General features: G+C 44.0%; 3 non-coding genes across 3 annotated transcripts; all 3 read left to right on the top strand.

Moving 5' to 3' along the window:
- The first annotated feature begins 20,721 nt into the window (after window positions 1–20,721).
- On the top strand, window positions 20,722–20,803 carry trnas-cga (transfer RNA serine (anticodon CGA)). The gene has a single exon. It is a non-coding gene; the product is annotated as a tRNA-Ser (tRNA).
- A 22,800-nt stretch (window positions 20,804–43,603) lies between these two features.
- trnap-agg (transfer RNA proline (anticodon AGG)) lies at window positions 43,604–43,685 on the top strand. Its single transcript has one exon. It is a non-coding gene; the product is annotated as a tRNA-Pro (tRNA).
- Window positions 43,686–47,311: 3,626 nt separating this feature from the next.
- trnas-aga (transfer RNA serine (anticodon AGA)) lies at window positions 47,312–47,393 on the top strand. The gene has a single exon. It is a non-coding gene; the product is annotated as a tRNA-Ser (tRNA).
- The last annotated feature ends 24,696 nt before the right edge of the window (window positions 47,394–72,089 follow it).

Here is a 72,089-nt window from a genome sequence, read left to right on the forward strand (position 1 = left end):
CTATTTTGTGAAGGGATTCATTTTGAAAGTCGAAGTTGAATGCAGATTTCTTGGTCAAATGAAGGATTCATAGCAGTGTGGAGGAACAAACGAATCTTGGAGTCCATGTCTGCAGGTCTCTCATTTGTCACCTAGGTTGATAGGGTTGTTAAGAATGCGTATGTTGTGTTGGTTTTCATTAGCAGGGAGACTGAGTTGAAGAGCCGCAAGATTATGCTGCAGGTCTACAAAGTTCTGGTGACACCACATTGGAAATGTTCTATTCGCCTCATTATAGAAAGGATGTGGAAGCTTTAGAGCGGGTGCAGAGGAGATTTACCAGAATGCTGCCTGGACTAGAGGGCTTGTCTTATGAAGAAAGCTTGAGGGAGCGATGGCTTTTCTCATTGGAGTAAAGAAGGATGAGAGGTAATTTGATAGAGCTGAACAAGATAGTGAGAGTTACAGACAGAGTAAATAGCCAGAGACTTCTTCCCAGGGTGGAAATGGTTGTCACGAGGTGAGCATAATTTTAAGATGTTTGGAGAAAGGTTTTGGAAGATGTCAAAGAGAGTGAGACACCAGCCCCCCTCCCTCTCCCCACAAACCGGGTCCCAGGTGCAGTGAGACAGCTGTGCTAACCACTGAGATATCATGTCCCTCTCCCCCTCCCCCCCAAATGGGGTCGCTGGTACTGTGAGACAACTGTGCTAACCACTGAGACACCATGTCCTCCTCCCCCTCCCCCAAAACCAGGTCCCTGGTACTGTGAGACAGCAGTGCTAATCACTGAGACATCATGCTCCACTCCACCTTCCCAAACGGGTCCCTGGTACTGTGAGACAGCCGTGCTAGCCACTGAGACACCATGCCCCCCTCCCCATCCCCCCCAAACCGTGTCCCTGGTGCTGTGAGACAGCCATGATAATCACTGAGACAACATGCCCCTCTCCCCATCCCCCCCAAAACCGGGTCCCTGGTACTGTGAGACAGCCGTACTAACCAATGAGACACCATGCCCCTCTCCCCCTTCCCCCCAAACCGGGTCTCTGTGACTGTCAGACAGCCGTACAAACAACTGAGACACCATGCACCGCCTCTGCCTCCCCCCAAACCAGGTCCCTAGTACTATGAGACAGCCGTGCTAAGCACTGAGACACCAAGCCCCCTTCCCCCTCTCCCCAAACCGGGTCCCTGGTACTGTGGGACAGCCGTGCTCACCTCTGAGACACCATTCCCCCCTCCCCTCCCCCAAACCGATTCCCTGGTACTTTGAGACAGCCGTGTTAACCACTAAGACACCATGTCCCAATTCCCCACCCCCATCCCTCCAACCGGGTCCCTGGTACTGTGAGACAGCCGTGCTTACCACTGAGACACTATGTCCCCTCCCCCTCCCACCAAACCAGGTCCCTGGTACTGTGAGACAGCCGTGTTAACCGCTGAGACACCATGACCCCCTCCCCCTCTCCTCCACTCCGGGTCCCAGGTACTGTGAGACAGCCGTGCTAACCACTAAGATACAATGCCCCCTCCCCATCCCCCACAAACCAGATCCCTAGTACTGTGAGACAGCCGTGCTAAGCACTGAGACACAAAGCCCCCTTCCCCCTCCCCCAAACCGGGTCCCTGATACTGTGGGACAGCCGTGCTAACCACTGAGACACCAGGACCCCCTCTCCCTCCCCCCAAACTGGGTCCCTGTTATTGAGAGACTGCCGTGCTAACCACTGAGACACCGTGCACCCTCCCCCTCCTCCTGTCCATCAATCCGGGTCCCTGGTACTGTGAAACAGCAGTGCTAACCACTGAGACACAATTCCCCATCACCGTCCCCTCCCACAAAACGGAGTCACTGTGCTCGGTAATACTGGGGAAATGTACATAAAAGTGATGAGCTTAGAGCTATTATGTTGTGGCCATAACAGAGACATGGGTTTCTCAGGGGCAGGAATGGTTGCTGGATGTTCCAGGGTTTAGAACATTTAAAAAGAATAGGGATGAGGTAAAAAGTGGAGGGGGTGTAGTACTGCTAATCAGAGTGGGTTTCACAGCTACAGAAGTTAACATTTTCGAGGAAGGTCTGCCTACTGAGTCATTATGGGTTGAAATTAGGAACAGTAAGGCAGCAATCACCTCACTAGGGGTTAAATACAGGCCCCCCCAATATAAGCAGGGTGATTGAAGAAAGCATAGGTCAGCAGATTTTGGAAAAGTGTGAATTGAATAGGGTAGTTGTAATGGGTGACTAACTTTCCCAATATTGATTGGAACCTCCTTCCAGCAGATGATTTGGAAGGAACTGTTTTTGTAAGGTGTGTTCAAGAGGGTTTCCTAACTCAGTACGTTGACAGGCCGACGAGGGGAGAGCCCATTTTGGATTTGGTGCTCGGCAATGAGCTGTGGCAGGTGTCATATCTTGCGGTGGGAGACCATTTTGCTGATAGTGACCACAATTGCCTCATCTTCTACATAGCTATGGAGAAGGAGAGAAGCAGGCACAATGGAAGGATATATTGTTGGGGAAAAGGAAACTATGATACGATCATATTGTGTTGCGAAGCATGGACTGGGAGCAATTGTTCCATGGAAAGGACACACTAGACATGTGGAGACTGTTTAAGGAACAGTTGTTGCGAGTGATGCACAAATGTGTTCCTTTGAGTCAGGCAAGAAGGGGTGAGATAAAGGAACCTTGGATGACGAGAGCGGAGGAGTTTCTCGTCAAAAGAAAGAAGGCAGCTTACGTAAGGTGGAGGAAGCAAGGGTTTTGCTCAGCTCTAGAGGATTACAGGCAGGCGAGGAAGGAGCTCAAAAATGGTCTGAGGAGAGCCAGGAGGGAGCAGGAAAAAGGCGTGGCAGGAAGGATTAGGGAGAATCTAAAGGCATTTGCACATATGTGAGGAATAAGAGAATGATCAAACAAAGAGTATGGCCGATCAGGGATAGATTAGGGAACTTGTGGATAGAGTCTGAGGAGGTAGAGAAAGCTCTAAATGAGTTCTTTGCTTCTGTCTTTACGAAAGAAAAGGACTTTGTAGTGAATGAAACCATTGAGGAGCAGGTAATCCTGCTGCAACAGATAGATTGAGGAAGCTGATGTGTTGAAAATTTTGACAAGCATTAATATGAACAAGTCGCCAGGGCCAGACCAGATTTGACCTCGGCTGCTCTGGGAAGCGAGAAATGTGATTGCTTCGCCGCTTGCGAAGCTCTTGGCATCCTCGCTCTCCACCGGATTCGTACCTGAGGACTGGAGGGAGGCAAATGTAATTCCTCTCTTCAAGAAAAGAAATAGGGAAATCCCCGGAAATTACAGACCAGTCAGTCTCAGGTCTGTCATCTGCAAGGTGTTAGAAAGGATTCTGCGGGATAGGATTTATGACCATCTGGAAGAGCATGGCTTGATTAAATGCAGCCAGCACGGCTTTGTGAGGGGCAGGTCATGCCTCACGAATCTTATTGAGTTCTTTGAGGATGTTACTAGGAATGTTTATGAGGGTCGAGCGGTGGATGTTGTGTATCTGGACTTCAGCAAGGCATTTGATAAGATTCCCCATGGTAAGCTCGTTCAGAATGTCAGGAGGAATGGGATACAGGGAAATTTAGCTGTCTAGATATAGAATTGGCTGGTCGACAGAAGACAGCGAGTGGTTGTGGATCGAAAATATTCGGCCTGGAAGTCAGTGGTAAATGGTGTTCCACGGGCTCTGTTCTTGGGCCTCTACTCGTTGTAATTTTTATTAATGACTTGGATGAGGAGATTGAAGGATGGGTTAGCAAGTTTGCAGAGGGCACAAAGGTTGGAGGTATCATTGACAGTATACAGGACTGTTGCTGGCTGCAGCACGACATTGCCAGGATGCAGAGATGGGCTGAAAGGTGGTAGATGGAATTCAAACTGGATAAATGCGAGGTGATGCATTTTGGAAGATCGAACTTGAAAGTTGAGTACAGGACTAAAGGCAGCATTCTTTGCAGTGTGGAGGAACAGTGGGATCTTGGTGTGCAGGTACATAGATCCCTTAAAACTTCCACCCAGGTGGACAGGGTTGTTAAGAAAGCATATGGTGTTATTGGCTTTCATGAACAGGGGATTGAGTTTCAGAGCCGTGAGATCTTGTTGCTCCATTTACTCATACCCCTATACTTATTCTCCCATTTCCTCATACTCCGACACTGAATTCTCCTGCTTTTTCATGTAACGATACTAAGTCTGCCATTTCCTCATATCCCTGTATGATTGTCTCATTTTCTGATGCCCGTGTTCAAATCTCGCATTTAGGAGTGCGCTACTCTAATTCTACATTTTAATGGTGACTTGAACCAAATATCTAATTTAGGTCCACTCCACACCACTTTTCCATTAACTATGTAGCTGCAATGATTCTCCCATGTCGTGGTCCACTGCTGTAATTCTCCAATTTTGGCGTTTACTGCATCAAATTCTCAAATTGACAAATTCTGCGCTAATCCACCCTTTCGTCATGAACTGAAGAAACTCTCCCACTGAGTATTGCCTTGCCCCAACTCTCCTGTTTTGCTGTTTCCTGACAAACATCTTCCACATAATGGTTTACTGCTCAAAGTTTTTTTCATTATTGGCGCCCTGCATCGAATGGCCACTTTCCTGCACTTTACAACATTTCTCTGACTTACTGATTCCTGCCCGTGTTCTCCCATTTAACGATGCTCTGTTCCAACTCTGCATGCTTTAAGCACCCCACACCAATTCTCGAAAACAATATTGCCCTGAAACAATTCTCATGTTTTTTGATATCCAAACCAACTTCTCCCAGAGTGGGGAACGCGACTCTGACTCTCTGAGAGAGTGGTGCCATACCCCAATTCGCTGTTAAAGCTCCACTGTGCAATTTTTCCATTTTGTGGTTCGTGCAACAATTGTCCCAAACACAGCTTCACCTCCGTGCACCATTCTCCCAGTTTCGAATCCTGCAAGAATCTTCTTTTCATCAGCAACTGCACCTCCACCACATTTAATATTATTCAGCACCAGTTCTCCCACGTCTTCCACCAATTCTCTACTTTTGTGACATCGGCACCAACTCTCCCATTATTGATGCCCTGCGTCAATTTTCCCATTGCGTTGTTTCCTGATACACTTCCTCCACGTATTGGCTTCCCTGCTCCAAAGTTTTTTTTTCATTTCTTGGTGGGAGAACTAGAATCTCGACTTTAATGCTGCTTGCAAAATTGTTCCTTCTCATTGATTCCCTGCCCCTATTCTTCCATTTAGAGGTGTTCTGCTAAAATTCTTTAATGAATTGGCAATTTGTACTAATTTTCCAATGTAATGGCACTGTGCAACAATTCTCACATTTACTGATACCCAACAATTCTCCCACTGCCTGACACCCTGACACCTGTCGTGGAAATTTAATCGGCTCGAATCAACTGCTAGCAAGAGCAAAGGAAAGGCTTTACTTTTCAACCTCTGCATGCAGAGCAGCCAATATACTTGGCAAAAGTGCTTTATGTAAGGGCTGCGAACAAAATTCACATATTCGTGTTCTACTATTCTTATCACATGCTCAAGGACAAGTGTTGGGAAACATTCGAGCTCATATTTTCTCATTCCCATGCCTTGGACATAATTGTCTTTATGTTTACCGAAGCTTTTTTTCTGAACTTGGCTGCTCGCAAGGCCAGGTGAAATGTTTGCAAAGTTCCACAAAGACAAGCTGACTCCTCGACGCAGAATTCAGCAAAGTATTTGCATATTTCAGCGAAGTATTAAATTTTGCAAAACATTCTCTGACAGATTTCACAGTAAATGTTAATTTTGTTAATTTTCCATTGAATTTTTCAAATTTTTGTCATTTTACAACAAGGACAACAAGCAAATAAAAAGCCAGATAGCTATATATCAAAAATAATTTATGAACACCAGGCATTTCCTCAGACACCACCTAACTCTAACAAAGCTTTGTGGTGGTTTTTCCATTTCCCTGGTTTGCCCGATACACAGCCCATCTTCACACGTCACATTCGTCAACGTAGGTGTAGGGTGTGGACAAGCAATCGGATCTTCCTTTTTTGGGACCACTGATAGTTTAACATTTCGTATCCTACTGCATTCATAAGCAAGTGGTGTAGGCAGGTACACAACTAGGCTGTTATTCAAAGCAGTATGAGTAAGACCAGTCCTACAACTAATAGAACGATATGGGTCCATTACCCTCATCCTCCAGAAGGGACCTGAGCCATCAGGAGGAGGAGTCACCTGCTTGTGGAGGCGTTCATTTAGCTGCCTTCATACCATTTATTAAACCAGTTATATCTTGGTACTCATCAGGAACATTAATACAGCACGAGGTACCTAACGTTTTGCAGACAGCCCCTCTTTCGGCCGTCAGGATGTCTAGTACGAATCGATTTTGTGCCACTGCTTCCTAACCGCTATTAACTCAGTGTTCATGAGTGCTAGGCCTTCCACTGTCTCATTTGCGAATACACCATATGCGAGGATGTTCTGCGAGTGTGTACCCATTCCAATGCAGAGGGATGCCCCTCCGATTTCGGCAATTGCTGCCTTTTAGGGCGAACACTGTTGTGTTGGTGGACAGTATCGCGGTGTAGCAGCACCCCTTTATCCCCGGGGGAGTGGTGGTACCCTTTCTCGAAACCTGCCCATATTATAACTGCCATCCTGATTAGATTAGATTACTTACAGCGTGGAAACAGGCTTTTCCGACCAACAACTCCACACACACCAGCCGAAGCACAACCCACCCATACATTTACCTCACACCTAACACTGCAGGCAATTTAGCATGGCCCATTCACCCTACCTGAACATCTGGTGACTGTGGGAGGAAATTCACGCGACACAGGGAGAATGTGCAAACTGCACACTGTCAGTCGCCTGAGGCGGGAATTAAATCGGGGTCTGTGGCACTGTGAGGCAACAATGCTTACCACTGTGCCACCATGCCGCTCATGGTCTGAACATTGATAAAGGAACAAGCAATGTTTATGGTCGTATCATTTGTGTATGTTGGTGTACAAGAGTCATTGTTCAAGTACAGCATCAAGGTACACTGGGAGATACCCAAAAGGAGTCTCCCCCGATTGGTGCAAATACACATTTCTCCCCTGCAATCCACTATCTGGAATGCTGTGGATGGTCGCGTGTCAGGCTTGGGGCTGTAGTTAGCCTGGAGTTCGAGTGGTGACACGAGATTTGCCCAAATGCCCCCCCACTATCATGGTCAGGCTAGTCGCCTCCCGTGGAAGCAGACAGCTGGCATTTCTCGCCAGGCTCTCAGTAATTTGCTGGGCAGTCTACCTTTGGGCTGTGTGCAAACATATCCAACAAATGTAGCCTATGTCTAATGTCTCGTTTTGTCTTATGACCAAAGCACATGCTCTATTCCCTTCACATCTAACAATGGCCCTTCGCAGCTCCCAACCTACTGGCGTCGCATTTACGCCATTTATATCCAGCAGGCAAATTCCCCATCTGCTTTAAATTCGCTTTCTCACCACGGCCGTCTCCCTTCGGGTTCGGGTGTGTCATTAATGCCCTTTGCCCGGTTTGGGGTTAGGTCCATGATCTGGTTTGATTGGTTGCCATGCCCCACTGGTCCTATCGTCTGTAGTACATTCTGCACTGCATCTCGGAGGGCGGGGGTGTGGGGACTGAACCACTATATTCACCTGTCTACAGATGTCAGAGAAGGATCTATCTATATTCCACATCACGATACTCCCTCATTGCTCTTCTGAGTTTTACTTTGATTATAGAATATCTATTTCCCATGTCAGGTGCCCCTTTTGCCGTGGTGCCTACTACTAAATGCCAGTCACCGGCGCGGCATGGTTCCCTGCATAAATCTTAATTATCCAATTTATAGTCGACCTTGTTACTGAACGGCTATGGGCCGCATTTAAAGATCCACTTCGTCCTATCAGTTAAGATTACCGTCAGCTGCTGCATCCCAGACACCCCTGCCCTTATGAATAGTCCTACCAGGGCGCTTGCCAACAGTGTGAACTGGGGCAGCCCCACATTTGCTGAAGTCTTCTAATAAATACTTGCTCTAAACTGGCTTTGGTGTTGTGCGATGTCTCCTTAGTCCCACCTGCAAGTTTGTAAGGGCTGGCGTGTATCCACGTAGCTGTTCCGGCGACCTTAACAGCTATCTGTGCTGTAAGGCGTACTTGAAACTGTCCCAGCCACATCTTCTCCTTCCTGTTTTCCCTCCTGAAGTCTTTCGCCACTATTCAGGCTCCAGGTTATAGATCGTACATCTTCCCTTCTGCTGATTGGGGTAGTGCTGTCTTCACTTGATTCTGTATTTGGGACAGAAGTGTAGAGAGTTTCATGCAGTAACACAACGCCTCATCCTCACAGTGGCCTGTTATCTGGCTTCCCTTACGTCTCAGGACAATTCCTGTGTTTGGCAGCCTACCAACCATAATTTCAAACGGGCTAAGGTTCACTCTCCCTCCCCTCCTAGATCTCATACACATTAGCACAATTGGAAGTGCCTTTGTCCATGTCATCCCTAGTTCCTCACAGCATTTTCTCAATATATTTTTTGAGGTAGAATTTTCTCTTTCCGCTGCCCTACTGCTCATTTGGTGGTGGGCATAGTGTTATCCCATGTTTATTCCCAATTACTCACTAATCTGCTGTAGGGCATTATGGACAAATGGTGTCCCACTGTCACTACTAAGCCTAGAGTGTAGGTTTGCTCGCTGAGCTTTAGGTTTGATATCTAGACGTTTCACTACCTGGCACATGGAGGTTAGTGCGCTCATGTAGGTTAAGTGGGCTTGGATCGGCGAAACATCGAGGGCCAAAGGGCCTGTACAGCCCTCTATTTTTCTATGTTCTATGTTCTAGGTAACATCATCAGTGACGAACGCCAAGTGAAGAGAAGCTGTTGTCTCCTGCTTTCTAGTTATATGTTTGTCCAGGATGGGGTTCCTGGGGTTTGTGGTGATGCCATTTCCTGTTCGTTTTCTGAGGGGTTGATAGATGCTATCTAGATATATGTCTTTTTTTATGGCGTTGTGGTTGGAGTGCTAGGCCTCAAGGAATTATCTGACATGTCTTTGCTTAGCCTGTCCCAGGATAGATGTGTTGTCCCAGTCGAAATGGTGTTTAAATTTCATCCGTGTGAAGGGCTACGAGGGAGAGAGGGTCTTGTCTTTTTGTGGCTAGCTGGTGTTCTGTATCTTGGTGGCTAACTTTCTTCCTGTTTGTCCGATGTATTGTTTGTGGCAGTCCTTGCATGGAATTTTGTATATGACGTTGGTTTTGTCCATGGGTTGTACTGGGTCTTTTAAATTACTTAGTTTGTTTGAGACTGTTGGTGGGATTCCGAGGGGTCTTAGTAGTCTGACTGCCACATCTGAGACTTCATTGATGTATGAAAAGGTCGATAGGGTTTCTGGCTCTGTTAGGTCTACTTGTCATGGTTTGTTCCTGAGGAATCTGTGGACTGTATTTTTTAAGTATCTGTTCTTCTTGAATACGTTTTATAGGTGGTTCTCATCTGTTTTCCGAAGTTCTTCTGTGCTGAAGTGTGTGGTGGTTCGTTGGAATAGTGTTCTGATACAGCTTCCTTTATACGAGTTGGGATGGTTGCTGGTGTAGTTGAGTATTTGGTCAGTGTTTGTCGGTTTGCTCTATATGCAGACACACCAGAGAATTCCTAGAGGCCTCGCACTCCAATCACAACGCCATAAACAAACACAGAGATCGATTTACCATCTGTCAACCCCTCAGAAAACGAACAGGAAATGATATCACCACAAACCCCAGGAACCCCATCCATAACAAACATATAAATAGAAAGCAGGAGACAACATCTTCACTTCACTTGGAGGTCGCCACTGATGATGTTACCTAACCAGGTAATGAAACGTCTGGATATCAAACCTACAGCTCAGCGAGCAAACCTACACCCTAAACCTCAACCGGAGCGATACACCTTCTCAAACCTTGGGACTACTATGCCTCTCAGGGATGCTCCATCTCGGAATTATTTCAGTTAGGAAAGCTTTGGTTATGGCACTGGCATTCTGTTTTGCTGTGGAACGCTTGCACCCATTTGGAAAACATATCACCTATTACCAGACAATACCTTTTTCCTTCACAGTGTGTTAGTTCGGTAAAGTCCAGTTGCAAATGTTCAAATTGTTATTGGGGTTTCGGAAGTGCTACATGACTCATCTGTATTCCCCTCCCCACATTATTGTGGCACAGATAACACATCGTTCACAATATTTCTGGAAGTAATGAGCAAATCCCTCAGTGTACCACTGTGCTGAAATGCTGTCATATCTCCCCTCTTTTGACACATGTTCCTTACCGTGTGTCAGTTTGGCATAGAATGGAAATAATGATCGTGGTAGAAAAGGTTTAACATTGGGCCCACACCATACCCCTTAACTCAAACTGCACTCTGCTTTTTCCTACTCAAACGTGTCTTCAAGCCTGGACTTCGACTGTGACTCCCGTACGTCTGCTGTTGGGGTAAGGATTTTTGTCATTCCCATGTCAAACTGATCATTTACTGGCTGCTGGGCTGCCGTCCTTGCCGCTGAGTCTGCCCTTGCATTTCCTTGAGAAATGGAATCGTTATTTTTCGTGTGGGTTTCATATTTACACACAGTGATTGATTTAGGCAATAGGACCGCTTCCAAGAGGTCAGAAATCTGATCACGGTGTGTGGTGGGCTTTCCGGTGAAGGTCAAGAAGTCCCTGTATTTCCACAGGGTTCCAACATCATCTGCAACTCCGAATGTGTACCTGCTATCGGTTAAATATTCTCTGTCTTTCCCTTAGCCAATGTACATGCCTCAGTCAATGCAATCAGCTCCGCTGCTTGCGCTGACAGTTGAGAAGGGAGTGATCCCGCTTTGAATACCTCATGGGTAGTTACTACAGCATCCCCAATACAATTCTGGCCTATCTCCTTGCTCCGGAATGCTGACCCATCCACAAAAAACCCGCCATATTTGGATTCTGAAGTGACGAATTCTGCAAGTCTTGTTGAGGCAGCCCATTTCATTAATTACAGCGATACAATCATGTGGGTCTCCGTCTCCTTCTCTCGTGAGAGGACTAGCAGCATTAAGGACGTTACATCGTTTTATTGCAATGTTAGGCTTCTCCAAGAACACAGTATTGTATCTGAGTCAACGTGCTGCCGACGTATGTGCTGTCTTTTGCTCGGAAAACAGTAAGGATACTGCATGTGCGATCAGTTTGGTTAAGTCGCCATAGCCGATTATATAACAACCACAGCTCGCAGGCATTTATGCAATCCTGCCGCTACGAGGTCTAGCTTAGCCGAAAAATAAGCTCCAAGCCGGAATTTTCCCCCATGATCCTGCAACAATACAGATGTCATGCAGCCATATTTTTCATCTACCATTTGAATGGTAGATGAACATTTGTTTGGATTCGGAATTCCCAGTGTAGGTGTACTGTGAAACGTCATTTTCAATTCAACTCATCCGCTGGGATCCATTGCAACGGACCTTGGTTCTGCTACTCTTTTCCATGGGCCATGTCACTTCAGGGCGCCTCAAGATTAGTGTAATGTGGGATAAACGTTCTTCAGTTGGAGCGTATGCCCAAAAAGGATAGCAATTGTTTCCTCATGTGAGGCCTGGAATTTGCTGAATTACTTGCACTCTGTCTTGACCAATGGTCTTCCCTTGTTCAGATATTAAGTGACGGAAGAACTTCACCTGTTGTTGCATAAATTGAAGTTTTGCGAGACTGGCTTTGTGCCCTTCCCTCGTGCAATGCAAGGGAATCCTTGTCACATTTTTCCTCGGTCGGTGCTACTATTAAGCAATCGTTTTCAGATTGCAGACGTGCAGACCCAGGGGTTAAAACAACAGTCTCCAGACTCCTGCGGAGAGCCTCATTATATATGGTGGGTGACTCACAGTAACATTTGCAAAGTCGTGTGAACTCATAAGATTTCACTTTGAATGAAAATGTGAACCAGAATTGACTATCTGGGTGCACTAAAGAATGTATTTGCTAAATCCACAGCAGGGAACCATTTACTGTCCAATTAAAATTGAGCTAATACAGTATAGGGGTTGGGAACATTTGATGCGCACGGGACAACACTGTTATTGACTGCCTGCAGGTCTTGAACTAACCTCCATGCCTCCGGTTCACTTGGAATTTTTGCCTTTTTGATCAGAAAACTGGGAGTTCTCACCGGTGAGTTTACACAGGGAATTATCTCGCTAGCCTTTGGGAAGGATTGAAAGACTGGAGTAACTACGTCCATGACCTCGGGTTTTAACGGGTATTGTGCCCTGCAAGGACGATATTCCGACTTCGTGGTTACTAGAATTGGTTCACAACCTCGTATATGCTCCACGTCATGTTTGCCTTTTACCCATAATTCAGTAGGGACCGTTATTAATCTTGGGTCTGAGAAGTTTATCTTAGGGAAACGCCAGGCCAGCCTTCTAGGCTCTTCAGGGCGAGAGGGGGTTACCTTGACTGTTCTATTGCCAGAGCTAGACAAATTAATTTCTTCCTATATGTCCACACTTCTGCATTGAACCACATACTCACATCGTCCCAGAACACCAAACATTTCGTTCTTTATGCCTTTAGTACCCATGGCCCCAAATCTTGCCACCAGTCACTGGACACCTTCGCCAGTGACACGCGAGGAGCATAGCCTTCCACATCAAAAATATAGAGTTTACTTGCCGTCGCAGGTACTTTACATAAGTTCACACTGACTGCACATCTGCCATCCCTTCAATAAAATTCGCACAATAACAACTGACCTGGTTTAACCAATCTCCTGAACCAATACTTCTCTTATGGTTCCTCAGGGCTATCATGGTGTATGTGTGCTGTGCAGTGCAGCATATTCCCCCAAAAACAAATCGGTGTTAATAGGATTAACATGGTTACTTGCTTCCAGGGCGAGTGAATTGCTCACTGAACTCATTGCTCTCTGGCTTAATCGCCACTCATAGACATACACCAGGGGTCGTGGGTTGTATTTTACAGTTTACACTTGTGAATTCTCCCTTTGAATTACCTGCAAGCCTGTCGGAGTACTGAGCAAATACAACCCCAGTCTCACTATGAGATCCCGAGCCATCAAATGTAAAGGACAGAATTCCGCTAACAAAATTGAGAATTAGAATGGATACACATTACTGATTTCACACAATATGGGTGCGGTAAAACTCTCATATCACGATGCCTGATGCCTCCATTGAGTTCAGGAACATTCCACTCATCTTTATTGGCGTCAGCTCTCTGAACTGTCTTGATTTGAGGAGTGAATATGCTGGCCATGTATCTACCAAAAAGGTAACTGGTGTACCTTCCACATATAACATAGAGGTAGGCATCGACATATATGCATCATTGTTATATTGAACATATTGTCCATACTTCGCAATCTCAATGTTCAATATAGAGTTGGGATACATCTCAGTGCCCGTTAGGTTAGTAGAAGTGATTAACATTAGGCATTCTTCGTTGACAAGTATAAAGGAAAGACGTTTACCTGTACCTTGTGACCTGCCCACCTCAACCTCAGTCGTCCCCTGTCAGTCACCATGCTGTCCAGCCTCCAGGACCGATTGAGGCTGTCTGTGTGGGCACTGTCTTGACCAGTGGTCCATTGCTCCGCAAACAAAGCACCAGCCAGATCTATCTCTGCAAACGCACTTTCGCGATCCCTTCCTCTTTTGCGAACTCCACCTGTGCCTCTCTCTTTTCCCGCAGTCCCTCCCTCCAATGGTTGAACGACCATTTGCATCATAATAAGCTGAGGTTCATGTGATTGCTGTTCCATCTTTAGTTTCCGGTTATGGTTCTCTTGAGCCAGTAGTTTTTCAGCATGTATCACGTATTGTTCAATTACTTCAGCCACAACTCTTACCCTGACCCTATTCGATTCGTAACGCGACTCTGGGGCGATCCACTTATCCCCAGTCCTCTCAGTCAAAGGGGCCAATTCAGCGCTCGAGATGAAATGAAAGACCTTGAAGGCAGTGGCACGTACACCTCCTGGGAATCTTCAAAATCTTACCCAGTCGCAGGGTCCCAGGCGAGCCCCCGAGTATACTGACGTGGAATTTCAATCGACTCGACGCAAATGCTACCAAGAGCAAAGAAAAAGTATATTTTGAAATTTGCAGAATGGACCCGACACATTTGCAAGACGCCTCATAAAATGGACACCTGATGGTTTTCACATATTCCCTTTATACTATATATCGCCTTGCCTTATCACACCTCAAGCCAGGAACCTGGATCAGTCGAGTTCCTTTCCACACATGGAGTTGCTTTTTCTAATTCATTGACTGCTGATATAATAGATTATTGGCCTTGAGAGTCAGCTGAAAATTAGGTTGAACTTTACATTTTTTCTGTCTTTTTGCAAAGTTAGGTCCATACTTCTTTGTTTCAACCATGCTTTCACAGATTTCACAAAAAAATGATAATTTTCCATGACAGGGGATCAGGCTGACAGTGACTCAATAAGTGTGATGGAGTGAGGATGATCGTGACACAATGAGGGTGAGGTGTCAGCGTGGTAGTGACGCAGACTGTGTGAGTGGATCAGGCCGATAGTTACGCAGTGGGGGGTCAGAGTGATAGTGATGCAGTAAGTCTGAGGGATCAGACCAATAGTGTCGCAGTAAGTGTGAGGTGTTCAGGGTGATAGTGAAGCACTTCGTGTGAGGGGTCAGTGTGACAGTGACGCAGTAAGAGTGAGTGGTCGGGCTGATAGTGACGCAGTAATTGGAAGGAGATCAGGCTGATAGTGATGCAGTGAGTGTTACTGTGTCAGGCTGATCCTGACGCATAAAGTGGGAGGGGACAGGGTGATAGTGATGTAGTAAGTGTGATGGGGTCAGGCAGAGACTGACGCAGTGATTGCGAGACAGTCAGGGTGATAGTGAGGGAGTAAGTGTGTGCATTCAGGCTGGTAGTGACACAGTAAGTTGAGACCGTCAGGCTGATAGTGGCCAATGAAAGTGGGGTGTTAGGGGAATAGTGAGGCAGTAAGTGTGAGGTGTCAGGCTGTTAATGATGCGTTAAGTGTGAGGGGTCAGTCTGATAGTGAAGCAGTAAGTGTGAGGGGGTCAGGCGGATAGAGACGCATCAAGTGTGGTGGGGTCAGGCTGATAGTGTCACAGTATGTGTGAGTGGTAAGGCTGATAGTGATGTAGTAAGTGTCGGTGAGTCAGAGTGATCCTAATGCAGGAAGTGAGAGTGGACAGGGTGACAGTGACGCAGTGAATGTGAGGGGGTCAGTGTGATGGTGACAGAGTAAGTGTGAGTGTTCAGGCTGATATTGATGCAGTATGTTGAGGGCGTCAGGCTAATACTGGCCAGTAAGTGTTAAGTGCCAGGGTGATAGTGATGCAGGAAATGTGAGGAGTCAGACTGATAGACACGGTGAAATTGTGAGGGGTCAGGCTGATAGTGATGCGGAAAGTGTGCGAGTGTCAGGCTGATAGTGATGCAGTAAGTGTGTTGGGAGCAGAGTGATAGGAATGCAATAAGTGTGAGCGGCTCTGGATGATAGTGACAGGTCAGTATGAGGGGGAGGATGGTAGTGATCCAGTGAGTGTGAGGTGTCAGGATGACAGTGAAGCAGAATGTGTGAATGTGTCATTGTGATGGTGACATGGCAAGTGTGATGCGGTCAGGGTGACAGTGACGCAGATGCTTTCAGGGGGTGAGTTTGGAGTGATGCAGTAATTGTGAGGGGTCAGGGTGATAGTGACGCAGTGAGTGTGAGATGTCAGTGTGATAGTGACGCAGAACATTTGAGGGGCCAGGTTTATAGTGACGCAGTATGGGCAAGGGGTCAGGGTGGCAGTGATGTAGATGCACTCACAGGGCCAGGTTGTAGTAAAGCTGTAAATGTGAGTGTCTCAGGCTGATAGTGATGAAGTAAATGCGAGGGGGTAAGGCGGTTTGCGATGTAGAAAGTGTGCAAGGGTAGTACTAGAAGTGATGCAGTAAATGTGAGTGTTGAAGCTGATAGTGATGAAGTAAATGCGAGGGGGTAAGGCGGTTAGTGATGTAGTAAGTGTGCAGGGGTAGTGCTAGAATTGACGCAGTAAATGTGAGTGTTGATGCTGATAGTGATGCATTAAATTTGAGGGGATCAGGCTGATCTTGACGCAGTAAGTGTGACGTTGTCAGGATAATAGTTATGCTGTAAGTGTATGGGGTCACAATGATCTTGATGCAGTAAGAGTGGGGAGTCAGGGAGATAGTGACGCAGTAAGCATGAGTGGGTAAGCCTGATAGTGAAGCAGTATATGTAAGGGAGTCAACCTGGTAGTGGCGCAGTATTTGTGAAATGGTCAGGCTGATATTGATGCAGTTAGTGTGTTGGGGTCAAAGTGATAGTGACGTAATAGGTGTAAGTGGCTCAGGATGATAGTGACACAGTGGGTGTGAGATACCAGTGTGATAGTGACGCAGTAAGTGTAAGGGGTCAGGACGACAGTGACACTAAGTGTACGGCCCTTAGTGTGATAGTGTCACAGCAAGTGTGGGGTGTCAGGGTGTAAATGACATCGTAAGTGAGAGAAGGGCATTGTGATAGTGAAGCAGTAAGTGTGAGGGGGTCAGGCTGATAGTGACACAGTCAATGTGACGAGGCAGTGTTTTAGTGACAAGATAAGTGTGAGGCATCAGTCTGATACTGACACAATAAATGTGATGGAGTCAGGCTGATAGTGACACAGTAAGTGTGAGGGGTCAGCCTGATAGTGACACAATAAGTGAAAGGATTCAGGGTGATAGTAACATGGGAAGTGTGAGGGTGTGACTGAAAGTGACGCAATAAGTGTGTGGTGGTTAGGCTGATGGGGACGCAATAAAAATAAGGCCGGCAAGGTGGAAATGGCAAAGGCTGTGTGAGTGGGTCAGGCTGATAGTGATGCAGTAAATGTGAGGAGGTCAGGGTGAGAGTAACGCAGTAAATGAGAGAGGATCAGAGTGAGAGTGACGCATTAAGTCTGAGTGGTCAGACTGATATTGACGCAGTAAATATGAAGGGGTCAGGCTGAGAGTGACACAGTCAGTATGAGGGGGAGAGTTTTAGTTACAGAGTAAGTGCGAGGCGTCAGACTAAAATTGATACAAAAAGTGTGAGTGGGTCAGGGTGATATTGACGCAGTACGTCTGAGGGGTCAGGCTGATCGTGACGCAGTCAGTGTGAAAGGGCAGAGTTTTAGGAACATGGTGAGCGTGAGGCGTCAGTCTGATACTGACACAAAAAGTGTGATGGAGTCAGGCTGATAGTGACGCAGTACGTTTTAGGAGTGAGGGTGATATTAACATAGGAAGTGCGAGGGCATCACTGATAGTAACACAATATGTGTGTGGCTGTCAGGCTGATAGTGATACAGTAAAAATGAGAATGTCAAGGTGAAACTGGTGCAGTAAGGTGAGGATGGCAGATGGACAGTGATGCAGTAAGTGTGAGGGGTTCACGCTGATATTGAGGCATGCAAGTGTGAGGGGCCAGGTTGATAGTAACGCAGAAAGTGTGAGTGTCTCAGTGTGACAGTAACGCATGACGTGTGAGAGGGTCAAGGAGATAATGACAGAGAAAGTGTGAGGGGGTCAGGTTGATAGTGATGCTGTAATTGTGAGCTTGATGAGCATGATAGTGAGGGGCTCAGGCTAATAGCAATACAGCAATTGTGAGGGGGTCAGGGTAGTAGTGACTCAAAACGTGTGAGCGGGTCAGGCTTATAGTGATGCAGTAGGTGTGAGGTGTCAGGCCGAAAGTGACACAGTAAAGGTGAGAGTCTTGGTGTGCTAGTGACACAGTAAGTGTGAGCCGCTCAGGATGATAGTGACGCAATAAGCGTGAGGTTTCAGGTAGACACCAATGCAGTAAGTGTGACGTCTTCAGGGTGACAGTGACGCAGACACTTTGAGGATGTCAAATTGAGAGTGACACAGGAAATGTGAGGGGACAGGATGAGAGTGACACAGTAAGTGTAAGAGGTCACGCTGATAATGATATACTAACTGTGATGGAGTCAGGATAATAGTGGTGCAGTGAGTATGAATTGTCAGGGTGATAGTGACACACGGTGTGAGTGGGATGGAGTTATAGAGATGCAGCAAGTATGAGGAGGTCAGAGTGATAGTGTGCAGGGTCTGGCTGAAGGTGACGCAAGAAGAGTGAAAGTTTCAGTGTGATCTGGACGCACTAAGTTTGGGGGCTCAAGGTGATAGTGATGCTGTAAGTACTAATGGGTCAGTCTGATAGTGACACAGTACATTTGAAGGGATCAGGCTGGTAGTGATGCAGTAAGCGTGAGGGGGTCAGGCTGATATTGATGCACTAAGTGAGAGAGTGTCAAGGTGATGCTGACGCAATCAGTGTGAGCAGGTTAGAGAGAGAGTGACGCCGTTAATGAGTGGGGTTTGGCTGATAGGGATACAGTGGGTGCGCATGTCTCAGGGTGTGAGTGATGCAGGAAGTATGAGGGTGCCAGAAGGATAGTGATGCATTAAGGATGAGGGGGTCAGAGTGATTGTGATGCAGTAATTCTGAGGGGATCACAAAGATACCAATGCAGTAAGCATGAGGGGGTCAGGCTGTTAGTGACGCTGTCAGTGTGAGTGCCTCAGCCTAATAATGATGAAATAAATTTGAGAGAATAATGCTGATTGTCAGGTGATAAGTGTGAGTGAGTCAGGCTGGTAGTAACGCTGTAAGTGTGAGTATTGAAGCTCATAGTGAAGCTGAAGATGTGAGGTGGTCAGTGTGATTGTGGCACAGTAAATGTGAGAGGGTCAAGGTGATAGTGACATAGTAAGTTTGAGGAAGCAGTGATGTAGTGACACGGTAAGTGTGAGGCGTCAGTCTGGTACTTACATAATAAGTGTGATGGAATCAGGCTGATAGTGACACAGTAAGTGTAAGGAGTCAGGATAATATTAACATAGGAAGTTTAAGGGCGTGACTGATAGTGACAAAGTAAGTGGTTGGCAATCAGGCTGATAGTGACCCAGTCAAAATGAGGGTCTCGAAGTGAAAGTGGCGCAGTAAATGTGAGGGCGCCAGATGGAGACTGATGCAGTAAATTTGAGGGGTTCACGCTGAAATTAAGGCGGTAAGTGTGAGGGGTCAGGTCTATAGTGATGCTGTAAGTGTCGGCGGGACAGGCTGATAGTGATGCTTTCAAAGACCAAATATCCAAGGCTCATTGTAGTGCTGAATAGCGAGACTTCCCAAGGCGAAGACAAAAATCAATAGTTCTCATCCTGGTCATAAATCACAATGCTTCATTTTGAAATTGTCTTCTCCTGCTTCTAGATTCACCAATGAGGGAACAAAATTTAATTGCACCACCCTGTTTATCTCTTCAAATATTTTGCAACTCTCAATGAGATTACCTCTCTTGTGTTGAAACTGTTTAAGAAAGACCGGATTTGCCCAATTTCAATTCACAGGACTAACGTTCATCCATGACATTAAGACTAATCACCATTCGTGGTATTCCTCATATGGCATTAGTATCTTTCCTAAATTGAGGATTATAATTCCTCATACTGTAGTCCAAGTGCGGTTGAACTGAGCCACAATACATTGGAAATAATGCTTCGTTCTCGTGCCCTGAAATCCTTCTGCAGCTTTCACAACAGACTTCTACAACTGCTACTAGACTTCAATGACTTATTAAAAACTTCTCCAAGATGCAATTCTAAAAATCTGTACATCGGACTTTCTACTTCAAACCTTCGACAAATAATCTCAACACATTACCCTCCTGACAATTATGATAAAGTCAAATCGTTGCTATTTATTAAATCATGAGGGACATGGATAGGTTGACTCATCAAGGTGTTTTCCTGCTGGTGCGGAAGTCAAAATTTAGAAAACATCGGTTTAAAATTAGTGGGTAAGGATTTAAAGGGACGTCAGGGGAAACTTTTTCAAGTGTGTCCAGAATGAGCTGCCAGAGAAATTGTTGGAGACTGGTACAACTATAACATTTAATGGCATCTGGATGGATATATGAGTAACAAGGTTTAGAGGGATGTGGGCCAAATGTTGGCAAATGTGGCCTATTAATTTACGATATCTGTCCACCATGGTCAAGTTAGAAAGAAGGGCCACTTTCCGTGTTGTATTGTTCAAGGACTTGATGACTCTAGAACAACCGCAAAAACCTTGCAAATAATTCCGTCAAGACGATTTCAAGTACCAAATCTTCGGTCAATCTTCCTCTCATGTGCTCACAAGTTCATTACCTGATGTCAGAACTTACGGATTAGTTGCTGGATCCATTCCTGTAAATTGGTTCTGCATTCTTTCTAATTCCGATTGTTTTTACGAATGTAGCTAGTGTTTATGGACTTAGCATCAATATTTCTAATACCATATTTTGATGAATATTAAAAAACAACTGTGGCACCAGATGATGAGCAATTGAGTCAAAGTCGATCGGACGCAGTGAGACAATGATCCTCTCTTCATGTGGTGTACATCCGTGACTCTAAAATTCGACGAAGAATCATTCCCACAACTTCAGCTGTGTCAGGATCTCGTTTGCGGTGAAAGCCTGTCAATCTGCTAAGGTAACGTTCGTCTGGGTCTCTGCAAAGGATTTGGCGAAATCTTTGGGTCTTGACAATTTGTTCTTCAAACAACTTGCGTATTTCATGAATTCAGTTCTTTTACTATGAAAATTGGCAACATTTCTGTAGCTGTGATGGCCGAGAGGTTAAGGCGTTGGATTCGAAATCCAATGGGGTCTCCCTGCGCAGGTTCGAATCCTGTTCACAGCGTTGAATCCTTTAAAAGTCATTAATCTCTTAGCGGAATTTCGTGGAGCTTGAGCTTTGCATTCAATCGAAAGTGGAATTTCAACTGTGAAGCATCCGAAGTCATTTCAAGACGTCCAATTGAATAAATTATATGTCGAGACGCAAAAAGCCACCAACTTCCAACATGAATCAGTTTTAAAACATTTGTCGAACTATCGTGAAATTTGGATGTTCGGGAGTGGGGAGTGGGGGGTTGGGGGTGGAATTAAGCAAAACAAGAAGCAATGCAATGCATTTACCTGCAGGTGAGGAATTATTTTTTAGGATCAGTTGAAAGTCAAGCTGAGAAAGTTCAACTTAATTTACAGCTGACTCTCAAGGCCAATAATCTATTATATCAGCAGTCAATGAATTCGAAAAAGAAACTCCATGTGTGGAAAGGAACTCGACTGATCCAGGTTCCTGGCTTGAGGTGTGATAAGGCAAGGCGATATCGGTGGAGTAGAATTTTCTGGAAATATTAGAAATGGAATGTTAACGGTCTTCTGCTGTCCACATTCGTAAGAAACTGTGCAATAAGAACTGAATTTGAAAATTAACGATGAAAATCAGACATAGCACTCTGCTTGTGGTGTAGCATTGTTCAGAACAATAGGTTGTTGTTGAGGCTAAAATTGACCAAAATAATCGATGGGGATCTTATCCACGGCCTTCGTTGGAGCAGTTGGTGTGGAGAGCTCAGCTTGAAGAACCAAATGCCAATTATTCATCTTGGCCGTCTGAATTGGTTAGTTAAACATACTCCCACTTTAATGTAAAAACCTTTGCTATCAGAGCTAGATGTTTTCATGTCAGCATGTTCCGATATGTGAAGACACTCCAAAGAGTAGATGTGACTTAAATTTTGACTCTAACGTCAGAGATGTTGACACATTTCTGCCCCGAAACAGCACTACCATTGGTATCAAATCTAACTGAACAAAGGACTAGTTCACTTAGACATTTCCTTTCTGCAGACTCTGCCAATGGACCGTTCAGGCCCGATGTTGGAATAGGGCGTGGTAACATCTGCTCGCCAGTGGATCACTTCATTCTGGCTCACGATTCATAAACCGTAATTCATTTTGAATTTCTTAGCCATCAGCATGATAATTGGTACATAATGCACAGGTTTGCTTCTCAAAAGAAAGAGCGAAATCTTATTCAATGCAGACGCAAATTCAAGTTGTCCCTGATCGACCAGAAGACAGATATCGCGAAACAAAATGAATACAGAAAACAATCAATGTTTTCTGGGTTCAACAAAGATGTACTGGAACAACGAAAACAAATATTTGGAACTAAAGTCACATACCAGTTCCGGACTAAATGTTCTTGAACCGTTATCTTAATTTGACCTTCATGTCCACCTTTGCTGCAAAAATTATCTTAACAACTCAGTACTTTGTGTTCTTTGATATTGTCTTCTTCATGTTTCTCTTGATTTTGAAACTAAAACCGAGCAATAGCAAGGCACCCTATTTCACTTGCAAAGATCAGAAGAAGATCAATTTATAAGAGAACAGAAATAAAGCTACGTCTGTCTTCCGAGAGATATCACAGTTACCATTTCGACTCCAAAAAGTCTTCTTCAGAGGTCTGCGCAATGAACTCGAAATAGTAGACCGAAAATGAAAAAAAAGAAGCCATAATGCCGCGAATACACCACCCGCAAGCGCATCAAGTCCTACTCGAATGTGCTGTATTCCTACTCTCAACATCAGTGGAGAACGGAACAAAGCTCATTCTGCAGTTGTCAACCTGTTGTGATGTAGTTTGTAAAGTCAGAAATATGATTAGGTAAAAAGCGGGATGAAAGCGGGATATTGGAAGTCTGAAAAAAGCAAGTGCGTGCTTTGCTTTGAAGAAGGTTGGCAGTGATGAAAATGGAAATTAACTACAGTGAGGGGGGCTTAATTAATACTCAGAATCATTGCAACACACAGGGACGCAATTCTTTTTGCTGGGTTTCTGTTCTGCCATTTTATAATCACGACTGCTGTCGGATTTGTTTTCCATTCCAGGCTTAGGTGTCTGCCTGATGGAAGTTTGCACATTCGCCCAATTACTGTGTGGTAGCTCTGGTTTGCTGCTACATTCTAAACATTTGCAGGTTATTTGGATTTGCCATTGAACGCACACGGTTACAGAGACAGTGATGTGGACAGTGTCTGGATAGGACGTACTTCAGAGGATTTTTGTGAACTTAAATAGACAGAGTGGGGATAGTCTGCTGATTCCTGGGTGAGCTACATGGACAGAGAGGGGTCAGGGTATTCTTCCCTGAGGGAGAGACATTGACAGAGTTGGATTAATTGCTCTTACCTGTGTCAGTCACGCAGATACAGTAGGGTCAGTCTGCCCTTCCCTGGGCGAATTTCTTTCACAGAGTGGTGACAGTCTGCTCTTCCTTGCCTGAGTGAAACAGAAAGAGCGGGGTCAGTATTCTCTTCCCTCGATAATTTATGTTGACAGTCAGGCTTTCGTCTGCTCTTCTCTGGCGAGTTAATTGGTAGAGTGGGGTTAGTGTTCATTCATTGGGTGAGTGCCATAGAGAGAATGGGATCAGTCTACTCTTCCCTGAGTGAATTACATTTATAGACTGGGGTCAGACTGCTCTTCAGTGAATGACTTATATTGACCATGTGGGATCAGTCTGCTGAGTTACACTGAGAGTGTGGTGTCAGTCTGCCTTTCCCTCGGTGAGTAACACTGACAGAGTGGCGTCAGTTTGCTCTTCCCTCAGTGAGTTACATTGACAGAGTGGCATCAGTCTACTCTTTCCTGTGCGAGTTACATTGACAGAGTGGCGTCAGTCTGCTTTTCACTGAGTGAGTTATTTGGACAGTGCGGGATCAGTCTGCTCTTCCCTGGGTGAGTTGCATTGACAGAGTGGCGTCAGTCTGCAATTTCCTAGTTGTGTTAAAGTGATCGCGTGAGGTCAGAGTGCTATTCCCTGGTTGAGTCACATTGACAGATTGGACTTCATCTGCTCTTCCCTGGGAGAGTCATATTTACAGAATGGGGTCAGTCTGCCCCTTTCTTAGTGAGTAATATAACAGAGTGCACTCAGTCTGTTCTTCCCTGGGTGAGCTACGTTAAGAGAGTGGTGTCAGTCTGCTCCTCCACGGGCGTGTTACTTTCTCAGAATCGTGAGAGTCTGCTCTTCTCTGTCTGAGTTTAACAGCAAGGATGGTTTCATTACTGTCTTCGCTGGATGATTCACACAGACAGAATGGAATAAGTCTTCTCTTCTCTGAGTGAGTTACTTTGACAGAGTGGGGTCAGGCTCGTCTCCCTGCTTGTGTTTCATTGACAGAATCAGATCAGCCTGCTCTTTCCTGGATGAGTGACAGAGACAGAATGGGTACAGCCTGCTCTTCTCTGAGTGGTGTCAGTCTGCCATTTGCTGGGGGAGTTACATATAAAGTGTTGGGTCAGTCTGCTCTTCCCTGGATGAGTAACATTGACAGAGTGGCGTCAGTCTACTCTTCCCCTACATCTTTGGGATAATTAGGGATGGGCAGTGAATCTTATCTCATTGAAAGACAACTGTGTCCCAGAAATGCATTTCTAATAATTGCATGTTCTAATTCGACACTGCAAGCAGTCGGGAATAACTTGAGGAGAGGTGCAGGGTAGAATAATTAAAATCAAATGCACTGATGCCTCGGAGACATAACACAAGATGTGAGTGTGGAGCTGATGGTGCAAGGCTCAGTGTCAGTGCTATTGGTTCAGCATTTATTGCTCACTGTTCGAAATGACTCAGACACCACTGCTGTCAATTCACAACAATGAGCCTGTTCATCTTGGTTTGAAAATCCCTGCGTGTGTATTAACGTGATTAATGGGACGCGAGAGGAGATGAGCACATCCTCTTTATTCTGTCAGTTTAAACAGACGAAAATATCTGTTTGATGCCAATGCAAGAGGATACTGTCTTTTTCTGTGTCTTTTTAGTGGGGCATGCTCAGCATTGAAACGTCTGTTTTTGCATAAGAAGAGTTTTATTGCCATTCATAGTGAGCAACATTAATACAGAAAATGCGTATTCGAATTCCTGTGATCAAGTGGTTCAGGCATTGCACATATGAACGAGCAATCTGACTCTTAACGTGGCGCCATGGATTAGCAGGTGAAAACAGCTCCCATCACACTGGTGTCTGCTCATTGTACTTAAAGCTCGTTATTTCTCTCAAGTATTGTGTTGCTGATCGAGAAACTCAGTGTCCTGTTTGAATTGCTGTACATTCTGATTTCGCGTTCCAGCTTCATTGTCCTGGTTTAAATCCAGAAGTGTAGGTTGCTCTTTTTAACTACTATATTAACCTGGAGATTCTTCCCGCAGTTCCACAAGCACTTCTGCTTCTCATCCTCTTATTCTCATTCCTTCATTCCCAGTTTCGTGGAAATTAAGTGGTGAGGCAGGAGACACTGCAGCATTCCTGGGAAATGTCGTTGTAATTGCACTGACAACACGACATGATCAACGTCATTCTCTGCTGTCACCATTCATTCGTTGTACATCAACAGTAAATGCATCGTTTTCCTTCTTCATCTATTATGTAATTACTTTCTTTTTCTGTTGGATAAGGAAATCATTTTTAACTTCGAAAGGGTCTTTAGATTTTGAGGAAGAAATGTCTCCTTGCCTCAGGTCGAAGTGACAGACGCATTATACAGAGAATGTGGGACTACTTCGACCGACTCCAGCCAGGCGTCAGAAAGCCTCTCAGCAATTCGAATCACAAACTGTCTCTGAATGTCAGGCTTTACAAGAGCAGAAATGGGAAATGAGGGATATGGACAGACAGAGAGTCGGAGAATGTGAAAAAGGCCCAGGAAGATACAGAGACAATTATATTAAAAAAACAAAGACCCATATTGAGGCAGACACTGAAAGAAACAATTCTCCATTCGGCGTGACTGCTAAATAACAGAAACTAAAAGGAAATGTAGCCATTAAAACATAGCCTTCCACCAGCTCAGGAAAATGAATGTAGCATGACAGCTGATTAAGTCCTTTTAAGATTGTAAATTCGATATTTGTAAGCTCAACAGTGATTTTGATAAATATCTTGATTCGACAGGTAAGATTATCATTTTCCCAACAGTATAATCTAAAAATCTATAACTAACCTGCTTCCTGTCCATCTTAAGAAAAAAATCCTGTTTCTCTCCACAGATGTTGCCAGGTGTAGCGGGTTTCTCTATCAATTCTCGTTTATAGTTCATATTTCCAAAACCTGTATCTTTTTGATTTTTGATTAACCGGCACAAAACCAAGCATTACCAGGTTCGGACCAGTGGTAAGAAATACTGGTACCACGATATATTTGCACAATAAAACATGCATTCCCTGTCCGAGAATAGAACCAACACTATTGCGGTTAGACTTCCAAATCCTAACTACGAGATTACACGAAATGAAGGCAGACGCTCTTGCACTTATTCTCGATGAAATGGATTTTCCATTTCATTTCTGATCAGTTTCACTGCAGATTGGTTTCTACTCATCTTCAAGTTTTGCAGAATGGAAAATCCCATTTGGCCCATGGTGCAGTCTGGTTTAAAGACATTCATCTATTCTCTTCCCAGTTTCCAGCTTTGGTCCATAACCTTATGTGTTCTGATGTTTCCAGTGCAAATGGCAGTGAGGTTCTCTCTTTGATCTTAGATGACACGACAATGGGATTGAAATTTGACATAGTCATACTGTGTTATTCCCCACGTCGTGTCTCCCACAGAAAAAGACACACAGACACATTCCCCGAGAGTGGCAGAGTTCTCAGGATTTGACCAGCTCCTTGTGCTTCACTTCAGATGTTGGCTCCAACATGCAAGTTCACTCACCAAAAGGCAGCTTTTGCTTAAACCAAAGCCAGTTCTATAGACAATGAGAGACGTTGATCTGAGCTCTAATTTGAATTGGACGAAAGAAACTGTAAATTGGAAAACCCAAACCCTTCCATTCCGGACAGACAACAGGAATGGACTAGCACGTGCATTCTCGTGATTTTAAATGCGAACCGACAATCCCCTAATTCGATGTCAGGCGTGTTACCAATTCCGTCACTGACCCAAAGACCAGGTCTGGCTGTGACAGTTTGTCTATAGGTAATGTAAACGTCCACATCAGAGAAACAGCACTCACAAGGTGAAAAATCAGCAAACATTATCACCGTCACTGTTTCACTTGGAATGCCCCACTCTGTGAAACATTTCCTTTCACTGTACTTTCATACTTGAAGTTTTTTACATTCCAGAGCCTGAACTAATTCAGCGAGAAACCACTGGTCATTTCGGGCCCGTCATCCGGAATGAGGCGAGTTGAACGTTGCCTTTCTTGCTGCCAACACATCAGCGCAGCTCAAAACGAGCTCGGGTTAGCATCAGTCTTTACTTAACTTGCTGCAATATATCTGCTGAACAACATCAGATTATCACAGCATTGCCTTCTTCACATTGAAACCAAGGGTGATAATATGAACCGACTTGGAAACTTGGAGAGAGAAACACTGCTGACGAAGACGATTATGACGTGAGGAGCAGGCACTAGAGTTTGTTCAGGTCCCAAAGGCTACTGCAGTATCAATGGACATCCCTGCATACGGGTCTGAGTTTGCATTGCCCAGAACAGGCTTTCATTCCCAGTCAGGAAATGAAGATTTAATTCTCTTCTTGTGAATTATCCGAAGGAAAACTAAATCCTGATTGCACCCAGAACACACACACGGATCCTGCCAGAACAATTCAGTGATCGATCAGCATCTGTCTGGAAGGACAATGGCAGCAAATATAAGTGAAAGCTATCACCGCAATTACCCCTCCAAGGTTTTCACGTTTCCCAGTCGAAAATATTTCGCTGCTTCTTCAATGTCACTACTTCTAAATCCTTGCCTCATGGCATCATGCCTCTACCCCGCTACTGAGGACATCCAGAGTTCTGCGGAGTAACTGAAAATCTCAATCTCTCGAGTAATTAGGGATTGACGGTGCATTCCATCACATTGAGCAATGACTTTGTCCCAGTAATACGTTTCCAAAAGCTGCAGTTTCTAAGGGAACACTTGCAAGCTGTCGGGAATAAATTGTGATTCGGAGATGCCGGTGTTGGACTGGGGTGTACCAAGTCAAAAATCACACAATACCAGGTTATAGTCCAACAGGTTTAATTGGAAGCACACTAGCTTTCGGAGCGATGCTCCTTCATTAGGTGTTTGTGGAGGGCTCGATCGTAACACAGAATTTATAGCAAAAATTTGCAGTGTGATGTAACTGAAATTGTACGTTGAAGAATTGATTGTCTGTTAAGCCTTTCATCTGTTGAAAGAAGTGAAAATATCACTGTATTCTATGTGTAAATCACAAAACCCTTTTTTAAAAAATTGCATTCTCGGGTTAGCTATTAACAATGGTAATAGCTAGACAATATGTTGAAGGTGTTAGCCCCTGTGTTCTCTGTCTATGACCTGATGTTTAGATTGATTCCAATCCAAAAAGTGAGATAACAGAGTTTTACATAATTTCATGCAGTTTTTGAGCTCAGAGTTCTACATGAATGTATGTAGTTTCTGACCAAAGTGCAATGTAACTCTGAAAGTACCAAAAAAATTCATCACACAAAATATATGTGTGCGTGTGGGTCTTTGTCTGTGTGTGTCTCCAGCGAAACCAAAAACTGACAACTCATGAACAAAAGCAGAACTGACAAAGAGAACATATTTTCAGACGCACGGACTCATGAATGCTGTCTGTGAGGCAGAGCGAGTCGTCTGGGTCATGAGCTGCTCACACAAATTGCAGCGAGGCAATTCCAAATGGTGCTTTCAACGTACTGGCGCCTTAGAGCACCAATACTTCCAGGAAAGTGCCCAAGTAACATGAATCAGAACTGACTAATAATGAACCATGGAAAGTGAAGATTACCAATTACAGTCTCGATTAGATGAGGTTAACAATTGGGCTGATGTCTCCACCGGATCGAGAGGACCAATCACCAGCCTCTCTCATCAGGACAGAAATTAAGGAAATTAGGGAAAAGTAACCAAGTTTCATATCACAATTTCCCTCCTTTTCGCAACAACAAAAGAAAACTGCGAGCAGATTCAATGTAGAACCTAATTTCACATCAACAGGGAAATAAATATCTCCATTCACTTTCAGAGAAACTGTGAAAAATGCAAATTGTCTGGAATATGAAAGATTGGCGCAGCCTGTTTTTGAGTCACATATTATGCTGGTGGTCTTTCGAGCTGGAGGGGAAAGTGACAACTGCAGCAGAAGGGGAAACCAGCGTGGGCACTGACATGTTGGTTGTTTTCTGCTGTGCCACATCACAGCTGGGTTCGAAGAAATGCCTACTTTTTCTATTCAACTTTAACACAGCCCATCCCTGCAAAACGTTGCCAGCTTAATCCATTAGCACACGTGGCCGCGCAGGGATGCAAACACAAGCCTTCTTGAGGAGTGGAATCTGAAATCAGAGTCTCAGCTTGCTCAGCCACGCGAGCACACAGGCCAAAACCGGAAACCCAAGATCATGTACCTGATTATACCCTGCAGCATACTCACAGCAACTGTACCAGTTCTGCAGAAAAAACCGATGGGAAGGAATTGCTCTATCTGAGTGGTCGTGCTTGTTGTTCTCATCAGCAAATCTGGCTTTGAATTTGCTAGCCCATATCTGCTGCCATGCTGAAACGGAATGCAATTCCGATTAGTCGCTGTGTGAAACTTTGTTCATTCTCTCTCCTCAGATAAAGTGATCACTGGAGATGATGAATTCTGCTCCTGCCAGAAACGCCGACTCTCCTGCTGCTCAGATGAACTGAAAAACTGGTTTAGCACTGGAATCCGAGAATGGCAGAACACGTAGCAAGAGTATTCGAAACCCAGAGCCAATAAGAGTTTCAACTTTCATTTTATTTCTCCATAATAGTGCATTACCCAGCAGAGCCATGAGCAACTGCCACCTGGCTGCAAGCTGAGTTAGAAACCTATGTGGGAATCAAGGACATGTGACTCATTTATTGTCGGTAAATCAAACAGTTCTCACTTTGAGGTGTGCAACAATTAGTTCCTAGACATATTCAGGGAAGGTAAAAGGCGATCTGAGATGTCAAAGAGGTGGTCACTGTTCGTGATTGTGCTTTGTTCGATTGTGAAAAGGTTTCCCGCTTTAGTCACATTCACGTTTCTTGTTGATGACTGAATCAGACAAAAGGTGTTTCACTAGAGCTGCACGTGACTTGCATTCCTCTCCCTAGCTGTCATACTTTCCTGGAACTCTGTGAGAACAAGAAAACAAAATACATACTGTCATTCGGCAGCCTGTCTGTGATTTCCTCATTTTCAGTTACAACATGGCTTAGACTTCAGGCCACACGGTAATATTAGTAACAGTATGAGAACAAGAGTCGATAGTTCATCTGTGCCTGTAAATCTTTTCATTCTGAATGAACTGCATCCGTGTCTGCTGCTTCGAAACTCGAATATGTGAACTGCTCCAAACTATGATTGAGGATTTCTGGTTTTGGTTGACACACGTTGAGAAACGCCAGACAGCGTTCAAATGAAGCTTTCAGAGCACATTTTCGGATGCATTTGACAGAGACTAACATCATGAATCCAGTGTATCCTGTGATCGAAGGAAATGAATGCTCTCCTTGTTTCAGATACGGGACACCTTTGCATGTAAAGTAAATGCGGTACTGTTGTTACAGAAAGGATCAGTACCCAGTAACTGTGTCCTTAAAGTGGACATGAATGAAAAAATAAAGAATACCATTTTGAAATATCCAGGAAATATTGGCTGAAAAGGCGCAGACAATTTTCCCTGCAGCGCCAAGACAGAGGAACATATGTAACTGCACTCTTAAACAGGATGGCCAGAAGTGATATAAACATCGCCACATATGAAGGACCACTGCGAATAGAAATTTGAAAATGAAATTCACGCAGCAGGTATTCAGAGTTATATTCTTTCCACCGCTACAGTCGTATTGGGTGAATAAATTCAAAACAAGGCTTGCTGATGAGTATGCAATAAAGCCCCATCGATCATGATATGAAAGACTGTCATCCGTAAAGAGGGAACAACAATGTTTCTTCTAAGCTTTGTACTGGGACATTTTCGCACAAACTGATACGGCTACTCTCCAGAAAATATCAGGGCTCGCGGCATGCACTCTTAGAAATGGTGACCATCAGTGCTGGAAACATTCCTGCATATTCAGAACAAGGAAGAATACATATCGAATAAAAGCGTAGATGGCAATTAATTGGACTGATATTCCCTTTCACCACAACAGCTAGAATGTGCGGGAATATACAGAGTAAGGTTTACTGACCCGGTCAGAAAGCAATTACCTCCACATATCTTAACACACAAGCCTATCTTTCTTTCTGTCCATTTTTTTTTGAAGCGTGGATCCTTTCCGTAGGAGATGAAGATGATTACTGCTCCACCACAGGATCACAGTGGGGCCAGAGACCCGATCGAGCTGTTCAGAACAGTTCGTGTTTGCCGAGAATCACTGAAACTGAGATTGATTACACGTAGACACGGTGTAACAGCTGTCAACAAATGTGGAGGGTTTTGGGACGGATTAGGACCCACTCTAGGAAAAAGGCTGGATCCTAAAACTGGGGAGTAAGTGTTCAGGGAGAGGACTGGAGAATGGGGTTAAGAACGATATTAGCCAAGATCGAATGGCGGAGCTGACTGGATATTCTGAAAGTGCTAACCGTCCTCCTATGTCTTCCAATCTCTGACCATCTGGTATCTAAGGAAATAGAAACAGATTTATTTGTTCAGTTGGAAGTCCTGGGCAAAGTGAGAGATAGAACAAGCATGATACAATTTTAGAGACTGGGAAATTGTTTGGAGAGGAAGCAATAAATGTGAAGCTGAATATAAAGTTTGAAATCAGGACAAATTCAATTAAAAGGAAGGTTGTAGAAAGGCAGAGGGACATGGAGATGGAAAAAGAAGTTTATCAGTCCCGAAATCTCATTCTGTTTTCAAACAAAGATGCGACCGGACCTGCTGAGAGTTTCCAGCAATTTCATTTGTTGATTCTGAAACAGAAGATGGGAGTGATCCTGGACCAATCAGCTCTCCCATGTTCTAGGAATATTTGACTTACCCGTTCGATCAGATCACGTTTGTCCCACACTGAAGCCTCAGAATCCTTCGCCACCCCCACCCTCGTTACTGGCAATAAACTGTTCATTACATAAACGTACATGAGCATACAACAAGAACAATTGCAAAACGTTCAGGGAGAGCTCCGTTCCGTTCCATCAGCACATTCTGAATCAGTTAATTGTTGTTCAGGACCCATGAGACATTACGCCGTCTCTGTCAGACCACTAACAAATGGCCTTTCGCGTTCTGTGCCTTTGAACACTTTGGTTGGTGCACGGATGTCGTGGAATCTCACGTTTGGAAATTGACATCATTCATAGTATTTACAGCTGCACTGATAAAGTTGTCTCTGGTGGTTCCAGTAAAGTACACACTGTTTTCACTCAGAAACCGACATGTGATCAAAGCAGGAGGACATATGTGTCAACGAAAGCAACAAGAATGCTCCACCAGCGTTGGTTTGCAATTCTACATGTGGAACGAAGAGCTGGGACTCTATTAAACAGTGAAAACGACTATTATGGGGCTTGGACGCACTGCTCTCTGATTAAACACCTCACAATTCATCGAACTGAGATATCCATGCTTGGCACACGACGAATTAGTTTGCTATTTCATTCTGAGCACAATTCACCTGGCACAGCAATTTACAAAGATCCAGCTCATTCCTCCCAATCACAAAGAACATAATTCACATCTTTCATTTCTGTTATTTCTTCAAAACATTACAATCTATTTAAAACTTGTCCCAGCATTAAAGATTCAACCCGAATATTTTCATACGAAGTGATTTCCAGTCACTCTGGCAGACAGTAAATCAGTCGGAAAATTACCTTTGGAAACCCAATCATTTCTGTTCACAGTATTGGGAATTTCCCATCTGCTGACGAGACAGAGTCCTCTCAATCAACATTTTCTTTGTTCTTCCCGCCTAAAACGTTTACCACTTCTTATTTTCAACACAGGAGTTTTGTTTATAAAACGTTCCAAGAACAGGAACAACCTTCCAATCTCCTGAAGCCGTTTCCAATTTAAAATGGAAGTTTTGTTCCTTTCCCACGGGAAGAGCAGTTAATGAGAAAGGAGTTTCCACGAGCTGAGTCCCAGGGTTTGGCAGGAAGCCCTGATTGAAGCTGCAGTGGCCGCTTTCAGTTACATCGTGGGAATTGGAGAGCATGGTGTCGTATTCTGCTGCGTGTAACCGTTTTGCTCCCTGTGGACTCGGGGAGAACCATGGATGAGTTTTCGGAACAACACTGCCTTCCACTCACTGGCCATCTGCTAGCTAAGGAAATAGAAACAGAGTTATTTGTTCAGTTCAAAGTCCTGGGCAATGTGAAAGATGGAACAGGTCTGATACAAAATTGGAGACTGGGAAAATGGTTGGAGAGGAAGTAATAAAAGAGAAGCTGAATATAAAGTTGGAAGTCAGGAGACATTCAATAAAAATGAAAAGTGTGCAAAAGCAGGTGGAGATGGACATGGAAAAGAAGTGCCACTAGTCCCGAAGTCTTAAATCGATTTATACTTCCAAGATGCTACCAGGCCTGCTGAGAGTTTCCAGTAATTTTATTTGTTGGTTTAGAAACAGAAGATGGCAGTGATCCCGGACCAAACAGCTCTCCCGTGCTCTGGGGATATTTGACTTACTGTGTCTATGTCCCACACTGAAAGCTCACGATCCTGCCGCACCTCCACTCTCGTTACTGACAATATACAGTTCATTACGTTAAACACAAGAAGAACAATTGCAAAACGTTGAGGGAGAGTACCCGTCGGTTTCCATCAGAATAATCTGAATCACTTAAAATTGGTTCAGGGCCCATGTAACATTGATCCGTCTCTGTCAGACCCCTCGCAAGTGGCCATTCGCTTTCCATGCCTTTGAACACTTTGGGTGGTGCACGGTTGGTTTGGAACCTCACATTTTCAAACGGACACCATTCATTGTATTTTCGGCTGCACTGATAAAGTTGTCTCTGGCGCCACCAGTAAAATGGAAACTGTGTTCACTCAGAAACCGACGTGTGATCAAAAGCAGGCGGACAGATGTGTCAATGAAAGCAGCAAGAATACTGCATGTGGAATGAAGAGCCGGAATTGTATTAAGCAGTGAAAGCGCCCATTGTGAGGCTTGCGTCCACCACCCTCAGATTAAGCATCTCACATTGCACCGACTGAGCTAACCAAGCACGGTGCGCTGTGGATTAGTTTGCTATTACATTGCGAGCATAATTCATCAGCAATTTGTTAGGATCCAGTTCATTCCTCCTAATCACAAAAATATCATTCACACCTTCCACTTCAGTTATTCCTTCAAAGCATTACAATCTCTTCTGCACTTATCCCGGAATGTAAGCTTCAACCTTAATATCTTCATATTTTTACCCTCACCTTTATGTCGCTGATGTGATTTCCAATCTCTCTGGCAGACAGTAAATCAGTCGGGAAGTTACCTAAGGAAACCCAATGATTTCCGTTTACAGTTTTGGGCAATACCCATCTGCTGACGAGACAGAGTCGTCTGAATCAACACTTTCTTTGTTCTTTCTACCGAAAACCTTTACCACTTCTTATTTTCAAGTCAGGAGTTTTATTTATAACACGTTCGAAGAACTGGAGCAACATTCAAATGTCCTGAAGCCCTTTCCAATTTAAAATGAAAGTTTTGCTCCTTTCAAACGGAAAGAGCTGTTACTAAGAGAGCAGTTTCCACGAGTTGTTTCCCATGGCTTGGCAGAAAGCCGCTGATTGAAGCTGCAGTGGCCGCTTTCTGTTTGCATCGGGAGCTTGGAGAAAGTGATGTCGTATTCTGCTGCGTGTAACCGTCTCGCTCCCTGCGGACTTGGGGTGAATCATGGATGAGATTTCCCGGTTATAATGTGAATACATGGTCGGGGTAAATGCTTGTGCTGAAATATTTGAGGCTTATTCCCTGGGTGGGGTCGAACCACCAACATTTCAGCCAACTGCGCTGACCATTTGAGATACAGAAACTGGCAACGCAGATATCCAAAAGCAAAGTTATCGACGGGATATGAGGATATGTCGGACAGCAGGAACTTGCGTTGTTTTCAGAGACAGTGCAGTGGCTAAGTTTATCACCGAGAGAGTAACCATACAGAGGAGCTGCAAACACTCAAATTAAAAGGTACCCACACATGCGCAGTTCTCTCACACACTTATTCACTTACAATGCTGGTATTTGAAGCCACGATTCGGTAGAAACTGAAGCTTAAAATCCAGCACATTAGACCGCTCGACCACGCTACCACACAAAAGCCAACACTCAGATTTGTTATGACTAGTGTTTCAGCATGGATTCACTTCAGGCACTTCGACTTCACAAATGTTGTAATGAAATAGGCGTAATTTAAGAAGAAAGACCAAAAAGAATGTACAGACAAGGAACAGGTCCTACATCCATTCATGCCTGAGCTGATCCAAATCTACTGTTTGAAGCTGTCACCCAATTCCTAAGCATCTGTATCCCTCTGCTCCCCACCTACTCATGCATCAGTCCAGACGCCTCTTAAATGTATCTACCGTGATTACCTCTCCCGTCTCTGCTGGGAACGTGTTCCAGACACCCACCACCCGCTGTGTCAAGTAGTTGCTGCGTGTATCCCTCTTAAACTTTTCACGTCTCACCTTGAAAGCGTGACCTGTCGGTATTTAATCCTTCAACCTGGGAAATAAAACTTTTCTCTATCTACCCTGTCTTGTACCCTTTCATGATTTTGTAAACCTCAAAAAGGTCTCCCTCAAACTCCTTTTTTCTAATGAAAACAAACCTAACCTACTCAACCTCTCTTCCTAGATTGCACCTTCCATACGAGGCAACATCCGCTTAAACATTTTACACGCCCTCTCCAAAGCGTCCACATTCTTTTGGAAATGTGGCGACCAGAAAATTACACAGTATTCTAAGTGTGGCCAGACCAATGTATTGTTCAACTTTAACATGGCTTGCCAGCCATTTTATTCAATACCCCATCCAATGAAGCCAAGCATACTATATGCCTGCTTGACTACTCTATCCACCTGTGCAGCAAACTTCAGTGTATAATGGACCTGCACTCACAGATCTCTCTGTCCATCAACTTTTTTTCCCCCAAACCTCTTCTGTTCATTGTATAACCCCATCTAGAATTAGACTGACCGAAATGCGTCACCTCACATTTATCTGTTTTGAACTCCAGCTGCCACTTCTCCGCCCAACTTTCCAGTATATCTATATCCTCCTGTATTCTTTAACAGTCTCTTATTATTTCTGCTCGTCCAGAAATCTTCGTGTCATCTGCAAACTTTCTGATCATTGCAACAGTGCTCTCTTCCAGATCATTTAAGTATATCACAAACAACAGTGGCTACAACACTGACTCCTGTGGAGCACTACTGGTCATCTTTCTCCATTTCCAGAAACTCCATTCTACTGCCACTCTCTGTCTCCCGTTGCTCAACTAGTTCTTTATCCACCTGTCTACAACACCCTGCACACCATGTTACTTTACGTTCTGTATTTGGTTACCATGGGGAGCCTTATCTAACTCCTTACTGAAGTGGATGTAAATGACATCAACAACCTTTCCTTCATCTATCAACTTGGGCACTTCCCAGAAAAACTCTATGCCTCTCACTGATATGCACATTATTTTCTAAATATGAATAGATCCTATGCCTCAGTACCTTCTCCAGCAACTTTCCCAACACTGATGTTAGGCCCATTGTTCTGTAGTTATCTGGAATATCCCTACTACCCTTCCTGTACAGGGGACATTATGAGCAACGTTCCAGTCGGCCAGAACCTTACCTGTGCTGAAGGAAGCCGCGAAGATATCTGTCAGGGCCCCAGCTATTTCCTCTCTCACATCACTCAGGAACCAGGAATAGATCCCATCCGTTCCTGGGATTTGTCCACATTAATTACTCCTAGACTGCACAACACAGCTTCCCTACGTTTGTCAACATGATCCAGACTAATCAAATGTCTTACTCTAGACTCAACATTCATCATGTTCCTCTCCTCAGTGAGCACTGATGCAAAATAATCATTCAGAACCATATTAACTCTCTCAGATTCGACATACAGCCTTCCTTAATTTTCCTTTAGTGGACCAATCCTTTCTCTGGTTACCCGCTTGCTTTTTATATATGAATAAAAGGCTTTAGGATTCTCCTTAATTGTGCTAGCGTGAAGTTGTTTCATGACCCCTTTTAACCCCCTTGAATCCTCGTTTAATACTTGTCCTACTCTTCTCATGTTCCTCCAGGGACCATTATGTTGTTAGCTGCCGAGGCGTTATGTATGCTTCCCTTTTCCTCTTGACGAGTCGTACAATTGTCCTGTCATCAACAGTTCACGAATATTGCCTTTCAAATCCTTTGCCTTCAGCGGCACATGCCTATCCTGCACTATATTTAAACTAGCTTTGAAAGCCTGACACATATGAACTGTGGACTTTCCTACAAATAGCTGTGTCCAATCCACATTTCCGACCTCCTGCATAATTTTGATATAATTAGCTTTGGCCCAGTTTAGTACTCTTTCCTCAGGACAACTCTCATCTTTGTCAATGAGTATTCTAACGCTTACAGAATATTGGACACTTCCCAAAGAAATCACCCACGGCAACTGCTATCGCCAGCCCTGGTTTATTCCCAATATCAGTTCCAATATGACATATTCCCTCGTCGGACTATTGATATACCGCTCCAGAAAACTCACCTGGAGGCTTCTTACAAATGGTATCCCATCCAGACCTCTGACGCTAAGAGTATCCGGATCAATGTTGGGAAAACGGAAATCTCCAATCAACACTAAATTATTGCCTTACGTCTTTCCATGATCTGTTTACCTATTTTTTCTTACACCTCACGCTCACTGTAATACAGCCCCCAAAATCTAACCTCACCCTTCTTATTTCACTGCTCCATCTCACGACACAAGCCCTACATGGTGTCCTCCTTTCGCACAGCCATGATATCATCCTTGACCAGCAATGCAACTCCTTCCGCTTTTACTTCCCTCCCTGTCCCGTCTGAAGCGTCTATATCCTAGAACATTTGGTTGCCAACCATGCCCTTCCTTCAACTAAATCTCTGTGATCGCAATTACGTCATATTCCTAGGCACCAATCTAAGCCCTAAGTTCATCTGTCTATACTCCATGCATTAAAGTAGATGCATTTCACGACACCAGTTCTTTTGCATTCATCTGCTCTCTGCCTACTCTTCCCATTATTAATGCTATCTTCCAGATTCTTAGCGTTTCCAGTTTCCACCTCACTGCCGACTTGTTTACTCTTGTGGTTCCCAGCCCCCTGCCACATTAGTATAAAACCTCCCAAACAGCAGTAGCAAAAACTCCCGAAAGGACATACGTTCCCGTCTGGTTCAGATGTAGATCGTCAATTTTCTTATAGTCCCACATTCCCCAGAACTGGTCACAAAATCCAACAAATCTGAAACCCGCCCTGCAGCACCATTCCTCAACTCACGTGTTCACCGTGCCATTTTTTTATTCATTTCTACGCTGGCAGTCACATGGCACCGGCAGTAATTCTGAGATTACTACCTTTGAGGTCCTCCTCTTTAATTTCTCTCCTAGCTCCTTGAATTCTCCCTGCACGTCCTCATCTCGTTTTTTTTTCCTTGGTGCCTGTATGCACCAAGACAACTGGCTGTTCACGATCCCCTTTTCGAATGCTCTTCAGCCAATGGGCGACATCCCTAGCCTGAGCACCTGGGAGGCAATATAACTCTCCAGACTTGATGACACTTCACAGTGATGCCACCCACAGCTCCAGAGTGGCCACGCGGTCAAACAAGTGCTGCAGCTGGACACACTTCTTGCAAGTGTAAGTTTAGAAAACCTTTACAAGGATTTTCAAGGTTTGCCGTGCTTGGACATGAGAACGAAACTGAATAGGCTTCGTCAGATTCCAAGGAACTTCAGGGCTTAGAGATGGCCTCACAGAAGTTTATAAAATCATGAGGAAGACAGACAGAGTAAATAGTCAGGGAGCACTTCTTCACAAGACACGCGAGTTCATTTCTAAATAGTAAATGTTTAATGTGAGAAAGGAAAGATTTAAAAGGGATGTGAGGGACACATGTCTTTTCACACAGAACTTTTGTGTGTGTGGAATGAATCGCCACATTTAGTGGTAGAGTCTGGTGCACTCACAACATTTCAAAGGCATCTGAATGGGTGTATAGACAGGAAGACCTCGGAGAGATAAGGCACAAATATTGGCAGATATGTATGGATTAATTTAGGTTATCTATTCGGCAAGGGCAAGTTGGATCACGGGATTTGTTTCCATGCTCGACAAGTCTGAGATGCTCCAGCCACCGGAAACAGTTTGAATACATCAATTGCAACAAAAACGCATGATGTTTGTTACTCAGTCAGCGAGTTTGGCTATTTTGTTTGGAGGGTGGATGAGCCCGACCGATCCAGAGATGAAGGTTTTACGGATATTTGCTGCCAATGACCATTCTTCTTGACACTTTCCCATGTTCGCCATCAAAGATTTTGGCTGAAGAAAATTACCTCACATATCGCATTAGCCACTTTGCTCTCCAACGAATCCAAAAACTGACAGCTTTTATCGTGGAACGGACTCAAAACTGAAAAGTCAGTATCATGATCAGAAACACCGAAGCTTAAGTGCTGTCTGTGAGGCACTGTGAGTCGTCTCTGACATGAACTGCTCGCACAAATAACAGCGAGGCAATTCCAAACCTACTGGAGATTTAGTGTATTGCCAAGTCCCAGAAGGTGCTTCAGTATCATAAAACAAAACACAACAACGAACCATTACAAGTGAACATTTCCAATTATATCCGTGATTAAATTAAGCCATCAATGCGCCGGTGCCCCCATCTGATCGAGAGAGCCAATCACCTTTCTCCCTTACCAGGACAGTAATGAAGGAAATGAAAGTATAGCAACATTTCACATCGCGATTGCCCACCTTTTCGCCACAGCATCAAAAAACGTTGACAAGATGCAATGCAGGATCTTCTTTCGAAATAACGGTGAAATAACTATGTCTATTCACTTTCAGAGTAAACGGGGAACAACGTCTGGAATATGAATAACCAACATAGACAACTTTGGTCCCAGATTCTACTGATGCACAGACTTTCATACCTTGGGTGATTGCCCTACACCTAGAAATCTTCTGGCTGCCTTCTGTTTGTCCTGTCAGATTAACCTTGTGTTGCTCTAATCGAATTTGTAGTTCTTGCCATTTGTCCGTATTGCTACCATTTACTTCTTTGCCAAAATTGGATAGTCCCGCAACGTGATTCGCAGTGCACGTACTTCGCAACGAGGATATGCCACGCGGCAAGTTAAAAAGCACGCTTCCATTTATTAAAGTAAGTTTCTGGGAACTGACAGCCAGCTTCCTTCTTACACTCGGAAGTATGACAACACATAAACCAACAGCCTCTCTCAGAGACAAGTGACCAATGCCCATCTTGTGCCGGACAAACGTAGTTGACAAGATTGGACGCAGGGACTGCACAGAAAACTATAGAGGAGAAGCAGAGAGACGACCATCGAGCTGCATTCATGCAGTTCAGTTACCGTGTAAACCCCATGCACAGTTGTTCCTTGTAGGTGCACACAGGGCACTGAGTGTCTCTGACTCCAGGACTTGGAACTCGGATTATATGACCGTCTGCAGCACTGATTACTTCCTTGTGTGAGGTACCTCCCGATGGAACATATGTAAAACACGATAGCTCATTGAGAAATACGTCCAAAATAGTACCCAAGAGATGTATTTCTGTTGTGTTACTAGTCCTGTTCCTGACATGACCTCCAGCATTGTTCTTATTGTGTGCTTCCTGACGGTTCGGTGCATGCTTCCGTGATCGCATTGTGTGCAGTAATCTGCGTTTTAGCTGCAATTACGTTCGTTTGAATCCCAGGACCACCGGCCTCTATTTTGTTTACCTCCTCTCGTGCGCAACTGCAACACGGTAAACGATCAATTAATATTGGGAAATGACATACACTGGCGTGTGAAAAGCCCAGTTTCCGTGACAATTATGCAATGGTTACAGATTACTTTGATTCAGGAGATAAGGTTGGAAAGTGTGTTTGGATAGAGATGAGGGACATTGAGGAAAGAGGAAACCAGCCGGTGGAGATTACAAGAACACTAACAGTAACCACAGTGTAAAATAAAACGTACAGGAAAAAATACCGCCTGTGAATGATAAAAGAAGGCAAGAATTAAAGGAGACATTCATTTCCCTTCTTCCTCTCCCGTTTGAATTGTAAAGAAACTTTGAATAAAAACAATCGAAAAGTTATATATGCCCCATCGAACAACGTGCACCGTACCTTGGTCATTGACTACTGTAGATTAGAATACTTACAATGTGCAAACAGGCCCTTCGGCCCAGCAACTCCACACCGACCCGCCCGAGCCCAAATGCATTCCTCTCCTTTAACCCCGTCAATTTAGCACCGCCATTTCAACTAACCGGTACATTTTTGGACTGTGGGACAAAACCAGAGCAAGAGCACGCAGCCACGGGGAGAATGTGCAAACTCCACACATTCAGTTGCTTGAGGCGGGAATTGACCCTGACTCTGTGGCATTGTGAAACATCAGCGCTCAAGATGGTGTCAGCGTGAGATGGGACTTATTTGCCATCTTTAATTGGGAAAAATCTCTGTCATTGTGAGCATCTGGAGAGATCGGTTCCTTCGCCAGAAAAAGAAATGAATATGCCATTAACATTTGTTTGTTTCATGTCCAAGAATACTCAGATCAATAGCTCCCTTGATTACCTCTGCTGGTCATGTTCGCAAAGAGATCAATCAAATTTCCAAGTGTGATTTTTCTTTCAATGAATAATTTTGACTCTATTTGGCAGCAAATATCTTTTCCTAACTTTGTGCTTTTCTTCTTTTACATTGGTGTCTCGCACCTTACAAATGGCAGCAAAGGTATAAAAGGAGATGGAAGCATTTAACTCAAGTCAGCGGCAGCTTTCAATGAGATCACGGCTGATTTGGTCAATGCTCAAGGGTCCGGCCCTGTCTGAAGTCATGGCCGAGTGGTAAAGCAAATGCACTGCAGAAAGGTCTCTTGGGCCAGTGGCGTAATGGATAACGTGTCTAACTTCGGATGAGAAGATTTTAGGTTCGAGTCCTACCTCGCTCGAGTGGAATGTCTCACTTTAACCGTGCCCCACGTTGACGCTCCCGTGTGAAGTCCTGCCGGGACGTCGCTTCTGTGCTTCTGCATTTAAAACTTGCATTTGTCCGATTGTCCATTTCAAATTCCAGCTCACCACAACGGAGACCTCTGTCGCTTTGGGGGTATCTTTCTGTGTGTCTCCCTTTGTGGGTGAAAATGAGCATGAGTTCCTCAAAACAGTGACAAGTCGTTGTGGAAGTGTCATACATCTGCCCCATTATTGTGCCATTTAGGAACACAGGATAAAGTCATTGACATTTGCCCTGGGAACATTAGAACACACGAGACTTTGTGCCAAAGTTGGAAACTGCGACTGGAATAGTTGGCTCTCTGATTAGCCGCAATGCACACAGGCGGAATAGCCTTTTCCCACTTTGTAAATCTACGAAGACAAGTTGTAAATAATCTGCAACGAAAATGTTCAGAAAGGGTGTTTTATTTACACCAAATACGATAGTATCTCTCGCCTTGTCTTGTTATTTACTTGTGAGGATTCGGTACTCTCAGCACCGTGGCCTGGATCGTATTCCGCTCATGGAATGGTTGTATTGTTCAGCTAACATGTCGGTGTACCAGTACTTCTGCCGATTTTCCGATGCTAGCAGGTCATTGGTTTTGTCCAAAACATTATGAATGTTAACATAATACAAATAACTGCAGTTGCTGGAAATCTGAGCCAAAAAAAAAATTGTTTGCGGAATGCAGAAAGACTGGCAACAGAAACATCGACTTTCCTGCTCCTCGGATGCTGTTGTGCTTTTCCAGCATTTTCTGATCTAAAATCAAGTTTCCAGCATCTGCAGTCCTCACTTTTGCCTAGTTCCTTCAGTGTCGCTGGTTCCCAATTCAAGAACTCCATCTCTAGCGGTTTCATGTCTCTACCGCCATGCTGTGGAGTTGAAGAGTGAAGAAAAGTAACTCACCCCCTCCATCTTTGGGGTAATTAGGGGCTGAAAGTGAATCGTATCACATTGAAGTATATCGACAAGTGACTTAATCTCTGTCTTTAATTGGGAAAAATCTCTGTCATTGTGAGCATCTGGAAAGATCGGTTCCTTTGCCAGAAAAAGAAATGAATATATCATTAAACTTTGTTTGTTTCGTGTCCAAGAATACTCAGATCAATATCTCCCTTGATTACCTCTGCTGGTCATGTTCGCAAAGAGATCTAGCAAATTGCCAAGTGTGATTTTCCTTTCAAGAAATAATTTTGACTCAATTTTGCCGCAAATATCTTTTGCTAACTTTGTGCTTTTCTTCTTTTACATTGGTGTCTCGCACCTTACAAATGACAGCAAAGGTATGAAAGGAGATGGAAACATTTAACTCAAGTAAGCGGCAGCTTTCAATGAGATCACGGTTGATTTGGCCAATGCTCACCGGGCGGTGCTTTCTGTAGTCCTGGCCGAGTGGCTAAGGCGATGGATTAGGCATCCATTGGGGTCTCCCCACGTAGGTTCAAATCCTGCTGACTATGCTATGAATGCTTTCCTGCTGGAGCAATTCAAAGTTCAGAACACCTGTTTTTGCAAACCAGGCCTGTAATTTGATTTGACTTGAGAAACTCGAGTTCTTCATCAGAAATGCTCCACATTTAAAACATTATCTCTGTTTCTCTTTCCAGATACACTGCTCGACACATCGGGTTTCTGCAGTTGTTATTGAACGCCCTGAGCAGAAGCGCTGCTTTTCATTAGATTCCTTTCATCCCTTGTCCTCTGTTCTCTGACTCTGGTCATTGGCAACACTTCCTCCTGCTCGTAAGAGTGCTCATTCCCCACCGCTCCCTCTCCCATCATTACAAACAACCGAAGGAAATTGCCACTTAACAAAAGTGAAACTCACCAGCCGAGGAACTCTCTCCACTAAACGGGACTTATCATCCCTGGACGTGGTGCAAGCCAGAGGATTGTGAAGAGATACTGTGAAAATATTGTCCGTTGGCAGTTGGAAAAATGTTTAGGAAGCAAACCATATAATTTAGGCTCCAGCTTTGGAAATCTTGAGAAACTCTTTAGGAAATGGAATCATAGGAGATTGAAGAAGTGTAAATTGTCAGTCCGAGTAGAGGAAGGGACATTGACTCTGATGTTCTCGGCACAGGAAGTGATCTGAGACATTGAAAGAATTCTCGCTCCCGTACGTGAGGAATACAAACTTTATCTGGACTCTGGGACAATGAAAAACTCTGGAACACTCAAGACAATATCCAAATATTGACTGAGATCACTACAGTACGACGAGTATAGATGGGTCAATTTTTGTCCAGTGTGTGCGGGAGGGCTTCCTGACACAGTATGTAGACAAGCCTTCAAGGGAAGAACCCACTTTCGATTTAGTACTGGGTAACGAGCCTGGCCAGGTTTTAGATTTGGAAGTAGGTGAGCTCTGTGGAGACAGCGATCACAACTCTCTCTCAGGTTTACTTTCGTGATGGAAAGGGATAGGTGTACTCCACGGAGCAAGAGTTTCAGCTGGTGGAAGGGAAATCACGATGCAATGAGGTAAGATTTAGGAAGCGTAGAGTGGGGTAGGAAACTGTAGGGGGTGAGCACATTAAAAATGTGGAGCTTATTCAAGGAAAAGCTCCTGTGTGTCCTAGATATGTATGTACATGTCAAGCAGGGAGGGAGATATAGAACGCGTGAGCCGTGGTTTACTAAGGAAGTGGAATCCCTGGTCAAAAAGAACAAGAAGTCTTATGTTAGGACAAAACGTGAAAACTAAGTTAGAGCGCTCGAGGGTTCCAACGATATCAGGAAAGACCTAAAAAGAGAGCTGAGAACAGCCAGGAGGAGACATGAGAAGTTGTTGGCAGATAGGATCAGGGTTAACCCTAAGGCTTTCCATAGGTATGTCAGCAATAAAAGAATGACGAGAGTTAAATTTGGGACAATCAAGGATAATAGTGGGAAGTCGTGTGTGGAGTCAGTGGAGATAGAGGAAGCACTAAATAAATATTTTTCGACAGAGTTCGCTCTAGATAATGAAAATGTTGGCGAGGAAGATACAGAGATACTTGCGTCTAGACTAGAAGAGATTGAGGTTCACAAGGAAGAGATATTAGAAATACTGCAGAGTGTGAAAATAGATAAGTCAGCTGGGCCGGATGGGATCTATCTGATGTTGTTTAGCAAATGCACTGCAGGAAGGTACAAATCAAGCTGATGCTAACAATGGCTCGTTTTGAGCCGCTAATTTGCAGTGAAGTGGCGGCGCCAAGAAAAGGTGTCACGCAGCTCGTCTAATTCCACATCCTGAGCTCGAAATGACCAGATGTCTCTCGCTGAGTTTCGGCAGGGTCTTGCTTGGATGACACCATGACACGTTTTCACTGGAGTGGATCATGAAATCGCGTCGGGACTGTGAATAAAACGATGGACACTTCCAGCAGAGAAGGAGGCGACCATGAAGCAGGCAGCTGAGGACAAATGTTTCTCCTTTGTCAGTGAAAGGCACTGTTTCACAAATTGGAAACTTCGAAGTGAAGCAGTGTTGGTGATTATCTTCGCTGCTTGTTCACCTTTTTAATTCTGATTCCGTCAAAGTCCGTGGCATTACGTATCGTCATTCCGCCTTTGCTGAGGGTGTATATTGGGTCAATGGCGTAATGGATAACGTGTATAACTTCCGATCAGAAAGTTGTAGGTTCAAGTCCTACCTGGCTCGAGGGGCATGTCTCACTTTAACCGTGCCCCACGTTGACGCTCCTCTGTGAAGTCCTGCCGGGTCATCGCTTCTGTGCTTCTGCATTTAAAACTTGCATTTGTCCTATTGTCCATTTCAAATTCCAGCTCACCACAACGGAGAACTCTGTCGGGTTGGGGGTACCTTTCTGTGTGTCTCCCTTTGTGGGTGAAATGAGCATGAGTTCCTCAAAAGAGTTACAAGTCGTTGTGGAAGTATCATACTTCAGCCCCATTTTTGTGCCATTTAAGAACACAGGATAAAGTCATTGACATTTGCCCTGGGAACATTAGAACACACGAGACTTTGGGCCAAAGTTGGAAACTGCTACTGGAATAGATGGCTCTCTGATTAGCCGCAATGCACACAGGCCGAATGGTCTTTTCCCACTTTGTGAATCTACGAAAACAAGTTGAAAATAATCTGCAACGAAAATGTTCATAAAGGGTGTTTTATTTATACCATATACGATAGTATCTATCGCCTTGTCTTGTTATTTACTTGTGAAGATTCGGTACTCTCAGCACCGTGGCCCGGATCGTATTCCCGCTCATGGAATGGTTGTATTGTTCAGCTAACATGTCGGTGTCCCAGTACTTCTGCAGATTTTCCGATGCTAGCAGTTCATTGGCTTTGTCCAAAACGTTATGAATGTTAACATAATACAAATAGCTGCAGTTGCTGGAAATCTGAGCCAAAAACGAATATGTTTGCGGAACACAGAAAGACTGGCAACAGAAACATCGACTTTCCTGCTCCTCGGATGCTGCTGTGCTTTTCCAGCATTTTCTGATCAAAAATCGGGTTTCCAGCATCTGCAGTCCTCACTTTTGCCGAGTTCCTTCAGTGTCGCTGGTTCCCAATTCAAGAACTCCATCTCTAGCGGTTTCATGTCTCTACATCCATGCTGTGGAGTTGATGAGTGAAGAAAAGTAACTCACCCCCTCCATCTCTGGGGTAATTAGGGGCTGAAAGTGAATCGTATCACATTGAAGAATATCTACAAGCGACTTAATCTCTGTCTTTTATTGGGAACCATCTCTTTCATTGTAACCATCAGGAAAGACCATTTCGTTCGCTAAAAAAAGAAATAAATATGTAATTAACCTTGGTTTGTTTCATGTCCAAGAATACCCAGATCAATATCTCCCTTGATTACCTCCAATGGTCATGTTCGCAAAGAGATCTAGCGAATTGCCAAGTGTAATTTTCCTTTCAAGAAATAATTTTGACTCAATTTGGCTGCAAATATCTTTTTCTAACTTTGTGCTTTTCTTCTTTTACATTGGTGTCTCGCACCGTACAAATGACAGCAAAGGTATGAAAGGAGATGGAAGCATTTAACTCATCAAGTCAGCGGCAGCTTTCAATGAGATATCGGCTGATTTGGTCAGTGCTGAGAGCGCGGCGCTGTCTGTAGTCATGGCCGAGTGGTTAAGGCCATGGATTAGAAATCCATTGGGGTTTCCCCACGTAGGTTCGAATGCTGCTGACTACGTTATGAATGCCTTCCTGCTGGAACAATTCAACGTTCCAAAGGTCTGTTTTGCAAACCAGGCCTGTAATTTGATTAGACTTGGGAAACTTGAGTTCTTCATCAGAAATGCTCCACATTTAAAACATTATCTCTGTTTCTCTTTCCAGATACACTGCTCGACACATCGGGTTTCTGCAGTTGTTATTGAACGCCCTGAGCAGAAGTGCTGCTTTTCATTAGGTTCCTTTCATCCCTTGTCCTCTGTTCTCTGACTCTGGTCATTGGCAACACTTCCTCCTGCTAGTCAGAGTGCTCATTCCCCACCGCTCCCTCTCCCATCATTACAAATAACCGCAGGTAATTGCCACTTAACCATCTTTGTTCCAAAGTGAAACTCACCAAGCCTAGGAACTCTCTCCACCAAACGGGACTTCTCATCCCTGGACATGGTGCAAGCCAGAGGATTGTGAAGAGATACTGTGAAAATATTGTCCGTTGGCAGTTGGAAAAATGTTTAGGAAGCAAACCATATAATTTAGGCTCCAGCTTTGGAAATCTTGAGAAACTCTTTGGGAAATGGAATCAGAGGAGATTGAAGAAGTGTAAATTGTCAGTCCGAGTAGAGGAAGGGACATTGACTCTGATGTTCTCGGCATAGGAACTGATCTGAGACACTGAAAGAATTCTCGCTCCTGTACGTGAGGAATACAAACTTCATCTGGACTGTGGGACAATGAAAAACTCTGGAACACTCAAGACAATATCCAAATATTGACTGAGATCACCACAGTACGAGTACTATAGATGGGTCAGTTTTTGTCCAGTGTGTTCGGGAGGTCTTCATGACACAGTATGGAGACATGCCTTCAAGGGAAGAAGCCACTTTGGATTTAGTACTGGGTAACGAGCCTGGCCAGGTTTTAGATTTGGAAGTAGGTGAGCACTGTGGAGACAGCGATCACAATTCTCTCAGGTTTACTTTCGTGATGGAAAGGGATAGGTTTACGCCACGGAGCAAGAGTTTCAGCTGGTGGAAGGGAAATCACGATGCAATGAGGTAAGATTTAGGAAACGTAGAATGGGTTAGGAAACTGCAGAGGGTGAGCACATTAAAATGTGGAGCTTATTCAAGGAAAAGCTCCTGTGTGTCCTAGATTTGTATGTGCCTGTCAGGCGGGAGGAAGATATAGAACGCGTGAGTCGTGGTTTACTAAGGAAGTGGAATGCCTGGTGAAGAAGGAACAAAGTCTTATGTCTGGAAAAAACGTGAAAACTCAGTTAGAGCGCTCGAGGGTTCCAACGATATCAGGAAAGACCTAAAAAGAGAGCTTAGAAGAGCCAGGAGGAGACATGAGAAGTTGTTGGCAGATAGTATCAGGGTTAACCCGAAGGCTTTCCATAGGTATGTCAGCACTAAAAGAATGACGAGAGTTAAATTTGGGACAATCAAGTATAATAGTGGGAAGTTTTGTGTGGAGTCGGAGGAGATAGGGGAAGTTCTAAATAAATATTTTTTGACAGTGTTCGGGAAAGAAAATGTAAATGTTGGCGACGAAGATACATAGATACTTGCGTCTAGTGTAGTAGATATTCAGGTTCACAAGGATTAGGTGATAGAAATACTGCAGAGTGTGAAAACAGACAAGTCCCTTGGGGCGGATGGTATCTGTCCTAGGATCCTCTGGGAAGCAAGGGAAGAGATTGATGTGCCTTTGGAATTGATTTTCAAATCATCGTTGTCTACAGGAATAGTGCCTGTGGAATGCAGCATAGCATGTGTTGTTCCCTTGTTCAAAACGTTTCGTAGAGACAACGCTGGTAATTGCAGACCAGTGAGTCTCACTGCAGTTGTTGGTAACGTGTTGGAAAAGGTTATTACAGATAGGATTTATGACCATCCCGAAAAGAATAATCTGATCAGGGACAGTCAGCACGGTGTTCAGAAGGGTAGGCCTTGCCTAACGAATATTGTTGACTTTTTTGACGAAGTGACCAAACAGGTAGATGACAGTAACCCGGTTGATGTGGTGTGTATGGGTTTCAGCAAGTTGTTCGATAATTTTCCCCACAATAGGCTATTATACAAAATGCGGAAGAATGGAACTGTGGGAGAGATTGCAGCTTTGATCAGTAATTGGCTTGCCAATAGAAAACGGTGTTGAAGTTGTTGGAACATGTTCTTCTTGGTGTCCAGGTCTTGGCGGCGTACCACAAGGGTCGGTGTTACATCCACTGCTGTTACATGAGATCTAACCTTGCCAATCAGTCTCCTGTGGGGAACATTATTTAACGCCTTACTGAAGTCCATATCGTTCACATTTATTGCTCTGCCGTTATCAAGCTTCTTTGTTACTTCTTCAAAACCCTCAATCAAGTTTGATAGACATGATTTCCCACGCACAAAACCATGTTAACAATCCCGAATCAGTCCTTGCCTTTCCAAATACATGTACATTCTGTTCCTCAGGATTCCCTCCAACAATTGGAGTATTCTTGGCCGATGCAGTTTCATGTAGGGAATGCGAGGTCATATACTTTGTTGGGAAGAATCAAAAGACACACTAGTGTTAAAATCGATAGAAATGCAAAAGAAGTGCGGTGCAGAGGAGTCTCAGTGTTCTTATACATGAAACGAACAAAGCTTAATCACATATTTATTTCTTACTGGCAAAAAAAAAGGCTTTTCTGATGCTCACAATTAAAGAGATGGTTTCCAAGAAAATAGGAAAATTTAGTCACCAGGAGAGTAATCAATTACCAAGATCTCCGTCGTGATGTTTTATGGGACATGTGGGATATTTTTGATTTTGGTTCTCCAAACGTTTTTACAATGGAACCGAGAGTTTTAGATGGGAAGTTAAGATCACGCATGACTAATGCCATTTTTGTCACTCACACGCATTTTTTCCTCCTGTACGATTTATTCCCCTTTGTGGTGACTGCGAGTGGGCTTGTAAACTACACATGCTTGTGAGTTCATTTCTCACTGTTTCTCAACTCCAACCAAACAGACTTTACATCCTTATTTTCTGAATCAAGGTAATCTCTAACCATTGCATAAATGTCATTAAAACTTCGGTATTTCACACGCCTCTGTATATCATCTTACAATATTAATTGATCCTTTACTGTATTGCAGTTGTGCATAAGAAGAGAAAAATAGAATATAGAATGGTGGACCTCCGCTTCACACACCCGTTATTGAAGCGAAAATGCAGATTATTGCCCATAATACGATCGTGGAACCATGTGCCGAACCCTCAGGAAACACAGAATAAGTGCAGTGCCACAGGGCATGTCAGGGACAGCACCAGAAGGACAACAGAAATGCTGCTCTAAGCTCCTATTTTGGAAATATTTCTCAATGAGCAATAGAGTGTGACATGTGGTCCATCAGGAGTTACCTCACATAAGGAAGTATCCAGTGCTGCAGACGGTCATATCATCCGAATTCCAAGCCCTGGAATCAGAGACATTCAATATTCTTTGCATAACTGCAAGGAACAGCTGTCCGAGGCGTTTACAGTCCAGATGAAAATATGAATGCAGCTCTCTAGTTGTCAGCCTCTTTCTCCTATGTCGTGTTTCGTGCAGTCCCTGCGTGGAATCTCGTCAACCACGTTTGACCTGCACATGATGGGTATTGGGCCTTGTTTTCTCGTGAGTTGATGTCTGAGTGAGGCTCTCGGTTTCTGTGCTGTCATAGGTCCGAGGGTTCGGAGGAGTCTGGATATCGTTTTCCAGAATTTGCTTTTAACACAGGGAAGCATGATTTAAAGATTACCTCATAGCAAATCCTCGTTGCGAACTTTGTGTGCCATGCATTTGCGAATGAAGGTGGGTGGATATTGGTTCTTGGCAAAGAATTTGTGTGGGCATCAGTCCAGCAGTCCCTCGTACCAATACGTACAAACGGCAAGGGCCACATATTCGACTAGAATGGCACAACAATAATAGGACAGGGCAAGCAGAAGACAGCCAGACAATTCCTGGAAGCAGGGCACTCATCCACGGATTCCATCTGGTGGACCCAATCTGCAATCCCAACAAACGGAAGCAGTGGGAATGAAACCAAATGAATTCGTACCAAAACATGAGAGCAGCGCTTCACAGGAACCTCTGCAGCGCTGACAATGTCACCCAGAAAAGGAGGAAAAGTCTGCAAACCATCTTCCTAGCGTCACCGAACTTTTCAACAAGAACTCCAGAAGCATCCGAACTTCACATCTTTCTGCTCCAAAACACTCCACTTTTCCACAACAGAGAATTGCACACTCAACTACCGCGTGTAAGATGAGAATTGCAGCCCCTACACGACCAAGGGCGGAAGTAAGAGCGAGGGGAAACAGCTGCCACTGTCATTCCACAGCTACAAACGCTCTTTTTGAAAGGTACATTATTGTATGAATGTCGGGGCAGCAGTAGAATATGGGAACTAAACATATTCTGCGCTGTGTACTCATATTCTGGACAATGTGAGTTGTTCACAGTTTTCCCTGAAAGTGAGTGGACGTCGTTATTTCACTGCTGTTGTGAAGCCAGATCCTGCACTGAATCTGCTCCCTCGTTTTTTGTTGTTGTGGCTAAAAGGTGGGCAATCGCAACGTGAAACTTTGTTATATTTCTCTCATTTCCTTCATTACTGTCCTGGTGAGGGAGGCTGGAGATTGGCTCGCTCGATCAGATGGAGGCACCAGCGCATTGTTGACCTAATTTAATCGAGAATATAATTGGTAATATTCACTTTGCATGGTACATTTTTCTGTTTTGTTTAATGTTACTTGAGCACTTTCTGTGACTTGGCAATGCACTAAATCTCCAGAATGTCAGGAAGCTCCGTTTGGAATTGCTTCGGTGTTATTTGTGTGAGCAGTTCTTGACATACACGTCTCGCACTGCCCCACAGACAGAAGTAATGAGTTTGTGTGTCTGATAATGACTCTGCCTTTTGAGTTTTGCACCTGGTCCACGTTAAGAGCTGTCAGTTTTTGGATTCACTGGAGAGTTGAGGGGTTAACACGATTTGTGAGGGTTTTTTTTAGTCAACGAAATTATTTGATGGAGAACTTGAGAATGTATCAAGGAGAATGGTCATTGTCTGTAAATGTCTGGAAAACATTCCTCTCTGTGTCATTTCAAAACATTATGCCTCATGAAAAAAATAAAATTCAAACACGCTGATTTAGGAACAAACAGCATGCGTTTTTTAAAGTGGCCTATTCAAACTGTTGTCAGGTACTGGAGTGTCACCGAACTGCCGAGCGGGGAAGCAAACCTTCCTATCCACCTTGCACCTGTTGAACAAATGACCGTAACTAATCTAAACATATTTGCCAATATTTGTCGCTTATCTCTCCGAACAATTCCTGTATGCATACCCATTTAGATGCCTTTGAAGTGTTGTGAGTGCACCAAACTCTGCCACTAAATGTGGCAATTTATTCCACACGCACAAAAATGTCTGTATTAAAAACAAGTGTCGCTCACATCCCTTTCAAATTGTACTGCTCTCGCATTAAACCTACGCTATCTCACTTTAAACTCACGTGATTTCTGAAAAAGTGTTGATTCACTATGTTCTCTGCTCGTCTACATCATGATTTTGTAAACTTTTCCAAGGACATCCCTCAGGCCTGAAGCTCCGGGGAAAACTGTCGAAGAATATTCACCTTCTCAATAATGTCCACACCGTGCAAACCTTTCAAATTGTTGTAAATATTTAATTTTAATTAATTAAATTGAAGATTTATTTCTCTTCTTGTGGCTAATCTGAATGAAAACCATTTTCTGTTTCCACACAGAGCACAGACCCGGTTCTGCCAGAAGGAATCCAGTGATTGATTGCATCCAACTGGAATCATAGAGTCATAGAGATGTACTGCAGGGAAACAGACCTTTCGTTCAAAACTGTCCATGCTGACCAGAAATCCCAACTCAATTTGGTCCTTCTTGCCAGCACACGGCCCATATCCCTCCAAACCCTTCCTACTCATATACAATTTCAAATGCCTCTTAAGTCTTGCAATTGTACGAGCCTCCACCACATCCTCTGGTAGCCATGGCAGCACGTCCCCCGAATAAATTGTCACTGCAAATCCCCTCTAAGGATCTCGCCTTTCTGAGCTGAAAATATCTCGCTGTTCATTCAATGTCGCTATGTCTAATTCTTGGAACTCCCTCCCGATCGACATCATGGCTGTATCACTGTGTTGAGCACTTCGAGGACGAAGTAAAGTAACTTACCATCTCAATCTCTGGAGTAATTATGGTTGGGCAGTGAAGCCTATCCCAAAGAGTGACGTGCATTCTCCAGAATTTCGGTTGAAAAAACTACAGTTTCCAAGTGGATATCCGAAAGTGGTCCGGAACAAAAGTAAAGTTTCAAGGGAAAGTAGGATAAACTGAAAGTAAATGATGACTGAGATGAATGAGGCAGAAAGTGAATGAGGAGCTGTTGGTACAAGGATCAATGTCAGTGCTCATGGTTTAGCCCTTACTGCCCACTGTTAACACCAACTCACACACCACTCCTGGCAAATTCACCACAATTACCCTGGTCTCTTGGTATGAGTTTCCCTCTGTGCATATTCAGGCGGTAAATCGGGCCCGAGACGATGAACTGTTTATCCGGTCAGGTTAAAGAGGTGAAGGCATCAGTTTGAAATCAAAGCAAGAAGAGATTGCCTCTTCCTGTACATTTTCAGTGGACAGTCACCAGCTGTGAACTTCTTTCCTGCACAAACGGACGTTGATATAAATTCTCATCGAGCAGCTTTATTACAGAAAGGTAGTCCGATTAACTGTGCTCAAATACTTCATTAAATGTCCTTATTGATTTGAAGAACCGTATCTGTGGTTTCCTCAGTTAAAGCATATGGTAATAACCAGACGTTAATGGTGTCAAATGCTGTCAAATGTTCTGTACATTGTAAGTTTATTGTTTAAACTTCTTGTAAAAGCCGTATTGTTTATCCAACATCGCGAAAGTGACGGCTCAGCATGCTTCTTGTGTTTGAGCTCAGACCGTTATTATTTCGTGCTCCCAAGCCCTACCTCCTGATGTGGACCCATTAGTCTATGTTCTATCCTGCAAATTCAACGCAGAGTTCTTTTTACTTTGTTCGACAAGGATTTGTCTATCTCTTCTACTATTATTCTACGTCCGTTTTTTCAAGTTTTTTGGGAATAATGAAGAGACGCAGAAGACACTGCAGACTTGCAGGACAATGTTGTAGTAATAACGCATCCAATGAGATAATGGCTGTCATTGTCTGCTGTCACCATTCATTGATTTTCGGCAAACGGCAATGGCATCATAGAAATCCTATAATTGGAGTGAAACTGCTTTTTTTTTCTGGTCGATTACGAATACTATTTAGAATTGTAAAAGCTCATAACGTTCTGAGTGAACAAATGTCACCTGATCTCAGACCTAAGTAACACAGACATTACTTGGAGACTGTGAGCCCAGTTCTACACACTCTGGCCGGGGGTGGGGGGTTGGGGGGGGGGGGTTGGGGGGAGGCGGAGAAAGCCACGGACCAGCCTCCGATTTTAACACTTTTCCAAGAGTAGAAATGAAAAACGAGGGATATTGACAGACAGAGAGTGGGAGAATGTAGAAGAGAGTGAGATGGTACAGAGAGACAAAGGGACACAAACAGAAATTCTCCATTCACCATGGCTGCTCATCGACATAAAGGAGAAGAAAAAGGAAATGAAGGACAGCCTTTCACCAACTCAGGGCAACAGCAACAGCATTACAGCCGATAAAGGAATTTTGCATTTTTCCAGATGACGTCTGTCAGCTAATGAGAGATTCTGGTAAGTATGCTGTTTCGCGAAGTGAAATTGACAATTACCCAGGCAATAAAACAATAAAAAGCATAAGTAGCCTGAATCTGTGATATGAAACAATAAATCTCTTTGTCTCCGCAGATGCTGTCAGGCCTGCAGAGTTTCTCTTTCAATTCCTGTTGTTGATTCAGATTTCCAGGATTCACACTTCTTTGTTTTATGCTAGTCAGAATCCTGTTTGTGACAATACTGGATTAATTGCCAGTTCCATTCAAATTCCCTGCTTTGGGAAGGTTGTCAACAACATAAACGGTCAGAGGAAATCCCCCTTTGCTACAGCAGTGAGACCACTGAGTCCTTAACGGTACACTTCCACGGAAAGTGAAATATGGCGCTGTATGTTTTCTCAATGAAACCACTTGTCCTTTTTTCATTTGTGATCATTTTAGCTGCACATTCAGTTTATTTCTTTCTTCCATTTCTGTAAGCTTGGAAAAGGCCTTTCCGCCCATCTGCAGTGCAGGTCATTGGACATTCATCTTTTAGAGTCCAGGAGCTACTATTTCTTGGAGGACATTCTGCACTGCTTCTCGGGTGGGGTGGGTGCGAGGCTGTACCACTATATTCACCTGTCTATAGATATCGGAGAAGGGTCTATCTATTCCACACCACCAGGTTTCCTCATCGCTCTTCTGAATCTTGGTTATTATTACCCTTGCCATGGCACCTCCTTCTTTGATAACAGGAAACCGATATTCCGTGTCAGGTGTAGCTGTAGCCGTGATGCATACTACTTAGTGCCAGTAACTGGGTACACAAGGATCTCTGTGTAAATATTTATTGCCTTATTTATAGTCGTCCTGGTTACTAAACGGGCATGGGTGGCATGTAAAGGTCAACTTAACATCCTTGGTTAAGATTACCGTCTGCTGTTGTATCCCAGGCACCCCTGCCTTCACGACTCGTCCTGCCATGCAGCCCCATATTTCTATGAGTCTTCTAATCATTACTTCCACTTTTTTGGATCCGGTGTTGTCCGATGTCTCCTCAAGGTCAGCTTCACGTTTGCAACGGCTGGCGTGTATCAACGTGGCTCTTTCGGCGATCTTAACAGCTGTCCGTGTTGTAGGGAGCCCTTGGAACGGTCCCAGCCAGCTCTTCACCTTCATGCTTTTGCTCCTGAAGTCTTTCACCACTATCCTGTCTTCAGGTTCTAGATTGTGCATCTTCCCTTCTGCTGGTTGGGGTAGTGCTGCCCTTCATTTGATTTTATATTTGAGACAGAATTGTGGAGAATTTTATATCGTAACATAATATCTCGTCCTCACAGTGGTCTGTTATCTGTTTTAAAATCGGTCTTGGCCAATTCCTGTATTGGGCCACTTTGCAAACAAAATCTCAAACGTCCTAATATTTACTCTTCCTCTCCTTCATATACATTAGCACAATTGGAAATGCCTTTGTCCATGTCACCTCGAGTTCCTCACAGCATTTTGCCAATTTATTTTTCAGGATAGTTTTCTCTCTTTCCACTGCCCCACCGCTCGCTGGGTGGTAGGCACAATGCTGCCTCACCTTTATTCCCAAGTCAGCACTGATCTGCTGTAGGGCAATATTTATAAATGGCTTTCCATTGTCGCTGCTTAGCCTTTCAGGGATGCCCCATCTCGGAATTATTTCAGTTAGCAAAGCCTTGGCTACTGCACTGGCATCCTGTTAAGACGTGGGAGCACTTCCACCCCTTGGGAAAACATCAACTATCACCAGACAATGCCTTTTCTCTTCGCTGGGTGTTAGTTCAATAAAATCCATCTGTAAATGTTCAAAGTGTCTTTGGGATTGGGGTGTTCTGCCTGATTCATTTGTATCAGCTCCCCTCATTATTAGTGGCACAGATAACGCATTATTCACATTATTTTTATGAGTAATAAGTAAATCCCTTTCTGTACCAGCGTGCTGAAATATTGTAGTACCTCCCTTTTTTGACACATGGTCCTTACCGTGTGTTACTTTGGTATAGAAAGGGAATAAAGGTCGTGGTAGACAGGGCTTCCTACTGGGGCCACACCACACCCATTCCCTCATTCTGCAACCTGCCCTTGTCCATTCACGCTTCTCCTTCGATGTAGCCTGAGACTGTAACTCCCATAAGTTTGCTTTGGATTACAAATACTTGACATACACATGTCAAACCCATCACTTGGCGGCTGATTGGCTGCCTTCCTTGCCGCTCAGTCTACATTTTCATTGCCTAGAGAAATTGAATCATATTTTTTTCCTGTGGGCTTCACATGTACATACAGTGATTGATTTAGGCAATCAGACTGCTTTCAGGGTGTCAGAGATCAGGCTATGGTATGTGATTGGCTTTCCAGTGGAGGTCAAGAAGCCCTTGTTTTTCCACAGGGATCCAAAATTATGTCCAACCCCGAATGCATATCTGCTGTTGATGTAAATATTCACTGTTCTTCCTTCGGCCAATTTACATGCCTCAATCAAGGCAATCAGCTCTGCTGCTTGCACTGACATATGAGAAGGAAATTATCTCGCTTTGACTACCTCGTGGGTAGTTGCTACAACATACCAGACACTGGCCTATCTCTTTGCTTCTGAATGCTGACCTATCCACAATAAAACCCCGTATCTAGATTCTAAATTGGTGAATCCTACACGTCTGGTCTCGGGCTTCAAATGTCATCAATTACAGCGACACAGTCATGTGGGTCTCCGTCTCCTTCTGTGGGGAGAAGACAAGCAGCATGAAGGACGTTACATCACTTTATTGTCACGTTAGGCTTCTCCAATAGCACAGCATTGTATGTGAGCCAACGTGCAGCCGACATGTGTGCTGTGTTTTGCTCAGAAAGCAGTAAGGATACTGCATGTGGGACCAGTCGGTTTAATTCAACAAAGCCGACTATGTCCCTGGAAGCTACAACAGCCTTTTCAAATGCAGGCACGACACGGAGGCATTTTGCAATCCTGCCGTTACGGGATCTAAGTTGAGGTGAAAACTAAGCTACTGGCCTCAATTTTCCACACATAATTCTGCATCAGCACAAATGTCATGCAGGCACGCTTCTCATCCACTGTTTGTACAAAAGGCTTGTTTGGATTTGGAATCCCAGTGTCGGTGTAGTATGGAGTGCCATTTCAATTCAACAAAGGCACTCTAGGCCTCAGTGGTCACTGCAACGGACTCTAGCTCTGCAAACCTGAACCATGAACTATGTCACTTTTGGGCGCCTAAAGGGTTGCGTAATGCGGGTTAAACATTGTAAGTAGGATCACATGACCAAAAAGGATAACAATTGTTTCGTCATGTGATGCTTTGAATTTTGCTGGTTTGCTTGAACTCTGTCTTGACCAATGGCCTTTCCTTGTTCAGATATTAAGTGACCTAAGAACTTCAACTGTTGTTCCACAAGTTGTAGTTGTGCGAGTCTAGATGGCTGAGCTTCGCAAGCCTACCTTTCTCACATTGTTTCTCTGTTGATGCTGCAATTAAGCATTCGTTTACATACTGCAGAAGCGCTGACGCCCCCACCCCACCCCACCCCCGGTTAAAATAAGAGTCTCCAGACTCCTGTGCAAAGCCTCGTTAATTATGGTGGGGACTCACAGCAATGTTGACAATGTCACGTGAAAGTATACCATTTGCCTTTGAATGGAAAAGTGAACCAGAATTGACTGTCGGCGTGTAACAGTAGACAAAACAAGGCATTTGCTAAATCCCCAATAGAGAGCCATTTACATCCGGTGGAATTTGAGCCAATATAAATTGGCAAAATGTTGGGAACATTTGGTGAGTGCGGAACAACAGCGTTCTTGATAACCTGCAGGTCATGAACAAACCTCCATTCCCCCGATTCACCTGGAATGTCTGCCTTTTTGAACGAAAAGAATGGGTGTTCTCACCAATGATTATTCATGGGGGTTTATCACTCCAGCCTAGAAGAGAGATTCAAAGACTGGGAGTAATTCCTTGCACAGCCTCGGGTTTTAACGGCTCTTTTGCTTTGCAAGGACGATACTCAGACTTCGGGGTTATTCTTAAGGATTCATATGAGGCCCACATCGTGTTTGCCTTTTGCGCTGAAATCAGTTGGGACCCTTCTTAATCTTGGGCCCGACACATCTACCATAGGTAAACGCCATTCGACACTCCTGTCGGGGATTACCTGGACTGCCCTGTCTGCCTGAGTTAGCCAATTTAGTTTCTTCCTATACGTCCTTATAACTGCATTGAAGCAGATACCCACACCGACCCTGAAGATACAATGTTTCGTTTTTTGTGCCTGTCGTATCCATGGTCCCAAATTCTGACACCTGTCGCTGGATGCCTTCGCCAATGACCCGTGAGGAGAAGAGTCTTCCACATCAAAAAAAAGGGTGTATTTACCGTCACAGATACTTAAAAAAGTTTAAAGTGACAGCATATCTGATCATTCTAATAAAATTCGCACAATAACAACTGATCTGGTTTAACCAATCTTCTGAACCAATCCTTCTCTTATGATTTGTCAGGACCATCGCGGTGTATGTGTGCTGTGCAGTGCAGCATATCTCCAGCAAGAAAATCTGTGTTAATGGGATTAACATGGCTACTTGCTTCCTGGGTGAGTGAATCACTCACGGAACCTATCGCTTTCTGACATGCATCAGGGGTCGTGATTTATATTTTCCAGCCTGCACTGTTAAATCTTCTTTTTGTATTACCTGCAAGCCCGTCGGGATACTGCGCAGATCGGACCCCAATCTCACTGTGAGATCCCGAGACATCAGATTTAAAGTACAGAATTCCGATAACAGAAATGAGAATTGGAATATTTCCCCATTACTGGTTTCGCACAATAGGGGTGTGGTAAATCTCTCGTGTCACGGCTCCTGATGCGCCCATTAAGTTCAGGAAGCTTCCGCTGATCTTTATTTGCGTCGACTCTCTGAACTGCCTTGATTTATGAACTGAATATGTTGCCCTTGTATCTTCCAAAAAAGTAAGAGGTGCACCTTCCACATATAACAAAGATGTAACCATTGACTTATATGCATCATCGTTGTACTGAAAATATAGTTTACGCTTTGCAAACTCAGTGCTCAGTATAGAGGTGGGACATGTTTCAGTGCCCATAAGGTTAGTAGTAGAGATGAGCATAAGCGAGTATTCGTTGCCAAGCATAAAGCAAAGAGGCTTACCTGTAACTTTGGGGCTGCCCACCTCCACCTCAGCCTTCCTCCATTCGTCACCCTGCTGCCCAGCCTCCAGGGCCGATTGAGGCTGTCTGGGCGTGCACTGCCTCACTCAGTGGTCCATTGCCTGCAAACAAAGCACCCACCAGATTTACCTCTGCCAGCCCTTCTTTTCACGCAGCACCTCCTTCCAATGGCTGGGCGACCAGTTGCATCACAGTAAGCTGAGCTTTAAGTGTTTGCTTTTCCATCTTTAATTTCCATTTTTCCTTCTCTTGGGCCAGAAAGTTTTCAGCATGTAGCGCGTGGAGTTCCATCAAATTCAGGTTTCCCGTGTCCAGGTAATACATTGGCAAGACGCCTCATGTAATGGGCGCCTGATAGCTTTTACATATTCCCTTTAAAATACAATTCGCTTCTTCTTATCAACACTTCAAGGTCAGTGGCCTGAAACATTCGAGTTCCTTCCCAGCTATGGAGTTGTTTTTTCTAATTCCTTGGCTGTTGATATGGTAGTTTGCTGGCCTTGTAAGTCGGTTTAAATATACATAGATTTTCTTTCGGTCTGCAACACTTGCCCTCTGCAAAGTCAGGCCCTTACATTTTTTGTTTCCCTGTGCTTTTATTGGTTTCAAAAGAAATGTTAATTTTCCATTGCAATGGACATCACATTATTTTCACAGGTCGGTGCAACATCGAGGGCCGAAGTGCCTGGACTGCACTGTAACGTTCTATGTTGTAAGATACATTTCCTGCTGGTTTCCGATGTCTCTCCTCACTGTGGAAACTTCCAGACACATCTTCCAGTGATTTGTCTGTACTTCATTCAATCCAGAAAACTGTCGTTCCTGCTGAGAATGTGATCCCTCTACAATGGAGAGAGGAAAATAGAGTCGATGACAAAGCTGAGATCACTTAGGTTCTGTCCAGAATCAACAAAAATTGCCCCAGTCTTCCAGTGTGCTGTCACTTTAACATTGCATTTTGTACCCAAGCCATCATACCAGTCTCTGGTCTGCTGCAGTCCTTCTTCAAGGCACAGCGCAAGCTGAAAGATTGGGCACCTCATTTTATACTGAAAGACCATGCAGATTTCAGCACCCAACATCGAGTTCAATCATTTTGGATCCTGTCCGCCCTCTTCCACATTTTTCACCCACCCATACATCCCATCAGTTCCGAACACGAGTCACTGGACTCGAAGCGTTCACTGTCCTTTCTCATCATAGATGGACAAGAGCTGCTGATTTTGTTCAGACATTTTGGCATTTCTTCAAAGTGCATTTCTTTTTCAGATGTAATCGCAAGACTGCAGGAACCATCTGATTGCAGGAGGAGAAGTTCACAGGAGATGAAAATAATGCCAAGGGCTGGACCATTCCCATTGTGAAGGAAGATGAGCTAAGCTGGGGCTGTGTAACTAAGCACAAAGAAGGCTGAGTGAGAAACTGATTAACATGCACATATTATGAAGAGGATAGATATGTATGACAGGAATAAGGCTTTTCAGGAAGGAATAATAACCAGTGACATAGATGAAAAGCAGGAGAAAAGTGGTTTAGAGGAGATTTAGGAAGAACGCTTTCACCCATAGAGTGTTGTTCATCTGGAATTTCTTATTTGAACGTGTGGTAATGCTAAGTGTTATGAGGATATTTCAGCGGTATGTAGCCGAAAACTTAAAGATCCAGAGCACACGTGGATAAGGACAAGATACTGGAAAGTGTGACGCGGTCAGACAGACGTGAGATGGGTGTCCCGAACGAAATCGTTCTAAGGCAAACTATTGTGGTGAAAACTGGGTGAGGCCGCGACTCTGTGGTGCAACGGAAAGCGCGTTGAATTTCTACGCCTTTCTTAAGACTGCCATTCAAAAGTTGTGGATGCAAATCTCATCAGAGTCGAGTTTTAGTTTATGGTTTCAAAGGTGTTCAGACCAGACTCGGCCGCTCATCTGCAAAACCTATAACATTCATGCAGAAACTCAACTGTCTCGAAATGCAACATTTTTCTCACAGCGATGAATAACTTTGATGTCTATTTATGGTAGAGATCGATAAATATGTGATCGCCACTTGGCAACACGATGATATGGATACGCTGGAAAAAGACATAAAAGTGCTGTGTGAGCTATGATGGTACAGAATGGTGTGGCCGGGCAGGAGCGGTGTTAAGAATGGCCTAACTCTGCTCCTTTCTGCTTGAATCTTTTCTGGCCCAGGTTTTTAAACAACCACAATGAGAACAATGTGAATCTACACCAACTAATATTTTCTGTCTCACCTCCACTTCGCTACCCTACAATCTGGAATAGATAGCTCCTGTTTCAGTTTTAGGTCAGACAGTGGAGGATTCTCACAAGTTCTCTGTCAGGCTGAACATCCCTTCATACAGGTTTCCAAGTGGACAAATGGAGCAAACGATTACATGGATGCTGGGAATTGAATTCTGGCCAAGGTAATGAACGTGAATTTCTGACATTTTGAAACTTACTCTGGATTCTTGCGACTTTACTAATTAAACTAAAATTCAATTTGCCCTTGCATAACATGATTAATTTTTCACTATTTATAAAAAAAAATTCCACATGCCCTTGGATGTAGTAATGCAGAAGATTGTTGACGTTGTGTACAGTGTGGGTCATTGTGCCGTATGAACATTCCAAAGGATGCTGGTGAAGAACCAGTTAATCGAATTCTCAGATGAATTGATACCGATAGAAGGAAAATCCCAGTACAGTAGCGACATAACATTGCCTCTGATCAACGCAGGAAGCCACGGTAAACGAACACAGAATTCAATTCTGCCTATTTTCACCACATTTTACTATTCATTTTCCTAAACCTGATGCTCCATAATGATCCATCATCAGTATAACCTCGTCTGCACTGTGTTTCATTTCAGATCTTCAGCAAAAAAGGAGTAATTGGTTTGAGGGGCCCAGTGGTAAGATCAGTAGCCATTGGTCATCAGTACACGACAGCTCCAGTGGTGCAATTCATCAGTTTGATGTAATTGCACGATAGACTGGAAGTGCTTAAGGTGCCAAAGTTGCACATTTGGTTCTCGCCAGGTGTTGGTTTTACTGATAGTGACCAGAGATGATTGCAACTTCAAGCTGAAGAACAGTTCAAACACCGAATATTACACCGAAATAAAGTTCATTTTGGCCCTAACGTTGCATCGACCTGTGATACCAATCTGACTAATATTTTACCATCATAATCCGCAAGTTTATACAATGACTATTTCATTGCCCTGAAAGATGTTGAGTCTATGAGTGTTGAAGGCAATGCGTTCAGCACCCTTACTACTCACTGATCAAGGAACCTACCTCGGTATCTATCACCCTCAATTTACATCGATGTGCCCTTGTGCCAAAATTACCATTTGAAGAAAAATGCCTTCACTGTCCACCTTATGGCAACCTCTGATCATCTTCGATGTTTCTCTAAATTCACCCCTCAAACTTCTTGTCGCTATCAAAGACCGCCTCAAGTCCCTCAACCTTTCCTCGTAAGACTATCTCTCTATAGAAGGCAACATCCTAGAAAATGTCCTCTGCACCCTTTCCAATGCTTTCACATCCATCATATAATGTGGCGACCAGAAATGCTCGCAACTCTATGAGTGCAGCCCCACCAGATAACTTCTGGAGCTGCAAAGTCATAATTACACTCTGAAACTGAATCACTCTCCTAAGAAAAACTAACACACCATACTCCTTGCAAACGAACCTGTCAACGTTGGTGGTAACTTTCCGAATTTTATATACATGGGCACCGACATCGCTCTGCACATCTACACTTCCAAGAATATAACAATTAGCCAAGAAATCTTTATTCTTGTTGCTCCTTCCGAAGTAAATTATCTCACATTTTTCCACATTAAAATCCATTTGCCACTTCTGAGGTCAGCTCGGCAGATTATCCATGCCCCTCTGTAACCGTCAGCAGATATTGGCACTATTGACAACATCGTCAATCTTAATGTCATCTGCAAACTTATGAATCCATCATTCCATGCCCTAATGCAGGTCATTGATAAAAATGACAAACAACAGCGGACACAAAAAGGAACCTTGTGGTACACCATCAGTTACTGAACTCCAGGATTATCATTTCCTATGAACTGTCACACTCTGTCTTTTTTCAGCGAGCTAATTTCTGATCCAAACCGCTAAACCATCCTCAATCCCATGACTCTGCATTTCATGCAACAGCCAACAGTGCCTTAGTGAAAACCATATCCACCACATCAACCACTTTACTCTCATTCAGCTGTTTGCTCACCTTCTCAAAGACCTCAATAAGGTTTGTGAGGCACAACCTGCTATTCATAAAATCGTACTCCCTATCCAGAATCAACTTCTTCCTTTTTCGATGATCATAAATCCTATCTCTCATAATCTGTTCCAAAAAGTTATCTGCAAGAAAGCTAAGGATCACTGTTCTATAATTACCAGCATTCTCTCTTCTCCACTTCCTGAAGAAGGGGACAATATTTGCTAAACTCGGGTCTTCTAGCACTAATGACATAAGCACTGACGAAATAAAGCTTATAGTCAAAAGTTCTGCAATCTCCTCCCACGATTCGCAGAGAATCCTCGGATACATCCCATCTAGTCCAGGGGATAAAACTATTTTTAGACTTTCATGAATTGCAAACAACTCCTCTTTATGAATGTCAATTTCGTTTATTCTAATAGGCTGCATCGTAATACTTTCTCCGACAACATTGTCTTTTTCATTTTTGATATGATAAAAAAATACATTCATCCTCTCTGCTATCCTTGGACTCCGCTGACAGCTTCGTACTTCTGTTCTTGACAGGCCATAATCATATGCTAGACATTCTTTTATTCTTGAACTATCACTTGAAAACTTCAGGATTGCTCCTGCCAGACAAAGACTTCTCCTGCCTCCTGTTCGCTCGAAGTAGCTCTCTCTTTAGGCCCTTCCTCTTTAGCTTTTAATTTCCAAGCGTCCTACCTCAGCCTTCATATCTCATGTTTCCATAAGCCTCCTTCTCCTTCTTCTCAAGAGATTCAACTTCTTCAGTCAACCCAGCTCCCTGTGTCGAACTCATATTACCTGCATGACGCATGCATACTTACCAAGGACATGCAGTAGCTTTTCCCTGAACAAGCTCCACATTTCAGGTGTGCACAACCCTTGAAGTTACTTTCTACACGCGGTGCATCTTAACTCTTGCCTAATCGCATCATAATGGCCTTTCTCCCCGCGATACCTCATGCTCTGCAATAAATACCTATGCCTATCCATCACTAAATAAACAGGAACGAATTGTGGTCACTATCAACAAAGTGCTCACTTAGCTCCAAAGAGAACAGCTGGCTGAGTTCATTACCCATAAGCAAATCCAATGTGGCTTAGCGTCTTGTTGGCCTGTCTACATGCTGCGTCAGGAATCCCTCTTGCACACACTGGACAAAAACTGACCGAACCGAGGTGCTGAACTGATAACACTTCCAATCAATATTTGGAAAGTTAAAGCTCCCCATAACAACTACCCTGTCACTTTTGTTCCTATCCAGCATCATCTTTGCAACCTTTTGCTCCATGAATCTAGAACATTTTTGTGGTGATCTCTCCATTCCTGATTCTAATCTTAGTACATTCTACCTCAGCAGATTCAGTCGCGTCCTCAACAATATCCTTTTTGCTACCATAATACTGTCCTTGACGAATAATGCCACATCTCCCCCTCTGAAACGACCCTCCTGTTCTGACTGAAAAATCGAAACTGAGGTACCAGGAACAACCATTCTCTTCAGTCCTCCGTTCATGTCTCTGAAATGGCCACAACATCGAAGTCCCAGGTAACAACCCATGACACCTACCTTATCCCAAATGCTTCTGGCGTTGAAGCAAACACACTTCAAGCCACCTTCATCCTTGCCAGTACACTCTTGTAAACCTGAAACGCTATTTATGACAAACCACTCACAGCCACCTGCAAACTTGAGCTACAATTCAGCTTCCCACTCCGTGGCTGAACTCGTTCAAACCCTCATGAAGAGCTTTGGCAAATTATCCACTCAGGGTATTGGTACTCTTCTAGTTCAGGTGAAGACCATCCTGTTTGTAAATGTTCATCGACTCCAGTATGAGCCCCAACTATCCAGGTATCGGAAACTCTCCCTCCCGCACCATTCTTCCAATAACATTTTCAAATGCTCTTTCCCTACACTTCACCTCACTACGACGTAGAATGGGCAACAAATCAGAGAGAACAAATCCGTTTGTTCTAGATTTAAGATGTCACCCTCGATCCCTGAAATTCTGCCATACATTCACATCACTTTTATTACCGATGTTGGTGCATATGTGGACAATGACTTGGGGTTGCCCACCCTCTCCCTTAAGGATCCTGAAAACACGATGTGAGATATCACAAACCCTGGGAGCTGGGAGACAACACACCAATCATGAGTCTGCCCGATATCCACAGAATCTCAATCTGTTCCCATCGATATGGAGTCCCATTAACAAATGCTCTCCTCCTCTCTTCCCCACGCTTCTGAGAAAAAGGGCAAACTCTGTGCCAAGCACCTATACCCAATGGCTTTCCCCTCGGACGTCATCCCACCCAAAAATAACAAATATGGTATACATGTTACTGAGGGGCCCGACCACAGCAGATGCCTGCACTGTCTGCCTGTTAGCGTTTCGGTTCCCGACTGTATCCTATCTATCTATTTCTTGTACCTGAAGTGTTACTGCCTCCCTATAACTTCGCTCAATTCCACTCAGACTCCAAATGATCTGACATTAAGCTACAGTTCCCAAACGCAGTTGCCAAGGAGAAGGAGTTGGGTGCACTTCCCGCAGATTTGGATATCTGGGACATTATTGAAGACCCTTACCTCTCACATTCTACAGAAAGAAATTTCAAAGGTCCTGCAATCCATTCCTAATATTGTCCACATACACACACTCATATATATATATATATATTATCGCAATGTCTCAGCTTACCATCAGAATCCCGAGCTCCCCACTCACCTAACCGTTTATACGATGGCGACAATCAAAGTGAGTGGAAAGTGACCTGTCGATGGAATGCACCTTCTTTTTTCATCTATTGCCTTGGACATTTGGCTGCATCACAGAGAAGGGAGTGAGACCATTTGCTGCTCGCCCATCTCCCCCAAACTTTCCAGTGACAAGACTCGAAAAGTGTTCCTGTTTGAATCCTATTATCTTTAAAGCATTACTTCAAACATTTTATCATTTCGGTTCCAGTTTTGTCGACAACATTGTCCAAGGAGATAAATCTAGTAATTTTTGGATTGTTTTAATGGCCTGTGCGAGGTTGCAACAAAATGACTAACATGAACCAAACAAACGTCCTTTCCAGAATTTAACACAGCACAGGATCAGCGATATTAGAAACGTCAACATCTTCAAACGTCACCTCTGTATCTCTATTGAGAGATGGATATTCGCTCAGGGAGTATTTCTGCTGGTTGTAAGTAACTGAGGTATTTCCTAAGGACAGAACACTCCACAAAATCATTTTTTTTAAAGCAAATGCCATTTCAATCAACTTCCTTTTGCAACTTTTAAATATATATGTGCACACGCATACATGAAAGTGCACACAAATTTTATATACCAGACTTGGTGAAACTAACTCATTATGTTTCTGCACGCACTTTTACAAATACTTTAGAATCAGCTTCTGACACATTTTTCCTGAAAAATAATCATTTTCGATTTCAATTACTGTAGAATTAAAAAAAGTGCTCCAAACTTTTCCTTATCATTCATCGCTGGTTTTGAAGTTCGTAAGTCTAGTTATAGATCTATCTGAATCAAGGATTTTCCCTCCTGTTTACTCTCAGCAAATTCACATCATCAGGGAAACTTCCATATGGACGCAACTCAGTTTTACCTGGTTTCACGCCACATGATCTATTCATCTGTTCCACCATCCAATGAAACCCCGCCTTGTCTTTTCTAATTGCGTTATGCCCCAGTATTTCGTTGGCTTCCTTTCCATTCTTTTTTGTTCCTCAGTAGACGCTGTCCATTCTTTCTAACGTCTTTTGATTCCAGTCATCGGCATCCATGTCTTTTATCATCTCTTTTATATCCCAGGGAAGTCCATCTTGAGAAAGAATGCTGTTCCGATGCAACACATGAAAACCCGCTCGAATGGTGTATACTGTCATTACCAGTATAGGGAAGATGGGAGCTAGTTCAGTCACGGGTGAATCGGTTGGTTGTTACACAATGGATCAACCACTGACTGGGAAATGACTGTTTTTCTTCACTTTTCTCCCCTCTCTGAACATGTGCTAACGCAACACAATAAGGTATCAAAGAATGCCAACAGTTAAGATACTGGCAATTTGATGCAACAAATTCACACCGATCCTCCAGGGATTAACCGCCACAGAACAATTCCTTACCCTATTACTCTTCACTTGTTCCTGAATAAGGCACCTTACTGACAGTCGACCCATTTGGATTCATGCCATGTCTCAGGCTCTGTGAGGCAGCAGTGCTAACCAGTGAGTCACCTTGCGGCCCTGCAGCAATATTTCAAGGCACATGCGGAAGCGTGTAAAATGCGTTTCCTGTCAAAGATGCTCCGCTTTTGTTGTTGTCCTTATCATGAACAATAATCCTGATTCCCTGACCAGGCAATGAAACCAAACCACAGCGGTGATAGTGCTGAATTGTAACCACTAGCTGACATTTAGGATGGCAGGTGCAATTGCATCTTCTCTTAACAGCATAGTTTTTTTCCTGCGATGAGACGTTTCTTCCAAAATACTATTCGTGACACCGAGCTTTTATAGCACAGAATAATGCATTATGTCAATGCCAGTCCATCAACCATCCATTCATTCTCATTTCCAGCTTCCAGTAGCCCGCAGCCTGACTTCTGAAGTGTTCATCTTAAAAAGACGTTCCCTGCAAAGGTTTAGTTTCAAATGAAGAAGCGAACGAGACTGAAGTCAGATACCATTAAATTTGATCATGAGCTGCGGGAGAACTGAACCGCATTTTCAACCAAAGAGTCAAGTATACAGACACATCTTGTGAGAATGACAAAGGCCTTAGGAGAGGCCAACATTCAGAATATGAGGAATTGAACTGTTTGCCTCTTCTTTCTTCACTTCGGGCTTTAAAACCCGATTCTGTTTGCATAAGCAAAGGGGTAAACAGGCAGGCGACTGTCCTTCGAGGACTGGCACAGTCGTGACTAATTGGGACATGCTAATCGTTGAATTCTCCACCTGTTGAGGTAGCCTGGCTAGCCGTGCTCTTCCAGCCTCCTACCTGTTTCCTTTGGATTCCAGCAGATTCCTGCCTCTACATAAGGAATGGAAGCATTCAGCCGCTTCGCTGTATGTTTTCCTTCCCCACTATTTCACCGTTACATTACTTTTTCGACTGTATCACGTTGTTCTTCCGGGTAAACGAGAGCATTCTTGGCATCAGACGCTTGTCGTCCTTATGTTCCTCGATGTAGAAACACAGAGGGGGATTTCGAAAGTCAAGCAGTGAGGCCTGGTCCGTGGGGAAAATCTCTTCACGATGTTCCCTCAGAAATAATTCCAAGCAGCACGGAAAATGCTTCTGTGAATGTTTGTCGCAACAGTTGTCAACAAATTCAGCAAGGCCCAAGCAAGATTCGAATACACGACCAATGGTTGAAAAGACCTCAGAGCTATGGAGCAACCGGCAAGGAAAGGCGTTTTTTCTGGCTAACAGAAAATGATGAACTCTAGCACCGCAAATTCCGTCGTCCGAGGTTCGTGATGCAAGTTTTCTGATTTAAAATATAACTTGAAATCCATTTCTTTTTTGACTTGTTTGATATAACACTTTGTCAGCTTCCCAGTATCTCATAATGTGACTGGGATAAAAATTTGTTTAAACTCCCTTCAGAGGAGCAGCTTTGCAGTTTCCATTATGTGAAAGGCACGATGTAGTATTGATAGCAATTAATTGCCCTTCATTTCAACAAAGATTACAGCTTTTCTTCTTCCGTTGTTAACTAATTCGTTTCCTCTAGCATTGTGCGATTTACATCGTGAAGAGACTTCACAATTTATGACCTTGGTTGATGAAGGTGAGGCACCAAACGTGGAACAGTTCAAATCGAACATACTCCGGAGATTGGAATTCCAGGGCATGCAGGTATCTGAGAGTGCGTTCTAAAACAAAATCTTGGGTGTCGTGTTCACTGGCTGGATTGGCATTTCGTGAACAACACTAATTGCTCTTGAGTGGGCTGGAGGACATGACAGTGACAGACAGAGCGAAGACAATCAAGAGATTTGTAGAAATGATAAAAGCGTTGGTATTTAGCTGCCCGGTAATGGGTGAACAGCCCTTGTTGTTAATACTCCCACGCGCAGCAGAGTTGTTGAAAGATCTCAGGACTACATCTTTGGATGAATAACCCGCAATCCCTGCCCATCCAGCATGTGCGAGCCCGTGTGGAAAAATAAAGCTGTGAAGGCCGCAGTGCACGTTTGGGAAAATGTGCAGTGGTAAAAATATGATTCAGGTAAGGAACAATGAAACACTGAACAGAACGCAAGTACACCCTTGAATAGAGGCAGAGGGAGTTAGGCCAGAGCAGAGGGGGAATTGGAGAGGACGGATGGAAGTGTGTTACCACCGTTTAATCCAAATGAATGGATGAGAGTTTGAGCAGCAGAAGAGCGGAGACGTGGAAGAGTTAATGATGTGAATGAGGTGTAAGTAGGCTGACATGGTGACGATGGCGATATGTGGTTGAAAGCACAAAACGCAGAGAAGGATGTCACTCAGGTTATGACGTGACTTGTTCAGACTCAGACAGTTGCGAGGGAGAAGATGGAGTCAGTGGCGAGGCAGTTTCTCCTCGCACATGGTCAATGATGCTTTCCAGCTCATCTCATCCATTTGCCGCAACTCCACTCTCAAAACCCATCCCTCCAACAAGGACAGAGCTCCCTTATTCATCACTTTAAATTGCAGCAACCTCCGCAGACATCATGTCATTCTCCGACATTTCCACCACCTCAAAATGAACCCCACCAGCTAAGATGTGTTTCCCTCCCCACCCCTATCCGCTTTCTATAAAGATCATTCCCTCTAAGACTCCCTTGTCAAGTGCATGCCCCTCACCAAACCACCCTCCCCTCCCGCCCCATTCTCATTCCAACACGGGATTTGCAAAACCTCCACCCACACTCCACTCTGTCGCAGGCCCCAAAGGTGCCTTCCACATCCATTCGAGTTTTATCTGCACTTCCACACATGTCACTGAATGTACCCATTGCTCCTGATGCAGTCTACATATATTGCGGAAACAGGATACCTAATAACAGTTCACTTCAGAAAACACCCCCAGACACCATTAACAAACAACATCACTGACCCGTGGCCGAAAACTTCAACTCTCCCTCCCAATCAGCCCAGTTCATGCAGGTCCTGGGCTTCTATCGCTCTCATGAACTGTCCTATATCTTAATCTTCCTTCCCACCTATCCGCTCCGCACTGCTCTACGACCAATCACCACTACACCCACCTCCATCAACCTATCACAGTCTCAGCTACCTTGACCCAGCCCCATCCAATCCAATTTGTCTCTCTACCCCCTCGGTTTACAAGCTTATTTCCTGATGATGACTCTTGCCCGAAACATCGATTCTCCTACTCCTTGAATGCTGCCTGCCCTGCTTTGCTTTTCCAGCA

Source organism: Chiloscyllium punctatum, chromosome 12 (genome assembly GCF_047496795.1).
Source record: "Chiloscyllium punctatum isolate Juve2018m chromosome 12, sChiPun1.3, whole genome shotgun sequence".
Lineage (NCBI taxonomy): Eukaryota > Metazoa > Chordata > Chondrichthyes > Orectolobiformes > Hemiscylliidae > Chiloscyllium > Chiloscyllium punctatum.